The 72,089-nt window shown below is 36.8% G+C and overlaps 1 protein-coding gene across 1 annotated transcript; it reads left to right on the forward strand.

The window, feature by feature from the left end:
* Nucleotides 1-8,240: 8,240 nt before the first annotated feature.
* On the forward strand, nt 8,241-39,544 carry LOC149184996 (leucine-rich repeat receptor protein kinase HPCA1-like). The gene is made up of 17 exons (XM_089415514.1): nt 8,241-8,334; nt 8,449-8,569; nt 8,719-8,790; nt 9,159-9,232; nt 9,306-9,387; nt 9,471-9,614; nt 9,743-9,817; nt 9,911-9,982; nt 10,765-10,836; nt 10,926-10,994; nt 11,090-11,164; nt 18,191-18,684; nt 18,792-18,892; nt 19,021-19,191; nt 19,602-19,676; nt 21,262-21,424; nt 39,336-39,544. The coding sequence occupies exons 1-17, from the start codon at nt 8,241-8,243 to the stop codon at nt 39,542-39,544; spliced, it is 2,163 nt and encodes a 720-aa protein (XP_089271640.1).
* Nucleotides 39,545-72,089: the final 32,545 nt, after the last annotated feature.

Consider the following 72,089-nt stretch of genomic DNA (forward strand, 5'->3'; position numbering starts at 1 on the left):
TATCCTTCAATTTTATTCAGAAGACGGCAATATTAGTTTTCAGTGTACTCAGTCAAGTATTAGGCTAAAGCAAAGGCTAATAGACATATGACTTTTTGACTAAAATTTCATGGAGATCATGACTTTGACTTTGACTTAACCGTTGTAGAGTTTTTGTTTTCTTTATTACGACTCGAGTTTAGCGGAGAGATAATTGTTTGAATTTTTTTTATTAAAAAGTACCATTTATGTAATAAAAAATTAATGTTATTAATAATTATATAATCTAATTTCAACACTAGATATGGAAAGTTTGACTAACACAAGAAAATAACCTAACATTTAATTATTCTCCAAACTCAACCATTAATTATTTCAGGAAAGTTTGTTCAAAGTCCGACATTATCCTTCAATGTTGCTTTTGGCATCAATCACTTTTGTTTCGAGAGTTTTGCTCTAAAGACGTGAAACACTATGAACTATTAATCAATCACTTTTGTTTAAAGAGTTTTGCTTTTGGCATCAATCACTTAAACTATTATTACACTCTCAATCTCAATAAAATAAAATAGGAATATCATTTTAAAATTAACTTATTCCATCTACAACCCACCAGCATTTTCATTTTTTATTTACCCTTCTTCGACAAAGTATGACTTTTTATAGCGTGAGGACAGAAATTTTGAATGCCTTACGGAGATTTCGAGGGTCATTCGACGTAGTAGAGTCATGGAAATTTAGATTATGAAGTTTTGAAAATTTATTTTTAAATATCTCTATTATTCCTATGCAACTGAAATAATGAAATAAAAAAAATAATACTGTTTTTAATTCTATAATAATTATATTTATTTATTTTATCTCAAATATTAAAGATATCCAAGTTTATTTTAAATTAGTCATTAATTCATGGTGAATATAATTATTATTGTATTTATCTATGTATATGAATTGAGTTATTATTGTTATGTCAGTGATATTTAAAGAGAGAGGTTTTAGTTCAAGTAAAATGTTTGGAAGTTTTGGGTTAGTATTTTATTTAATGGAGATAAGCTTTTTATTAATCAGAAGTAACTTTAAGTATTATTTAAAGATTAAAAGCTAGTTTTAGTTTAAATATTTAAAAAAAAAAATAAAAAAAATCAATGTTTCTTGTAGTCATCATTAATGCTAATTTTAAGTGGGGCATGTCTTTTTTAGTAACATCCAACCTTAATCCCATTTATAAAATCAAATACTATCTAAATTATAGTTTAAACTCTTGCCATGTATTTGTAAATACCTATCATAAGTTAGTTGTCAATAAAAAAATGGCATCCATCACTAGCTACTATCGCAAATGCTTGTTGGCTCTTCACTATAGCTAAGGAAAACCACAACACCTAGTACAATTTAAATACTTGCCTAGTTTTATTTGTTAACCAATGGTGAATCTACACTAACTCATCACCATTATTCAAGGGAAACCACACCATTTGAAATGGCCCATTGGTGGTATATAAGGGAGCATATTTAGTATTAGGGTGTTAACTTGTTTTACTGTACATCCAAGGAAAATGAGCTCATAACCAATTAGTTGTAGTTTTAGGTCTTACTCTAGGACCATAAGGAAATTTCATCATAGTATCTAAAGAAACCAGTATCCCTTGTGGTCGTCACTAAAGCTACTATTAGTGGGTTCATGTACATTTTAGTAGCATATAGCCTTAACCATACACATGAAACTAAATACCACCCCAAATGCAAACTAGCATCTTACCCAAGAGGAACCTTACAACATGCTAAGAATTATTGCAAACAAATGATTTTTTCTTCTCCATGTGTGAACATAAATAATATCTCAAGAATCCCTTCAGAAAATTGAAAGTGGTGGGCCAACCAATCCAGGTCTTGGCATGGATTGACAACTTAAATTCTAATATCTACATTAAGCACTAGGAGGGTAGAATGCAACCAAGCCAATTATAATGAACTATGTGAGTACAAGCCCCTCAACATCTTGTCATAGTACAAAACCTAGTTACATGTTCACTAAGCCAAATTTCATTGGCTAGAATTAGATTTAGGCTCTCCCAATTATTGTCATTTTTATTTATTTATTTAAATATCTAAGCCAAGTCAATTATCATGCCTCATGCCTCAAAAACCTTTTACTAAGAAAACTAACCTTCAAAAATATAACTTCCTTCACCATGACCAGCTAAGCCAATCAAATAACAAGTTGCGGAAGAAAATCTACAATGGAGTTATCCAAGCCTTTCAATAGGCTTCCTCACATGCTAATAAAATGAGTCTATAAGCCACTAATGGTAAATCTACCGATGATCATATCAAGATCAACCGAACATTCATATTCTACCCACTCCACCTTCCCCCCTCCACCCCACCTCCAACCAAAGATTTTAAATTATACTTCAAGAAATACAAAATTCCCATCACTTAGGTCTACATCTAGACTTTACATCAATGATTCAACAATCTAGGAGTATGCACTTAAAAAAAAAGTCTTAAGGAAATATGTCCAATTTGATATAACTAACTTATAACTCCAAAATAAATGTTTACAATTGCATGGATAAGCATATGATACTCAAATATTCTACCTCTTCATTACTTGCATGCCATCTACTATCACCATCACTCCCATCATAAAAAATCTTGCGAGAGAGTCTAGCTTTACCTTTAGTAAATATAAGACCATAGTGGGAGGAATAACATTGACAATCACAATGAAATCACTAAATGAATAAGTTATTTTTACCAAATAAAATTTTTATTGAGAAAACCAACTTTTAAAGATGTATACAATCACCTTGGCAAATTTGTCCAAGCTAGCTACATGTTAGGTCGGTTGAGGGATCTTAGAAATAATTTTTGAAGCCTTTAAATAATCTTGATTACATGCTAATACAATGGCCAAATACTATGGGTTATCCAATATGATGGCCCGTAATCCACCAATTGTAAATCCATCAATGATTTAGTCAAGATTAACCCCCCTTTTAAATTTTACTTGGGATAAACACCTAATCTCATCAAAGTTTAATAAAAAGGTATTCATGGCCATTTCTATACATTTATTCCCTAATTTAGCTCTACATTTTTCTCTTCTACTGCTCAATTGTTATGCCTTAGTAGATCTCCATAATAATTACCTACTCCGCCACATGGCTTCAAGGTGTATTACACACCTATCCCAACAATATTCTCCCCTCATCATATACTTTCCAAGAGTATAAAGGAGAATGATTTAAACTACAATCTAATTGATAGGGCTCATAAGGCCTCTATAATCACATACCACTTGAATTCATCTATGTTCATTGGCTTCATTAATGCATCTACAACATTTTTCAAAGTGTCACAATTTTCACTAGGATTACCTTACCATCCTTTACCATGTCCCTAATTGTGATGGTATTATATATCTATATGTTTTGTCTTCACATAAAAACTTTAAGTTCTTAGCTAGACAAATATCATTGTTATTGTCAAACTATAATAACTTCCTCCCTTAGTCCTACTTCTTAATATAGTTTCAATAGCTAAACTAATTTCTTATATGCATGAGTGGATTCCATACACTTCGTCTCTAATATGGACAAATAAACTATATTTTATCACTTGCTTGTTCAACTCACTACTCCACCAAATAAGTGAAACATGTATCCACTTGTAAATATCCTTCTATCTACATTTCTTTCCAATTGTAATCCACATTACCTCATATATCCACTATGTATCTCTTGAAACATAACTATTATAATAGATGGAATATTCATATGTACCTTGCAAATACTTGAATTCCCTCTTCACTACAACCCAATGTTCACAACCAAGTATAACCATGAAAGAACTCAACAATTATACTACTTGAGTAATATATGGTCTAGTATAGAGAATAACATACATCAAACTACCAATCACACTATCATAAGTAACTAAAACCATATCCCTCATTTCTGTGGTTGTTCTAGGACATTGTTGAACTAAAGCTTTAGTTCCCACTGAAACCACAACACCAATGGTTTGCAATCCAGCATGTAAAAATGTTGTAGCACATAATTTACATATCCTAGATGGACTAAAGACTTTTACTTTCTCTATCTCTATGATCTCCATTCCTGAGATATATTCATAGGCTCCAACTCCTTCACATCAAATTGTTTTGAAGGTTAAGAGTTCAAATCACGAATCACATCCTTACCATTACCAAAGAATAACATATCATCTACATATAGAGTGAGTACAAGGAAATTCCCACCATTATGCTTGTAATGGACACCATGATTTGATTTGGATCTTAGAAATCCTAACCCCAAAATAAAAGAATAAAACTTCTGGTGCATGACATTTCAGGAGATTATTTGAGACCATAAAAAGTCTCTTTTAATTTGCAAGCTAATGACTATTTACCTTTTTCAACATAATGCTATGATTGTGTCATACACATGTCCTCCTCCAAATCACCATGTAGGAATGTTGTTTTCACATCCATATTTCCTCTCTCTAAATCAGAAGGTGCTATTATATGTGGTACAACCCTAATACATGTTCACTTAACAAATGAGGGAAATATTTCACCAAATTCTAACTCCTCAACCTAGCAATATCATATCATGATCAACCTTGCCTTATGTTTCTAAACATTTCCATCTAAACTAATCTTCCTTTCATACACCCATTTACATCCAATAAGTTTTCATCGATCAAAAAATGTTACCAAGCCCCATGTATCATTCTTTCTAACTAAATCCATTTCCTCTTCCATGGCCAATATACAAGACTCCTTATCTTTCATCTCCATTACCACTTTCATAGTTCTAGGTTCATCAGTGTTAGCAAATAAAGCAAATATACATATAAATATGATTAAATGTCTAGTTCATTTTTATTTGTATATACCTCCTTAAAGTTTGAGGTGCATCTTTTTACTCCTCTTTTAAACTCTATAAATACTCCTCATCATGTCGACCATGAACTTTTCATTCATTTTCTAATTCATTTTTCCTAGTCTTGGATGTTTATTGAACCACTAGCTTCTTCTCATCCTTTTCTAATTCAGAAATTGCGGGAGAATGCTTAACTTCTTTAAAAATAACATTATTACTATACAAAATATTTTTAGCTATAGTACTGGAAAAGTTGTACCCTTTCATACCAACGTTATAATAGATGAATATATGCTTGACAACCTTGTTATCCAAGTTCACTGACTTATCCTTAGGCACATGATCATATACTTCACATCAACAAAAAATGAAGATGTTAAAGTGAAGACTTATTTTCCATCCAAACCCCCATATGGATTCTATCCACAAGATTTGACGTGGGATACTTACTAATTAAGTAACATGCAATAGCAACTACTTTCTTCCATAGCTTCTTCTCTAAGCTAGCTCCACAAAGTGTAGTCGTAGTTATTTCCATCAACATAATGTTCATTAGTTCTAGAACTCCATTCTACTAAAGGGTATATGGAGTTGTCATGTGTCTTCTAATGCCATTTTCATTACAACACTTATCGTACTCTACAAAGCAAAACTCACTAGCATTATTAGTGTTCAAAATATTGATTTTCCTAACAATATGCTTTTCCAAAGTATTTTTAAACTCCTTAAATTAAGTAAAAACATCATATTTATTTCTAAAAAATATATCCATGCCTTTCAAGAATAATCATCAATGAATGACACTTAACAAAGAGCCTTAGAAATTGAAGGTATTTTTACTAGACCAAATAGTAACACTGAAATGAATTAGGTTTAGCAACCCAAAATATTTGTTAGAACTAAATATAGTTGAACCTAATTTTGTTTTCTACATATGCAATGTCTGTAAAAATCAAATTCAAGGGAATGATTATTCAATCCTTCAACGAAGTTTTTGTTTATCAAGCCTTGTAGTTCCTTCTCATTAATATGACCCAACTTTGCTACCATGTCATTATCTTCTATAGTGCTAGCTTGCTTTTAGAAACAAGAGCTTGTTTAGAAGGTTTTGAATAGAATAAAATATCCAATATGGGTTATGAAGAAAATATTTTAATATGAATTAATATAAAAATATATTAATAACAAAAAAAACAATTTAATTTGCATTGATAAGATTACTTAATGCAAATGTTATGTAATATCTATAACATTAAAAAATACAATTTAAACAATAAAAAATTACACATTTTTTTTTCACTCTAAAATCAATTTGCACGTGAAGAAATTTGATCCCTGGATCTATCCTAGTTAGTGTTCAAAATCTTGATTGTCCTAACAATATGATTTTCCAAAATATTTTTAAAAATCCTTAAATTGAATAAAAACCTCATATTTAGTTCTAAGGAATATATTCATGCCTTTCAAGAATAATCAGTAATGAATGACACATAACACAAAGCCTTAGAAATTGAAGGAATTTTGACTAGACCAAATAGTAACATTAGAATGAATTAAGTCTAGCAACCCAAAATATATGTTAGAGCTAAATAGAGTTGAACCCAATTTTGTTTTTTGTATATGCAATGCTTGTGAAAATCAAATTCAAGGGATTGACTATTCAATCTGTCGATGAAATTTTTGTTCTTTCAAGGCTTGTAGTTCCTTCTCATTATTATGACCCAAATTTTCTACCATAGAATTATGTTCCATATGGCCAACTTGTTTTTAGAAACAAGAACTTGTTTAGAAGGTTTTGATCGTGAAGGTTTACATCCTATAGACATCTATGCTATCGAAATTAAAATCTATTACATTGAACATTGCATGTATCAAGTTGGAGTAAAGTTCTCTCATGAACACTCTTACTGAGCACCAAAGCTCATCAAACCATCTTACACCCTTTGTCAAAGAAAACAACCTACATGCCTACATCATTAATTGTTCTTACTAATAGTAGGTTTTGTGCTAAAACCTGTAATGTGCAAAACTCAAGTGCTGACATCAAGGAGTCTAATCAAGACTTTACAACAATCAACCATGTTGAGAAGGAGTCATCATCAAGACATACCATCCCACCATCATATTTCTCATGCAATGAAAACTAGTGTTGATGGGAAATAATATGGAATGAAGCTCCAGATTCTATTAACCATGCACTCTAGCCTGCACAAATTGCAGACTCTACAACAAAGGCATCTCCACCATTCTCTTGAGAAGTTTTTTCATAATCATCATTCTTTTTCCTTCTCTTCTTTTTTCCCTTACAATCTCTTCTAAAATGTTTGACCTTAACACAATTGCAAGATTTGAGACTTTCATTTCCTACTGGAATTGGATTCTCCCTTTTCTCTCCTTTTCCTTTGTCCTTCGATCTTCCATGAACAACTAGGACTGCATTGGTGGATTTAGGAGCTTTTCACTTCACCTCCTCTAAGAATAAGACATCTATGACCTCATCAAGTTTCAATAGCTTTATAGTGCTTCCAATGACCATTATCAAGTTGTTCCATGAATTTGTAAAAGAACACAATAGTGTCATTCAATCGTCCTTCTCAACCATCTTCCCTCCAACTAAAATCAACTAGGCCACAATAATACTAAATACATTCAAGTGAGAAACTATGTAATCACCATTACTCATTTTTAAGACAAACAACTTTTTATAATAAATTTATTAACGAGGGCACAATTGTTCAATAATTATGAATTGGACAAGCACAGCCTAACAAAGTTTCTAGCCTTTCTTTTCATCAACACATAATTTTTGTCTTTCATACCACTTTTGGTTGAGATAGTGCACCCATAGATCTTAATCTATAAGAAAATCCCTTCCACAACTCAAAATCAATGCCATTAAACTTGTTAATTTATAACTTAAATATGTTTCCTCAAATTTAATTTATAGCTTAAATATGTTTCTTTTTTCCTTGCAACAAGCTTCCCATTCAAACCAAAATTAAATAATAAAACTTTAATTTTAAAATCTTGATCCAAAAATATGCAAACCTTTACATTTAAAATCACCCTTAAAATATATCTTCATTCACCTTAACCAATCTAGCAAATTTAACACTTCGCAATGGAATTCTTCAAATTTATAAACAATTTTTATTACATCGTCATACCATAGATGACACGATATCATTAACTCTTAAACATATTTAACTCTCTTAGGCTACAATGGTAAACCTCTGTCAATGACATGAACGAACTATGCGGAAATTAGCCCAACATGACATAAAGCTCAAAAATATCTATATATATGTATATGATCTCTGATATGTTTCACGCTTCTGTTTTAATTGTTTCACTGTATCTTCATCAGCCATGTCTCGCCGCTCTGCTTCTGTTTTGCTCCTCCTCAACATGCCTTTGCTTTTTTCTTTTGTGATTACTGCAGGATTCACAGATACCGGAGATGGTGAGCTCTATCGATATTGGTCAATGGGCACCTAATAAGTAGATTTACTCGTTAGAAATTTTAACCGTGTTAATGTTGAAATAAGTGGGTAATTATGCATTTCAATGTGTTCAGTGGACACACTGTTGTCAATAAAAATGCAATTGGGAAACCCACTGTCGAAATGGAAAGGCGGAGATCCGTGTGGTTTAAAATGGGATGGCGTTTCATGCATTGGTAACCGAATTACTTCACTGTAAGTATTTTGTGCATCTTGTCTTCAAATCATGACAACATCTTGTCTACTAAATGAATATCCATGCCGTTTATGGAATTTTCTTGAGCTCTACAGAAAACGTTGGGAGTTCCTTCTAACTGAATATTTCCATGGATAAAATTTTACAGGACGCTCTCTTCAATGAATCTCAATGGACAATTGCCGATTGACATTGGGCGGCTTTCAGCAGTACAAGTTCTGTAAGTTGATTGATGAAGTAATTGCAGGGTACCACAGAGTAGATACCGTCTAAACCCATTTCTCCAATGAATATTGAGGTTACTCAGTAAAGTTCATTTGGCTGAACTCCCCCATGTGTATATCGGAGATTTGTTTACTTGGGTGCAATAATCTTTCTATTTAATGCCGTCAATGCACCGTGTAAACTTTATCCAGCATTTGAATACACAGTGTAGTGGGGATGGATCTTCCAGGGTTACCCTCTAAACAGAGCATCTTCCTTCTTTAAATGCAATTCGAATAATATTAACAAAAATTACCTCTTGGGTTTGCATGGTAAATAAGAGGGTATAATAAGTAGATTGACTGAACAAAGTCATCATTGCAGGGATCTGTCATACAATCCAGGCCTGACAGGACTGATTCCAAGTACTTGGGGTGATTTACAATACCTTCAACGTTGTAAGCATTTTGAACCCTGTAATTCAATCATTGGGATTCTTGTTCGAATTCTTTACAATCGACTAATTTTTAGCTCGTTTTAGAATATTGACGGGGTGTAGGTTTTCTGGGCGCATTCCAAAGGAGCTGGGTAAACTGCAGAGACTGGTTACTCTGTAAGAAAATACTCCCAAAAAACCCTTTTTTTCTATGAACAAGTACACTTTGTGACGTTGTGAATCATCGTTGATTTTGGTAGGGACATGAATTCAAATGATTTATCAGGAGGTATTCCTCCATCTTTGTGTAATCTTACGAATCTCTACTTATTCGATTTGTCCAACAATACCATCGGTGGAGAATTGCTTGTCGAGCTGAAAGAGCTTGTGAATTGCCGTCACTTGTAAGTATTACATTTTTATTTGGGATAAGTATTACATTTTTATTTGGGATAACTTTTACCTGCGTAAAGGAATATGCACTTTATACCTTGTTACCTTCAACTTGTGGTTATGTTGTTGATGCTTCAAGCCATTTGAATAAAAACAATTTGAATGGATCGATTCCACCGGAGGTTTTTCACGAGAATATGACCTTAAAACATGTGTAAGTACGATATTCATTATACTGTAAGGATTTAATTCAACTCATGATCAACTATTTCGATCAAATTAGATTCTCAACATAAAGTCTTTGCAGGTTATTTGATGACAATTCATTCACAGGAAAGATCCCCTCTACTATTGGGACTGTATCATCCTTGACTGTCCTGTGAGTCTCCCATATCTATTTCCATTAGATTTCAAAGTACACAAGTCCCCAACTACTCTTTGGTGATCTGTTGGAAATAAAGTTTATATTTTTGGTTTGGGATGTCAATTTTTTATTTGGTTTCAAATTTTATGGGGAATATTTTTGGCGCTAAAGGAGTAGTCACTTGGAGTCTTAGTTCTCATAGAGATAAATTCTTGGTATATCTTGTTTTTGCTCTCTAGGAGTTAATCACTGGATATTCTCTTAGTGTTATAACAACAGCAGTTACATTTGATCTGAAGCCTGGGTCAAATTACTCTAACTATTACCCATTCTAACTAATTACCCATTACCCATTCTAACTAATTACCCATTCACCATGGTAGAAAAAGGAAAACAAATTAGAGATGCCCAAAGGAAATTATTGCAAGTGAAATATGCTTTCACGTGATGTGCGTAGAAGGGCCTGAAGGATGAGAGATGTGTGAGGTTTAGGAAATGTAAGCATTACTGTTTTAATTAATATGTTCTAAAGATAACATGAAAATTTTCTGGGGTAATAGGACAAATGTCCATAGCTTTTCTGTCGAATCTTAAATATCTAAGAGTATCTATCGCTTTTCTGTCAAGAGTGTTCATAAGCAGGGAATGTAAGATGTGAAACGTATTCACACGCAGAGCTTTCCAATGTAACGATGTTCTCTTACTCTGATAATCTAAAATACTGCAGCAATATTTTTGCTGCTTAGTTCTCAATATCTTGACATGCCATCTATTAAATCTTGCTTTATGATTAACAGGAGGCTTGATCGAAACTCTTTGGAAGGCCCAATTCCGTCCGACATCGCACGCTTGCAAAATATTAATGAATTGTAAGATCAATGCTGTATTGCGCCTGTTCAGAGATGTTAGATCATAGTTATTGACCAAAAGAATTCATTGACTGTCTGCATTTTTTCAGGCATCTATCAAATAATCAGCTCAACGGTTATATACCTGACTTATCTTTGATGAAAGATCTTCAGTACTTGTAAGTAGAAAGTTCAAACTCTGCTCAAAAGATCTCGAATTGATTTTATAAGTTAAGACTTCCAATATTCATGTGTACGGTATTTGCTTTTATAGGGACTTGAGTAACAATTCATTCGATGTTTCCCATGTGCCCACCTGGTTATCTGCTCTCGCATCTTTGACCACCATGTAAGTTCAAGGGGTTTGAAATACAACATAAATTAAGCTTTACTATCTTTCGAACTAACTGGTTTTTCCTTTCCCTTTGCCTTGTTCTATAGTGTGATAGAAAACAGTAATTTGAATGGGCAGCTTTCTTCTGAAGTTTTTAGCTCACCGCAACTTGAGACAATGTAAGTGTATTTAATATTTTCTGTGCAGTACCTTCAATGTTACATTGTTGAAAGATCAAACTTGAAAATTCAGTGATCTTCGTTTTCCAATGGCGTAGGATTCTCTCCAATAATTCTATAGATGGGCCTCTCTCAATTTTGGAAGGAAGTGTCAGTCAGCAGCTCCAATTGATAGACCTTCGATACAACAACATCACGGATGTTCCATGGGGGAAAACCCTTACCAAGACTTGGGCGTACGGATTTCCATGATAACCCTCTAAACTGATTCATGTGGATTTCTGATTCAGCTATATGTATGGGAAACCTTGTAGTATCTATAGGACTAGGAAGGGGAAGAGGGAAAAGAATCTTTGGATATGTGAAACTTTCTGACAATTAAATGATGCGATATTAATCAACTTCTATTCTGTTGAAATCTAATTTCAACGCAGCTGCCAGAAACCGGTCAATAAACCTCGCCGGAAAGCTCTCAGGTTGATTTCAGGCAGAAGGGATTTTCCGATGATCGAACCCAAGAAATTTTGGAGCCGACACGTGGTTCAGCCCTGACGTATTGCAACGTAAGAATCTCGGGAGTTAATGTTCAGCATATGTTGGCCCTCCGATATTGTTCTCCACCGTTGGATTTGCTCCCGTGTTCTCCGCCGTTGATCGATTGAAGCTGCATACCAACAAACGTCAAATCAATGCATTGCGTGGAGTAAAAGACTTATGGTTTGACCGCCGAATGAAAGAATTTAATGAATTTATGTGCTGTTCGTAGTTTTTAGGTAGATGCTTTTAATAATGTTATGGGCACGTAAGTTTTGTATGTAAAAAGGAATGGCACATTTAAAGAGAGGTATGGTCGTTTTTATGTAATGTAATATTTAAAAGAGGGAGGTCGTATATTTATTTTTTGAGTGTGTTGACTTTTTTTATGTATGATGGCACACGGGAGGTAAAAAACTTGTGTTCACAGCAGCGTAAAAATTTGTGGGTGCAGTAAAAGGTGGAACACACAGCAGTGTGTAAAAAGATATGAACAGGTTGTAATGTTTTAGTGTTGGCCATCGTAAAACAGAGGAATAGCAAAAACCATGTGTGGTTTTGCACAGCAGTGCACAAAGGAAATGGTGAAGCGATTTTTGTAAGCCTGTGTAATTTTTATTTACAGCAGTAAACTTATGTAAACTTTTATTACAGCAGTAAGTTGTTTTTCACAGCAGTGAATATAAAAGGGATTTTACAGTGGTAAATCTTTGTATCAGGTTTTAATGAATAGAAATATTTTATGGTGGTGAAATACTCTGTCTCTCATTGAATTTTTTTTAAGTCTTCGTATGCACAAAAAGATCCTGGAGTAAAGTAAAACAGAGCATTGCCTCTGTGTTTTATTTTCTTGGTTTTTGGTATTTTCCCCATTAAAAAATCACCAACAGTGGTATCAGAGCAGGCTTAGGCTCTTTAAAGAAGTTAAAGAAGCTGAAGGGAGAAGGTTGTTGCTGCAGCAAAACTTCTCAGGCAGACAGAAGACTCAGACAACAAAGGGTTCAGGTATTTCTCAAAGATTTTTCTTTGTGTTGCTGCTGAAAGAAACAGTCAATTTTTTTTAAATACACAGTCAAGGAATGGCCAGCACAAGCACTGGTATGGGTATGTTTAATACCCAGCTCCCACAGTTTAATGGGAAGAACTATGACTACTGGTCAATAACTATGAAAGCCCTGTTTGCCTCTCAAGATTTATGGGAAATAGTTGAAGATGGTTTTGAATAACCAACAGATGAAACTGAGTTCAATGCATTAACTCAGGGAGAGAGAGATCTCCTGAAGAGCAATAGGAAGAAGGATGCAAAGGCCATTTTATTGTTGCATCTAGCAGTAGACCAGAGTATATTTCCAAGGATAGCAGCAGCTAAAACATCACACAATGCATGGGAAATCCTTAAGACAGCCTATCAAGGCATGGAGAGAGTGAAGACAGCAAAATTGCAAATGCTGAGAAAGGATTTTGAGAACTTGAACATGAAGGAGTCAGATAACATTGACTCATTCTTCACTCATGTGATTGGTGTAATCACACAAATGAGAACTCATGGAGAAACCATTGAAGACAGAAGGATTGTGGAGAAAATATTGAGGGTCTTACCCTCAAGGTTCGATGCCATAGTCACCACCATTGAAGAGACAAAGGATCTCTCAAACTATTCAGTTGATGAGCTGCATGCATCTCTGATGACTCATGAGCAGAGGTTGAGTAGGGAATGAAAACTCATCTCTTGAGCAAGCCTTCAAGACCCAGATGTCCTTTGGAAGAGGAAGAGGTCAAGGCAGAGGAAACAAGAGAGGAAGAGGCAGAAGCCAGAACAGAGGAGGAAGGAACAGCTCATCAAATGCACAAGGAAGAGGCAGCAATCCAAATCAGAACCAAGGTCAAGGCAGCAGCCAACAAAGAGAACAATATCATGCTCAAGGACAAAGGTACGATAAATCTAATGTTCAATGCTATTATTGCAAAGAGTATGGACATTATGCTAGTGATTGTAGAAAGAAACAGCATGATATGAACAGTAGACAAAATGCAAATGTTACAAGAGAAAACAACAGTCAAAATAATGTGTTGTTAGCCTGTAACATGGCTGAAACAAACAGTGAGGACATTTGGTTTTTAGACTCAGGTTGCAGCAACCATATGACAGGGAATATAGCCCTCTTTTCAGCCTTAAATCAGAATTTGAAATCAGAGGTCACACTAGGAACTGATAGTAAAGTGTCTGTTATGGGAAAAGGGGAGATAAAAATATTTACAAAACAAGGAGAAAGGAAAACCATAGCAGATGTCTACTATGTCCCCGGAATGAGATGTAACCTATTGAGTGTTGGACAGCTTATCCAAAAGGGTTACAATGTTTACTTTGTAAATGATGTGTGCACCATCATGGATATACCACCCAGCAAAAGATGCATTGTTGAAGTGAAGATGACAAGGAACAGGATGTTCCCTCTCCGGATTCGGGCAGACATGAAGAACAAAAGGGAAATGGCAGCAGTCACCCAAGAGGCCTTCCAAAGCGTGCCAAAGGATGAGAACTGGTTATGGCACTTGAGATTCGGGCATCTAAATTTTGGAGGTCTAAACCTATTAAGCAGAAAAGGAATGGTAAAGGGATTACCATTGATAGAGAAACCGGACAGCCTATGTGAAGGCTGCATTTTGGGAAAACAACACAGAGAAAGTTTTCCATCAGGGAAAAGCATAAGGGCAAAGACACCCTTAGAGATTATCCACTCAGATTTGTGTGGACCAATGCAAGCTCCATCATTAGCTGGCAGCCTATATTTCTTGACATTCATTGATGATTTTACAAGAAAGACTTGGATATATTTCCTTAAAAACAAAAGTGAAGTGTTTGAGAAATTCCAAAACTTCAAGGCACTTGTGGAGAACCAAAGCGGGCTGCACATAAAAGTATTGAGAACTGATAGAGGAGGTGAGTATATCTCCAAGGAATTCCTAAAGTTTTGTAGAGAAAATGGAATACATAAACAGTTCACAACTCGGTACACTCCGCAGCAAAATGGAGTTACTGAAAGGAAGAATAGGACCATCATGGACATGGCGAGGAGCATGCTGAAGGCAAAGCATTTGCCAAATGAGTATTGGGCTGAAGCTGTACATTGTGCAGTTTATATATTGAACAGGTGTCCTACAAAAGCAGTCATGAACAAAGTGCCAGAAGAGGCATGGAGTGGGAGAAAGCAAGGAGTCACCCACATGAGAGTTTTTGGGTGTGTGGCCTATGCACACATACCAGATCAGCTAAGGAGGAAGTTGGACAGCAAAGGGGAGAAATGCATCTTCATTGGATACAGTGAGGAATCCAAAGCCTACAGGTTGTATATTCCATCCACCAAGAAGTTCTTTGTCAGCAGGGATGTTCAATTCATTGAAGAGGAAGCTTGGGATGGAAGCATAGAGAAAACAGTGAATGTCAAGAACTGTTTGTCTCATGATGAAGATGAAGAGGAGGTGGCTGAAATGCATCCCCAAACAGCAGCGCCAACACAAGGACAGCAAGGGACACCATTGAGGATAAATGAGAGTGCTTCTCCAAGCACACCACAAGGAGGAAATTCAAGTGCATCTTCAAGCACTTGCACACCAAGTGAACGAGGTAAGAAGTTTAGAAATCTAAGTGACATTTATGATGAAGGAATGAATTCCTTATTTGCCTTGTATTGTCATGTTGATGATCCTATTCATTTCGAAGATGCAATTAAAGATAGGAAATGGATAGAAGCTATGGATGAGGAGATGAATGCCATAGAGAGAAACAAAACATGGGATTTGGTTGAGCTACCAAAAGGCAAAGAAGTCATTGGTGTGAAATGGGTCTATAAGACCAAGAGCAATGCTGAAGGCAAGATAGAAAGGCACAAGGCAAGGCTGGTTGTCAAAGGGTACAAGCAGCAGTATGGGAGAGATTATGAGGAGACTTTCGCACCGGTTGCAAGAATGGAAACAGTGAGAGCAGTGTTGTCCATAGCAGCACAAAACAAATGGAAAGTCTACCAAATGGATGTGAAATCAGCATTCCTAAATGGAGTGTTAATGGAAGAGGTCTATGTGGAACAGCCTCTCGGATATGAGAAGAAAGGTGAAGAGCACAAAGTGTGCCGATTGAAGAAAGCTCTTTATGGGCTGAAGCAAGCGCCAAGAGCATGGTACAGCAGGATAGATTCATATCTATTGGATAATGAATTTGACAAATGTAAAGGAGAACCCACAGTCTACATCAAGGAAAAGGATGGTAAGATTTTAATTGTTGTCTTATATGTTGATGATGTGATTTTCACAGGTAATGATGATCAGCTCATTGAGAATTTTAAATCAGTCATGAAGGATGAATTTGAAATGACTGACATGGGTTTGTTAAGATACTTCTTAGGCATAGAAGTAGATCAAAATGAAAAAGGAATTTTTATCTCACAAGCAAGGTATGTAAATCAAGTACTGAGCAGATTTAACATGCAAGAATGCAAGGCAGCCATCACTCCCACAGTAATGGGATTAAAGCTCAGCAGAGAGGACAGCAGCAAGGATTTTGATCCTAGTTTGTACAAGAGTATTGTAGGCAGCCTCATGTACTTAACAGCTACTAGGCCTGATTTAATGTATGCTGTTAGTTTAATTTCCAGGTTCATGGAGAGGCCGAAGGAGGCACATTGGCAGGCAGCAAAGAGAATTTTGAGGTATGTGAAAGGTACCAAAATGTTTGGAATTCTATATCATGCCTCAGAACATTCAGATTTAGTTGGATACACTGATAGCGATTGGGCTGGAAGTGTAGATGATCGGAAGAGCACTTCCGGTTATGTTTTTAATATGGGTTCAGGAGCCATTTCATGGGCTTCTAAGAAGCAGTTCATTGTAGCATTGTCTACAACAGAGGCTGAATATGTGGCAGCTACAGCAGCAGCATGTCAAGCAGTGTGGATGAGAAGAATGTTGAGAAGCTTAGGCCAAGAGCAGGCAAAAGCGACAGTGATTTTTTGTGACAATAGCTCAGCTATTGCATTGTCAAAGAATTCAGTGTTTCATAAGAGAACGAAACACATTGATACCAGGTTTCACTACATCAGAGAACTGGTGAACAATGGAGAAATTGTCCTAGAACATTGCAGGACTCAAGAACAGGTTGCAGACATCTTGACAAAGCCATTGGATCAGAAGAGCTTTGAATTTTTGAGAAAGTGTCTGGGTATGACCGAATGCCCAGCTGTTGAAATTAAAGGGGAGTGTTGAAATCTAATTTCAACGCAGCTGCCAGAAACCGGTCAATAAACCTCGCCGGAAAGCTCTCGGGTTGATTTCAGGCAGAAGGGATTTTCCGATGATCGAACCCGAGAAATTTTGGAGCCGACACGTGGTTCAGCCCTGACGTAACGCAACGTAAGAATCTCGGGAGTTAATGTTCAGCATATGTTGGCCCTCCGATATTGTTCTCCACCGTTGGATTTGCTCCCGTGTTCTCCGCCGTTGATCGATTGAAGCTGCATACCAACAAACGTCAAATCAATGCATTGCGTGGAGTAAAAGACTTATGGTTTGACCGCCGAATGAAAGAATTTAATGAATTTATGTGCTGTTCGTAGTTTTTAGGTAGATGCTTTTAATAATGTTATGGGCACGTAAGTTTTGTATGTAAAAAGGAATGGCACATTTAAAGAGAGGTATGGTCGTTTTTATGTAATGTAATATTTAAAAGAGGGAGGTCGTATAATTGTTTTTTGAGTGTGTTGACTTTTTTTATGTATGATGGCACACGGGAGGTAAAGAACTTGTGTTCACAGCAGCGTAAAAATTTGTGGGTGCAGTAAAAGGTGGAACACACAGCAGTGTGTAAAAATATATGAACAGGTTGTAATGTTTTAGTGTTGGCCATCGTAAAACAGGGGAATAGCAAAAACCATGTGTGGTTTTACACAACAGTGCACAAAGGAAATGGTGAAGCGATTTTTGTAAGCCTGTGTAATTTTTATTTACAGCAGTAAACTTATGTAAACTTTTATTACAGCAGTAAGTTGTTTTTCACAGCAGTGAATATAAAAGGAATTTTACAGTGGAAAATCTTTGTATCAGGTTTTAATAAATAGAAATATTTTATGGTGGTGAAATACTCTGTCTCTCATTGAATTTTTTTTAAGTCTTCGTATGCACAAAAAGATCCTGGAATAAAGTAAAACAGAGCATTGCCTCTGTGTTTTATTTTCTTGGTTTTTAGTATTTTCCCCATTAAAAAATCACCAACATATTCCAAAGTTGTACACCTTCAATTTCATTAATGTAAATATCTGTTTTTTTTTCGACCATGCAGACTTGAAGGTAACCCAGTTTGTGATTCCCAAACATTCCTATCAAATAGCCCCATATGCCGCCCTGATGACGATGCTGAAGACACGTCCTACCACACTGATATGGCGCATTGCGGAAACGATACCAACTGTACTGAAGATTCAGAGAAAGTTAATCCTCAGAGTTGTCAGTGTGCAATACCATATGTCGGCACCATTGTCTTAAGAGCTCCCTCCTTTTCAACTTTGACGAATATTAACAGATTTCAAAAGCTAGAGAAATCTCTATGGACGCAATTAAACTTGACAAAGGGGTCAGTATATCTCTGTTGCATGCGGTTTGATGCCAACATGTATCTGAATATAGTAGTCCGGCTTTTTCCACCGTCCGGAAGGAAGTCTTTTGAGCCATCGGAAATCATAAATCTTGGTTTTTCTTTAAGCAATCAAAGATACAGACCACCTGAGGAATTTGGAACTTATTATTTCATACCATCGTCTTACATATTTTTAAGACGTGAGGAACTGTAACTTTACTCTTAGTTCAAGTTTTCGACAAATATGGCATCTTTTAAAGTGTAGTGTACGTATGTATGAACTATTTTGCTGGCTGTTTGATTTCAGAAGGGTCGAGATCTCTAAATACATGGGCAATAATTGGAATAACAGTTGGTGTAGCAGTGTTGATCTGTGCCATCATCGTCGTAGCCTGTAGGCATTTACGCGTTATGGCAAAGGAAGAAAGCAGCAAAGGCCATTGAATTATCAAACCCATTCGGTATGAGATCCTATTGTTGGGGAATCTGAGAATCTGCTTCTGCTTTTTACATATATAAATTGGTGTTGGAAACAGAAACTAAGTTTTGTTAGCTTTTCTTCATCTTCTTGGGATGCAACAAGCAGTCAACATAGTGGAGATTCTCCCAAACTCAAAACTATCAGAGTTTTCTCGTTTCAAACACTGAAAATGGCCACCAACAATTTCTCCAGGGATAACGAGATTGGCCCAGGAGGCTATGGCAAGGTATAAAAGTGTAGTAGTGTCATATAAGCTATTTGTACAGTAAAAAACAAGCTCTAACCTTAATCTCGGATAAGTGAGAGCGATAAACAGTCACGCCATCAACTAGCTCCTCTCCCGACATGAATGAAACCACTCAATGCAGATCAATTATATTTAGGACCATGCATAATTTCAATTTGTTAAACTGATGGAAAACAGGGGATTCTCATTTGTGACTCGAAAAGAGTTTAGATTTGTGGAGTGATGAGAGGGGTGAAAAACTACCAACCCCAAATCTACTACCGACTTTAATTAGGATGAATGTATACTAATTTAATATTGCAGCCTCTGACTCCATAAATTTTGATTAGTTTAACTGGGAAACAGGGGATACTCTGCAAAATTTCTGATTGGTTTAACTGGGGTAACAGGGGATTGGAGTCATTTCTGATTGGTTTAACTGGGGAAACAGGGGATTGAGACTTCAGATGATATGGATTTATGAAGTAATGATATGAATCTATGAAGAAATCAGAGGCCTAAAATTACCATTGCCTAATCGATCGACTATAATAGGATGAATTTAAATGGATTTATCTATGATATTTATTTGAAATTTTCATGTATTGACATCACATTTTGGTTTTGATTTTAAATATATTTTATTTGATTATAAATAAGAAAAATAAATATTTACTCTAGTAAATAAATGTTTTAAAATAAACTAATTTTCCATATAAAAAAGTTTTAATATAATTAAATTTATAATTTAAATTTTATAAAATATTTAAAATTAAGCAATCTCAAAAATTTATACTGTACTGAAAGTATAATCAAAACTTGAATAATAGTAAAAAAAATATACTTATATGTTAATATTTTTAATATTTAAAATTAAGTATAATCTGATTTATAGTCGAAATAGTTTTTTCATAAAGCAATATAATTTTAAGTAGAAAAGTGATTTTTTGTTGTTTAAAATACATTTTTATATTTAAATAGATTTAACTGCCTAAAAAAGCCTGAAACAGTAGAATTCTTTAAACTAAACAAATGAAACTCCAAATTTTGGTTAAAAATAACCAGAAAAATGTTGTGGAAAAATACCTTTTTCTCCTCCAGTACTAACAATCTTGAAAAAAATGATAAATATAATTTTTAACTTAATAAATAAGATAGTTATTAATATAATTTTTAACTTAATAAATAAGATAGTTATTATTTGTGATGGATGGTAAAAATTATTATTATTATGTATATAAATAAGATTTCATTTCAATTTAAATATTAAATTATTAATTTATTTTAATAGTTAAACTATCTTGTTTTTATAAACTAGAAAAATGTACATTTAAATGCTTCAAAATAATTTTAAATTTTATTTAAAAATTAAATGATATGTTAATTTAAGTAGATTTTCGGAAAAAAAGCACATTGGAAATATTTGATCTACCGTTTCGAACTAGCCAGTATAATTTATCTAATTTTACTTTAAATAACATTTACTGGTAAGTCAATATTCCTTCTCGCTATTGTTTAATAGACTTCTTATAATTAGTTGGTGAAGTAGAGCGTTATTGTTTAATAGACTTCTTATAATTAGTGGTGAAGTAGAGTGTTATTACCAGCTTTTATGTACAAATGCTATTTATCTCGAATTAATTGTTTTTGAAAATAACTGTATATAACGTTGGAAACTAGAGAGAGACACCTGTGTAGTGGATGCTCCACCTATGTCAGGACAGAAAAATTGTTTTAAATTGACTGGAAACATCGGATGTTTCCCACTGTACACAGTTATTTCCAAGACAAAACAACTCTTCAATAATATGACTTCAAACTGTCAAAACGTACACTATCAGATTCATCCAGTCACTGATACTATTGACAAATGCTGAAAACTTGTAAAAATCACTGGAATAATTTGCTAACCATTCCTAAAAATGCAGATTTTAGTTATGGCCAAATAATAATTTGCTAACTATTTTCTTAGATTTATAAAAAAACAAAACAAACAAAGATATGTGCCAAATGTTCTATTGAGTATCTGATGACTCACTGAATTCATGTGACTTTCGTATGGATATGCAGGTGTACAAAGGAATACTGCCCGATGACGGACAGATGATGGCTGTGAAAAGGGCGAAGAAAGAGTCTAACCAAGGTGTTGCAGAATTTATGAAGTCGTCCAACATCTTGCTCGACGACAATATGGTTGCCAAGGTAGCCGACTTCGGACTTTCCAAACTTTTTGGTGACACCGGGAATAAAAATTATGTATCGACTCAAGTCAAAGGAACCATTGTAAGTATCATCAGCACACTTCCAAATTACCTTTCCAACTTTTGCAGATCTAAAGTGTTACAACTGCCATACACTCTACACGGAAACTTTGACTCTATGAAAACTTAGGGATGTATTTGCGTGAATCCGAATACAAGTTAAATTAGTTGAGTGAATAACTCATTCGAGAGAGAGAGAGAAGTCAGATGGGAGATAAAATCTAGTTTTGTGCCCTATTTATACTCACTAGGAACAGCCAAGGGAGAAGCAACATTAAGCATGCATGCAAAGGAAATATCCATCTGTCGCGTGTAATAATCCTTTTTGTGGTTATTGTTACTCATGCAATGATTTTGGCCATAGGGCTATTGATTGTATGGCACATGCAAGGAATGTAGACTATACCAATAGAAGACATCAACCTATTCCTCTCTTCCTTGGTCACATATGTTTTTTGTGTGACAATATTGGCCATAAGGCAAAGGATTGCAAGCTTCCCATGTGTTTTAGGAGATCCAACTAAAGAGAGAAGAATATGCAAGGTCAACCGCATAAGGAGAAAAAGGATCAACAGATGAATATTTGGAGGAGAAAAGAGTAGCAAGGAACTTCCACCAAAAATTAAGGCCTGCATGGTCTTAGGCGGAGAATATGGTTGCATAATGAGTTGCATGATATTTAATTGTGAAATCATATCAAAAGTGCCCATGAAGAAAAAATTTCATATTGTAGGAGATGCATGTGTTTAGGGGGAGTCCTTGAGGTCTGAAGTGCACTTTCATTTTCAGATATATTTCTATTGTAGTTTGATTTTAGTTCATCAACCATGTACATTTGTTGATGGTTTTGGAACAAATATATGTTTTGGATTCTATTAATACTCATGATAATATGGCAGCAATGTAGTTATTCTTATGTGCATTGCCTAGGTGTGATGGGGGATCACACATACAGGGGGAGCATTTGTGCTTCCAAATGGACTTGCATTTGTCGGCATCATACTCACTTTGGAGGAGTTTTATTGTTCTTATTGATCATTAGTTTGTTGCAGGAATCAAGTCTTTGCTAGTGCTGCCATATAACAGCAAAATCATATGTTTTTCATGACATAGTTGGTATATTGATGATGATTATACTGCTAGATGATATTTATGTCATGTGTTGTGTTATCACCAAAATAGGACCCTGATAGGCTGCTCATCAAGTCAATCTTAGTGTAACTATTTCAAACCAATCTTTTGGCTGAGGCTTAGCCTCCTCAGCCTGAGAGGGCTCTCACAAAGGTTAATGATATTGATTAAAGATATAGATAGATGGCTAACTCTATGGTTTGTGATTTTATATGTTTATAGGTTGAAATATGGAGACTTGCTACCCTTGGGCTATTGAGTCAGTGACAGAGATAAAGATAGCAAATAAATCTTCTTATAAAACTGAGGCTTGTATATACTTCAATGAAAGAGAAACACATTGAGGAAAGTCTCAATAACTTGAAGTTCATAGGATTCAGTGCATGTGGGCATGAATTCTGAGTAATGATACATCAAGATATTCAAAAGGAAAGTATTTAAAGTGCTTCATCAGAGTTTAATACTTAAAGGAAGTCAGAGCATGAGTAACCATGAATTCTGAGTAATAAGTATTAAAACATTGAAGAAAAACATCCAAAGATAGGACCCAAGAACTCAATTCACCATAGTCTAACACTTAAAGGAAGTCATAGCATGTTCCTCCATGAATTCTGAGTAATAAGCATTAAGACTATGGAAGTAAAACATATCAAAGATAAAAGATAAAGCTCACTGAAGTACACTAAGAATCTCAACTTCAGCAAAGTCAAGCTGCTTCTATATATATCAGTCCCTGCACAACATTTACAAAATTAGTCTTTTCCTATAACATTTTCCAACCCTTGGTTCATTACACCTCTTACTCTTTATAGAGTTCATTACAATCTTGGATTCCTTCCTCCAACATGAGGGGAATTCGAATTTACTTGACTTGACACTTATTCATACTTTAAACAAACTATTAATTACAAGTGGTAGTTAACTCACAGTCCTAGAGTCCTAATACAATTAGGAGTACAACTCCTTATTATGCTAGAAACAACCTAGACTTTGGAATAAATTTGATCTTTGATAGCTGCTCCTCCTCCTTAACTTCGACTTTGGTGAATACTATAACCTCCATGCGGGCCTTCAATCATCTCTCCTTTGACTGTCCTGAAAACTACGCAACTGCCCCCTGCAATGTTGCTTTAGTCTTCAAGGATATTCTTCGAAGTTTCTGCTGGCCACACTATCTCTTTTAGTCACATGACACATATTGAATTAATCATAGGACCCTGCTCTTACATTTGTGCCAAAACAAAACTCCTTGAAGTTTCCTGAAGGAAGACAAACTGGATGAGCTACGAAATGTATTGTTATTTTCGTAGCGCAAGGCTTAGTTCTTGCATATATCTTGCATTCCTTGAGTTCATCTTTACTTAGGGTCTAAACATTCTCAAATGATCTTCTTACATCTCTGCAGCAACATCCTTCTCAAAAATAGCCCCTTTTTCCTTTGAAGATTAATCCAAAAACAAAACTGCAGCTACAGCAGTTTCGTAGCACGCTACGAAACTGTTGTGCATTGCATGTCACCTACAGCAGTTTCGTAGCGTGCTACGAAACTGCTGTGTGAGTCAAATTACACAGTTTTTTTCCCAAAAACTTTCCTCCTTAGGATTCTTCTCAGTTGTTCTCTTATGCCAATATGCCACATATACTTGAGCTTACCCATCCATAAAACAACTCCAAAAAGTAATGTCCTAGCTTCAATCAAAATTGTGTTAAGGTTTCATCACTTACTTCCTTATTCATTTTTGCTGTTACCTTGATTTGAACTTTCTTATTTTGTGACTATTGAGGAGTACCTTGAGCAATCAATGGCGTCATTGGTTCCTTAACTTGCTTTCTAGCTTTTAGTTTCACAAACCTGTTTGACCTAGCTTCTTCTTGGTGACTAGCTATTGGTAATGTTATTTCCTTAGCCCTAGGGCTAAGTCCTGTTTTAGCTCTAAAACCAAACATAAATAGAAAAGTAGACCATTCTCTATCTACCTTCTGAAGTTCATGCAAGACAATTAATTTGATTAAGCCATGATGGAACAATGATGTTTCACAAGCTTCTTTCTTCAACTGTATTTTATTAGACATCTTGCCTAATCGAAACAGATAGAAAGGTAGGTCTAGAACTATTATTCCAGTGAAATGAAATAAGAGCTTGAAATGGTAAGAATACACCTTGTGGTATCTTCCTTCGCAGGTAAAATACCTTTGTATGCATGAGAGTAAGTTGGCAAATGAGTCTTTGACATAACTCCTGGGCACTGCTTTAGTTAAATCTGAGTCTATAAATTCTGGCTTCAGGAATATCTTGCAGGGTGCCATCTCAAACTTGAAATTCTTAAACCATCTCTCTTGACCTCTAGGAATCTCTATGACTAAAGATATGATCTTAGGAGAAACTGGTAATTCTAATAGTCCAACCTTCGTATTCAAACCTGTGAAATTGAGAGAAAATTCCTTGCTTACTTGGCTGTGACCTCCTTGTGGTTTTCACAGAACCTCCAGCAGCCCACTTTTTTGAAGGCTTCTTCAACTTTGTTATCTTTTTTGAGAGCATATAAGCCTTTAGGCTCAGTTCTCAAACACCGGCCTGATCTATGATTCTTCTTCTCTTCAGACATTTCTTCTTTGAAATCCCTGTAAAGGAAACCTAGAAGAAACTGCTCTATTTAGTTTAAGAGCTGCCTCACTTGAATTGGATGAAGAGCTGCCTCGCTTGAATTGGATGAAGAGTTGCCTCGCTTGAAGCCTGCGAAAGAATTCTAGTCTATGCTCACCCTGGGCTTGTTAACTCAACCTTAAGGAAAGCATCAAGTGTTTCTCATGCATGAAAATGACATGAAAATGACCAGGACCAATTCACCCTTACCTTTTCTTTTTGAAATTTGAAATGAGTGTAGACAAATGACTCCTAACGAATCTAATGATGAATGTGAATGGCTGCATGTGATAAGTAAGGTTCATGGACTGACACCTGATGATGAAACATTAACGGATTCTGGTGGATTTGACAGCTAGATAAGATTTGGTACGAAACCTCGATTTCGTAGCGCATCCAGTGTAAATTCGGGGTTTTGTACTACGAAAACTCCTAACTATGAATCCCCGATTTTGTAGCGCATGTTATGTATTTTCAAAGTTTTGCGCTACGAAAGCTCCTAGACAGTTTCATAGCACGTTCAAATTTTAAAATGACCAAATACATGACACTTTTGGAATGATGTGGGATCCACAATGTGTAAAACCAGGTTGTTGACCTTTATTTGATAATGGAAACGAGACTCTGACTCTATGACTTAGACTCTAAACAAAACATAAAAATGACTTGACCATGTCCAACACCATGACTAGAAACAAGGCAAACTTTCCAAAGTTTAAAAAAAAAAAATAGGGTGATAACAGTGGCTCCACTTGGGATAGTGTGCCCTTGTGGTACACTAAGAACTAGTAGCTCCAGTGTTGCAATCCATTCCTTTAAAAATAAAAACTGAAATTCTACCCAATCTGCTTCAAACGGTACCTAGTAAAAATTGCTCAGTCAACCTTGAGCTTATTTGCATTTTCCTACCTACCTACCCTATCAATTGTAAACTTGTTTCAGCTCAATCAATGTGAAATTTCCAATGTAGCCAATCTTTTGTTTTATCTGATATTTGAGTTTTTTGACTGCATCGGAGTTCAAAGAAGCTATGATATTGTGATGACCACTGCCACTGAAATTGCCTTTGATCTTCATAGAAAAACTGAAACACTGGAGAGTAAAACTCTTCCATGTATTTAGCTATAGGATCCCAGAATACATGATCAACTTGATGATCCTCATAACATCCTATTACTTCTAAGAACTGATATTTAGTCACACAACATTTATTTGATAAGTTATCCAATTGCTTTTCTGCATGATTCCCATAGACAATATAATTTTCCTCACTATTATGATCATTCTTTGAAGTAATCTGCCACAAGGAATTACAGATATGATCACCCTTTTCCTCTACCTGAGGGTAATAAAAAATTTCTTCCAGTATTTCTTCTTGGTGTTTGCAATTATTTTCATCTTCATTATGATCCGAAGACTGACAAGTCTGCTGCATCTCTACATCAATCTCGGAGGATGTAATATGATTTTCATAGGTATACTCTTGCTGATTTCTATGTTGCATGTCATGGGATGTTATCCTTTCTTCTAGTTGTTGAAATGTATTGTTATGAAGAGCCTCTAAAATTTCTTCATCCATAAATTCATCATCATCATAACAATCCTCCAAATACTGAATAAGACTCAAAGAATGTTTACAACAATCTTTGACCAGCAATAAGGAAGGATGACATTCTTTATACATCTCATAGAATTCATCATGAAAATTAGCAAGCGAATATATTGAACCATTTTCCAAACCTTTATACCAAGACCATGCTTTTCCTTCTAAAGTAGTCATAAACATCTTCATGATAAAATCTTCAAGGAACTGAACCTTAAGACTACATACATGCATATGTAACCTAACCAAATGAAGAGCAACATTGTCTTTCTTTTCATCTTTGAATATTGGGAGATCATCTAACCATTCGACCTTTGGCATAGGATTTGGAAAACCAGGGATATGAAACCGATTCATAAGGGCATACCTGGAATTCATTCTTGCAATGGCACTCATCTTGAAACTTCATCAAGCTACTGATCTTCTAGCAGTGGAGTCACCTTCCAATTTGTTATTTGAAGTGTGGAGTCGCCAAGGTAGTTATAGACTCAAACAGCTTGCTGAGCTCTTGCTACCTTTAGAAGTTCAGCACTTCGATTTCGGGAATGAGTAATCTTCAGACTCCCGACAGACGCACCAAAATGTTGTCACCAAAATAGGACCCTAATAGGTTGCTCATCAAGTCAATCTTAGTGTAACTATTTCAAACCAATCTTTTGGCTGAGGCTTAGCCTCCTCAGCCTGAGAGGGCTCTCTCAAAGGTTAATGATATTGATTAAAGATATAGATAGATGGCTAACTCTATGGTTTGTGATTTTATATGTTTATAGGTTGAAAGATGGAGACTTGCTACCATTGGGCTATGGAGTCAGTGACAGAGATAAAGATAACAAATAACTCTTCTTATAAAATTGAGGCTTGTATATACTTCAATGAAAGAGTAACACATTCAAGAAAGTCTCAATAACTTGAAGTTCATAGGAGTCAGAGCATGTGGGCATGAATTCTGAGTAATGATACATCAAGGTATTCAAAAGGAAAGTATTTAAAGTGATTCATCAGAGTTTAATACTTAAAGGAAGTCAGAGCATGAGTAACCATGAATTCTGAGTAATAAGTATTAAAACATTGAAGAAAAACATCCAAAGATAGGACCCAAGAACTCAATTCACCATAGTTTAACACTTAAAGGAAGTCAAAGCATGTTCCTCCATGAATTCTGAGTAATAAGCATTAAGACTATGGAAGTAAAACATATCAAAGATAAAAGATAAAGCTCACTGAAGTACACTAAGAATCTCAGCTTCAGAAAAGTCAAACTGCTTCTGTATATATCAGTCCCTGCACAGCATTTACAAAAGTAGTCTTTTCCTATAACATTTTCCAACCCTTGGTTCATTACACCTCTTACTCTTTATAGAGTTCATTACAATCTTGGATTCCTTCCTCCAACATGAGGGGAATTCGAATTTACTTGACTTGACACCTATTCATACTTTGAACAAACTATTAATTACAAGTGGTAGTTAACTAACAGTCCTAGAATCTTAATATAATTAGGACTACAACTCCTTATTATGCTAGCAACAACCTAGACTTTGGAATAAATTCGATCTTTGACAGTTGCTCCTCCTCCTTAACTTCGACTTTGGTGATGACTATAACCTCCATGCTGGCCTTGAATCATCTCTCCTTTGACTATCCTAAAAACTAGGCAACTGTCCCCTGCAATGCTGCTTTGGTCTTCAAGGATATTCTTCAAAGTTTTTGCTAGCCACACTATCTCTTTTAGTCACATGACACATATTAAATTAATCATAGGACCATGCTCTTACATTTTTGCCAAAACAAAACTCCTTGAAGTTTCCTTAAGGAAGACAAACTGGATGAGCTACGAAATGTATTGTTATTTTCGTAGCGCAAGGCTTAGTTCTTGCATATATCTTGCATTCCTTGAGTTCATCTTTACTTAGGGTCTCAACATTCTCAAATGATCTTCTTACATCTCTGCAACAACATCCTTCTCAAAAATAACCCCTTTTTCCTTTCAAGATTAATCCAAAAACAAACTGCAGCTACAGCAATTTCGTAGCGCGCTACGAAACTGCTGTGCATTGCATGTCACCTACAACAGTTTTGTAGCGTGCTACGAAACCACTGTCTGAGTCAAATTACACAGTTTTTTTCCCAAAAACTTTCCTCCTTAAGATTCTTCTCAGCTGTTCTCTTATGCCAATATCCCACATACACTTGAGCTTACCCATCCGTAAAACAACTTCAAAAAGTAATTTCCTAGCTTCAATCAAAATTGTGTTAAGGTTTCATCACTTACTGCCTTATTCATTTGTGTTGCTACCTTGATTTGAACCTTCTTCTTCTATGACTGTTGAGGAGTATCTTGAGTAATCAGTGTTGTCATTGGTTCCTTAACTTGCTTTCTAGCTTTTAGTTTCACAAACCTACTTGACCTAGCTTCTTCTTGGTGATTAGCTATTGACGATGATATTTCCTTAGCTCTAGGGCTAAGTCCTGTTTCAGCTCTAAAACTAGACATAAATAGAAAAGCAGACCATTCTCTATCTACTTTCTGAAGTTCATGCAAGACAATTTATTTGAATAAGCCATGATGGAACAATGATGTTTCACAAGCTTCTTTCTTCATCTGTATTTTATCAGACATCTTGCCTAAGTTTCGAAACAGATGGAAAGGTAGCTCTAGAGATATTATTCCAGTGAAATGCAATAAGAGCTTGAAATGGTAAGAATACACCTTGTGGTATCTTCCTTCGCAGGTAAAATACCTTTGTATGCATGAGAGTAAGTTGGCAAATGAGTCTTTGACATAACTCCTGGGCACTGCTTTAGTTAAATCTGAGTCTATAAATTCTGGCTTCAGGAATATCTTGCAGGGTGCCATCTCAAACTTGAAATTCTTAAACCATCTCTCCTGACCTCTAGGAATCTTTGTGACTAAAGATATGATCTCAGGAGAAACTAGTAATTCTAATACTCCAACCTTTGTATTCAAACCTGTGAAATTGAGAGAAAATTCCTTGCTTACTTGGCTGTGACCTCCTTGTAGTTTTTCGCAGAACCTCCAACAGCCCACTTTTTTGAAGGCTTCTTCAACTTCTTTATCCTTTGTGAGAGCATCTAAGCCTTCAGGCTCAGTACTCAAACACTAGCCTGATCTATGATTTTTCTTCTCTTCAGATATTTCTTCTTTAAAATCCCTATAAAGGAAACCTGGAAGAAACTGCCCTGTTTAGTTTAAGAGCTGCCTCACTTGAATTGGATGAAGAGCTGCCTCGCTTGAATTGGATGAAGAGCTGCCTCGCTTGAAGCCTGCGAAAGAATTCTAGTCTATGCTCACCCTGGGCTTGTTAACTCGACCTTAAGGAAAGCATCAAGTGTTTCTCATGCCTCAAAATGACACGAAAATGACCAGGACCAATTCACCCTTACTTTTTCTTTTGGAAATTTGAAATGAGTGCGGACAAATGACTCCTAATGAATCTAATGATGAATGTGAATGGTTGCATGTGATAACTAAGGTTCATGGACTAACACCTGATGATGAAACATTAACGGATTCTGGTGTATTTGACAGCTAGACAAGATTTGGCACGAATCCCCGATTTCATAGTGCATCCACTCTAAATTCAGGGTTTTGCGCTACGAAAACTCCTAACTACAAATCCCCGATTTCATAGCGCATGTTATGTATTTTCAGAGTTTTGCACTAAGAAAACTCCTAGAAAGTTTCGTAGCGTGTTCAAATTTTAAAATGACCAAATACATGACACTTTTGGAATGATGTGGGATCCATAATGGACAAAACCAGGTTGTTTACCTTTATTTGATAATGGAAACGAGACTCTGACTCTGTAACTTAGAATCTAAATAGAACATAAAAATGACCTGACCATGTCCAACACCATGACTAGAAACAAGGCAAACTTTCCAAAGTTTTAAAAAAAGATTTAGGGTGATAACATGTTGTGTAGCTTCTATGGAAGATCAGATGATGTGTTGGAGATAGTTCATATAGAGTATGCACTTTATTGTTCATAGTTTCTATTCTAGATGTATCATGTTGTTGCTCATGATATCTTGATGCATGTTGATGGATGAGATATTGTGCACTCATGTCGATGAGCCATGATGATTTATATTTTTGCTGATATATGGAGTATACATCTTGTTTCTGGTGATGATTTGTTGCTCACTAATTTGATTCTTGTGCCTCATTCATGATATGTTGTTCACCTATGTTGAGGAGATGATGAGTTTCATGTGTTGTTGATGGTGCTACGTTTCTAGATCTTATGCTATTTTTGTTGTTTCCTAGTATTTCTTGGATATATGTTTGCTTGACCATATAGGAGAGATTATCTATATTGGTTCATATGCTCCTAATGCTGTTGTTTTTGCTATTGTTGTTCATGATTTGAGTTGATGATGCATTAAGTTGATGGTTGATTAGCCTCATGATGATGAGGATATGTATTTGTTGTTGCCCTATGACATATTGCCATGTTGCTACTATTAGATGATTTTATTGTTGTACCTATGTGGAGCATGATGGTTGCTAGTGATTCTAAGCCCATTTTTATAGTTTTACTCTCTGTTTTTTCATAATAAACATAAGATTTTACTAGGGAAAATTTTAAGGATGTAAATTTATATTATAGTTTAGAAGCTTTGGCAAAACTCACTAGTCAATTGTTGGGCATGGAATCCCCCCAAGGCATGTTTTGGGGCTCAAAGCCCAAGTTTTGACCCGATATTGTTGTAAAGACTCTGCAAATTGTAGATGCAGAGCGCGAAATGTATAACAAAGTCACAGGGTTGTCCGCCCTAGTTTAGTAATGTAATTTCGGCCTACCCATGGTCAACGGACCATGGGATTGTATAAATAGAGCGAGGTGAGCGAAGTGGAAGCAAAGAGCAAGAGTCTAAGTGTCTAAGGGTTTCTTGGGTCATAGGGTAGGAGAAGGCTCTACAGCTGAGTGCAGAGAGGCCTAGTAGTCCACAACTGAGTGTGCGGACCCCTGCAGCTGAGTGCACAGGGCAGAGTCGAGTGTGTAATCGAGGAAGAAAATAATAAAGAAAAGTTTTATCTTAATTTTGTGTATCTGTTCTTGGGTTATTGCATGTTTGATATAAATTGCAAATATACTATTTATTTACTGCGCGCACCTATATGAATGGTTTATATTGTTAAGTATAACTTAAATCATGCAAGTAAACTAAGATAATCAACTAACATTGGAATATCAGTAAGGACTTGGGTAATAACAACATTCAGCCCCCGAGTAGGGCTGCGCAAAGGTAGCATCTAAGGCTGCGAGGTACGGGAAAGTGCGCGTAGAAATGTGTGTGTAGGGTCGAACCACGGACCACTTGAACTCATCAGACATCTCCAAGGTGCGGAAACCTGGTTCTAGAACCCTCCCATACTACTTCGGGTGAGACCTCAATCTACGCTCCGCGGACTATTGCCGAAAGGGCTAGTAGTACCAAGATTTGTTTGGCTAAATCACCTCCGAACCTGGGTCAGGCCCCAACAAGCCAACAAATGGTTCTATTTCTGGGACCAGGATCTGCATAAGAGATGTCTAATGTCGTGTCATTGGAATCCGACAAAGAAAGAAATTGAAGAGTGGCTGGATGGAAATATTAAGGAGTTCGCGGCGCAGGAAATCAGGAATCCACGAGTATTGAAGGAAGAGTGATTAGAGCGCTACTTATATACGGAAATCCACAAAATTTTCTTTTCATCCTTCCCCTCTGAGTTGTAGGAGTGGATCACGAAGTTATAAAACAGTCAAGGAAGGTGTAGGCTCGACAAACCTATTGTGTGGACTCCAGAGTTGGTGCGCAGACTAGAAGCATTAGATGATAAGATCGCACGCGCTGTGGACCATTGGCTCGATCAAATTATAGTAGGGTTTATCACCAAGTTCACAGTAGACACTTCCGTTAGCTACAACGAGGCAGAATGACGCTTCCTCAAAGGACCACGAGGTAAGTACGTTAAATCTTTGAACACTTGGATTAAGATGCTACTGTGTGAAAAGTGGATTATGCGAATCAATTGATGTTTGGGGCTACAGGAAGTGGGAGGATCTATAGAAACAAAGGTAGCGCAGAGATAGAAACTAGCCCCTTGATTTCACCTCGACGAGAAAGCGAGGAAGAGCTCACGAAAGTTTCACCAAGAAGTGTGATCAGTTTGATAAGGCAGTGAATTCCGCGCATACCATCCCCACCTACACCACCACCAGTTTCACCATATTCACCCCCATCTCCGCCCACACAACCTCTGCCACCACCACAGTTCAATATGGAGAGCACAATAAAGTTGCCAGTGTTCAAAGGAGTAGGGAATGAAGATCCGGACCAATTTTGGTTCGTGGTAAAGGATATATGGGAAGTGCAAGGGGTCATGGATGACAACATGAAGAAAGAAATTCTCGTCAGCACTTTGCAGGACCATGCACTGACATGGTACATTAAGCATTCCAACGACAATGCAGGAATCACGGATATCCAAGTTGTGCTAAACAAGGAATTTAGCAGGCCAAAATCGAAGACATAGTCGATTATCGGTTTTAAGGAAATCGTGATGCTCCCAGGCAAGACCCCATGGGAGCTGGATCAGAGACTGAAGGGTATGATTTGTGAAGCCAATATGACCTTAACGGATGGGCAGCATCACGCATGGTTCGTAGCGTCATTAACGCCGCATCTAAGGACTACGTTGTCACAGCACAAGCTATGCACTCAAGCCGAAGCATTGGAGATCGCAATGAGAATGCACGAAACCCCGATACAAGATCCTAACCTGGGAGTCCAATAGATCCATGCACAGTTGAAGAACTTGTGTCTGGAGATGCAGAGCTTGAAACAAGACAGGGCAGCCCACCTAGAAGCGCGCGAGGAGGTATGGTGCATAAAGTGCAAAGGCCAAGGACATGCTAAGAACCATTATCCAGTCTTCGCGAACTACCTGGTGGGAGGAGGGTCGATGCCATTGATACTAGAGGCACAAGCAGGATCAAGCACAGTGCTTGCATTATGGTGCACGATTTGTCAGATAGGAGGGAAGCATGCTACAAATAACTGCCACCTATTACAGAAGTATACGCAGACGTCCCAACAGTTGTTCTATAATTCATGCAGGTCATTACGCCATGATGGGCACACTTGTAGGAGTTATGAATTGATGATGGATCGGACTCCTACCTACAGAGTTCAGACCGAAACACGACCCCTCGATCAAAATGCAGGGATGGTGCGCACTGGATTTCAAGGGTGTGGACGAGGTCGAAGCGGAATGGGACCAAGAAGGGATCGCGGATAGCTGATTTGTTACAATTTTGGGGGGGTAGGGCATTACAACTGTGATTGTACAAATCCAACAAGAGAATCATGTTTATATTGTACCTAGTTTGATCATGAGACGGAGGACTGCTCCACACTGATAGCCAGGTTGTGCGATAAGGGAACACTCCAGCCTCCCCAGACTCATAACCTACAAATGATGAAGTCTGAGCCGTGCGAGGAGGACCCGAATGTAAACATCGTGCTCCGAAGCGGTATCACGACAGGAGATGACAAGGGAAAGTAGCCCGAAGACAGTGCTTGGGTTCAAAGGGCTCCAACAAAGGAACCAGAGTTCGATTTCGAGTGCGTGAAGGAGACATTCATGGAAGCTAAGAAGAGCTTCATGGAGGCCTCCATTTCAGGTAGTAAAGACAAACTAGAACTGGAGATGGACCCATCAATGCTCACTAACCTTCTAGAGACATGCATGAAGCTGCTGCACGATAGCAAAGCAGTGAAAGGGCTGCAAGAACTCATCACTAGATGTGTTGTATCAGGGGAACCGCATGTAGTTCAGAAGCTCAGGAAACACACAATGCGAACAAGAAGGGAGATAAGATTGACTACGCAAATTAGAGAATATGAAATGGATCAAGTGATTTTGGATCTAGGATCGGACACGAACGTCCTACCAAAGCAGACATGGGAACACATGGGCAGGCTTGTGTTGCAATGGTCTCCTATTCAATTGTGAATGGCGAACCAAAAAAAGATCCTATCGATGGGAAGATTGCAGGGAATAACGGTAGATATCGAAGGTGCGAGCGCGCTTGCAGATTTCGAAGTGATAGAGATTGTTGATGACAAAAATCCCTATCCTACGCTACTAAGAATAGATTGGGCCACTGACATGAATGGAGTGATAAATCTAAAGAAGCGCAAGATGATTTTTGAGAAAAAGTCACTACGTGTAGTGGTACCTTTAGACCCTACGAAAGAATCGCGCTACACATAGCTAGTGCGCGACGACGATCTAGATTGTATCTACAAGATAACTGCTTAGGAACAAGATTGGGTGAATCCTACAGCGGATGGCAGGATTTAGTGGGAGCGCAAAAGCTCTTGTACCTCACACTAGGATGAGGAAATAGAATGATGGAAAAACCGGTTACACGAGGTAACCACGCTCAACTGCAACATGATGATAAGGTAACTGCGCTGCGTGATAATAGAGGTAAGATATCTGCCTATGTATGGCGGGTTGACAGTGGTGGCTGATTTCCTAAACAAATTTGAAAAAGAGGTGCCGAAACAGCAGTGGTTCGATGCTCTAAAATGGGTACTCTGTGCTACATCCGCAAAGTGGTGGGGTATGCACCAACAGAATTTTGAGGACTAGCGAGAATGCAGAAGGATGATGCTCATGCAGTTTGGAAAGCCTCAAATGCGGATGAAAGTTGGGTATGATGGACGAAATAGCCTGTGTGCCCACCTCTCCAGATGGGTACAGGCGTATGGTACACAACCTGCATGAACGCACACTGTCCTCGCGATAGGAAATGGGACCGACAAGCAGGAGCGGGCAAGATGATGGCATGAATGACGAAGTATGATAAGACCAAGTGCGCCAAATATTATCTGCATGGAAGCCTTTGACAAAGTATGCGAAGTACTAAACACAGTCCACCATGTGAGACGCGTTGACTGGGACCTGTGCGTACCAACGGTTCTATGGGCTTATAGGACCATGTGCAAAACCCTGACCGCGTGAGCACTTCCGATGCTGAAGTATGAAGCAGATGTTGTAATCCCCGTGGAGAATGCAATGGCTGGTCCGCGTATGGCAACACCCATAGATATGACGGTTTCCGAAGCTCGGAAAGAAGGAATCACATAGATGCCAGAGAAAAAACACATGAGACTTGAGGAAGAAATCTAACCGGGAAACCTTTGACTTCGTGAACTTAAAAAAGAAAAGGTACGGTTAAGAGAGAAAAGTGCTTTGATGGACGTGGAGGTCAAGAAGCTAGAAGACGAGATAAGGGAAGAGTTTCTCGCCATAAAAACTAGGATGGTAAGGCAAGGTGCATACGATCATACTGACAAGTTTGAGAACTATCGCCATGAATTGGTTAATCTGATGCCTTGGCTTGGGCGACATATTGCTCAGCGTAGGGACTAGGGTAGCACATTGCAAATGAGGAAGTGCACAACCATAGAGGGTGGGGATTCTCTAAGAACAGTGATGGAGGACAGAATGGAGCCCCACACGGGTGGTGTGACCACCCAACTAGCTAGGGGAAGGATAGTCTTAGTGCTCCAGGTAGTTGGAAGGGAGGGCGGGACTATAAACTATCCTGCCCGGGAGCTGCATGATGTTGGAAATGCGCACAAAAGCAGAGAATCACAAGGTCTGTGACAGTGCACGGGGGACTGCGCCGCCACACGGATTAGCCAGAAAGTGACCGTTGAAGTCACTGTTCATGATGGGATGTTTGATTTGAGGCCAAATGGAGTGGGCGACATGTTGGCCGGATAAATCAATCTTGCGGACAAGGCTGATCTCCCTAGTATTAAAAGATATCTAGCAATAAGCAGAAAAGCAAATCTATCTTTCTCTAAACATATTACGATTCATTAATAAAAACTATAGAGGTGTTTAGACCCTATCTTAAGTCCAACACTAGTTTGTAGCAGCCATCCTTCGACCATCCGAAAGAGTTTCCTTTTGAGAACTTGCAAGCACAAACAAGCAAACATCAAATAACACCTGCATAGCTAATATCATAAACCATGTTCATTATGGTGATCAAGGAATCCATAAAATAAACCATAAAACACAGCTTATTGAGAAAAACAAACTTATTTGTATTAACTTTGAAATAGAAGAACCTTACAACCTTTTTAGCCTTGATGTTGAAAAAGCTCTTCCTAGGGTCCGAAACAGGAATCTCCTTTACTTTGACAAGCCTTACACTCTTCCAAATGAGATCAAAGAGGTATGTAATCTCTCCTCATAAAAGCTCAATTAGGAAGACTAAGTTCCAGCAGCATTTCACCTCAAAAATATTCAGCTTCCACCTCCTCAGTAACTAGCCCAATGCTTCATTTTATAGTGCAAAGGAAGGAGGTTACAGGTCCACCTATGAAGTGATAGAGTCCTCCTTCAAAGGGATAAGCTCCTCACATCAAGGGGTTAGCTCCTTAAGGTATGGGATGCATGAACCTTAAGGGAGCGAACTTGCCACCTCAATATTCCTTTCAGAAGCTTCTAGAAATGACTCAAAGTGAGTTTTTAAGAATATACTTGTGCCTTTTTGACTTTTACAGGGGTCCGCACCCATAACACAGAGACAGAGTGGTCAGGTGCATAGGGGACATGACCTTTAGGTGCGGGACCGCAGGTAATGCTAAGAGAAAGTGCAGAACCAGATTTTTATAAACTTTTTAGGGCTTTCTCTTATTTTCAAGGCTTGATATGAGGAACTGAGGCTTAAGACTTGCAAAGGAGGAAAGTATGAGTGGTAATGGACTCACATAGATTGCAGAATGTCAAGGTGACAATTTTTTGTGCAGCAGACATTTAAGATGCGATTTATGGGCAATATTTGGGAAAATCTGCTGCCAAGAAAGCATTAATGAAACGGAATTGGGGGGAACGGTCGAATTCGAATTCAAAAGGTGCTATAAAACACAAAGGGCTGCCCAGCAAACAACACTTAGTCATTTGAGAATTGAGCAATTGAATAGAGCCCTGAGCATTGTGATCCGAGCATTAATTTGAGCGCCTGAATTCGTGAGAGATAGATTACAGCCCAGGTATGATGACAATGACTAAGGATGGTTTAGGAATAGAAGAGGTAAACCTCAGCGAGGCTGCGCAAACCCCAACTGTGGAGGATGTTCCAGAAGGTGCCGAGGTTGTGGCAGAGATCCCCAAATCACTATGTGCGCCAAGACCCAAGAAGGATAAGTAGGCAATGGCTCCCGTATGCATGTCCCCGAGGAACCTGCTGCACAACAAACTATCAATGGAAGAGAAGGGGAAAGTTGTCACGATAGAAATAGATGAGGAAGAAGAAGATTTGCAGGCCCTTATCATCGCAGAGGAAGAAGACGAAGGCATGGAGGAGGATATTCAACCTACACACTCTGCGACAAAACTGCCCGCATATGTCCCCCCATGAAAAGGGAAGGCCAAAGTGCCCAAGGACCTGGACAAAACCAAGAGTTCACTCTAGACCCCACTCCTCCCAGACGACATTGTGTTTGAAGGCACACACCTGGGTCGCGTGCCAACCATGAAGTTTGAAGATTGGGACCTTGCTGACTGTGAGAAGTTCCCTCACCTGGAGACCGAGAACCTCATGAAGCAGAGCACCACAGGGGTGGTGACAATGTTAGAGCCGCGGAAATGGCTACGCGAAATGGAAAAGGCCAAGCTACTGAACCTGTTATGGGTGTCACATTTCCACCATGCCCCAATAACCATTTTCGTCATCAGGCAGCTGCTCTACCTAGTGCATGATGGGTATCTATGGTTGGAGGAGCCTATCCCCATCACGACAGACCTAATTCATCGCATTTCCCAGCTACCATACAAAGGAAAGGACCCCATGAGCATATCAGAAGGGAAGAGTAGTGATTTGGCCCTCGCGAAGGCCATGAAGACAAAGTACAAGCTGGAGAAGAAGAAGCAGGGCTACACCATCTCCAGCATCAAGGACAAAGCGGTATGCATAGCAACCCAAATCCTGGCAGGCAAAGTTATGGGAAAGTGCCGCACAGACAAGGTACCGGCACCGATAATCGTACTGGACGAGCAGTGTGCGGAGGGGGTCTAGTTTAATTGGGATGAATTCCTTTGCACGAAATTCTTGAAGAATTGTTGCGAAGCCCAGGAGCAGGGTAAAACCTTCCACTATGTGTAGTGCTTGTAGCAGGGGAACTGTCGGAGGATAGTCAATTCCCCACAATTGACAAAGATTTACCAGAGGCCGTGAAGTACGCTTCACTCTAGGCCATGAAGGATGCGAAAAGGATACAGATAGCAAGATCTTCTAGGTGTTCATGGAGATGAACATCCGAATGTGGATCAACTGGAAGCCACGCTTGTCTCCCACGGTGTACAATAATCTGTAGAGTTTTGCAAAATTTAGGACAGACATGCACAACATCTTTATCAGGGCGTGAAAGGACCTAACGAACTAGTTGATAAAGCTACCTTTTGTAGCCACTGACAACGCCATTTTCACTGTCTTGGATACATGGCCTCCAGAATGGCGCACCCTAGATCTTGCAGAACTCGAGAGGGTGGCAGCACAGAAGAAGACAGATGATGCCAAGCTGCGCGTCACACGGTTGGCCGAGAAAAGGCAGAAGGAAACAGCAGCAGCTGAGGTACGGGTAGCGTGGGAAGTGGCACAGAAAGCCGTGGGGTAGAAAAAGGCTGCAGAAGTAGCCATAGTAGCACAGGAAGCCACCGTGAAGGCAGGCAAGGGTCAAGCAACACCCTCACAGGAGCAGGAGGTAGAGGAAGCAAAAACAGCAGAAGGGAGTGCGGACCCAGGGACCACGTCCACACAGTTGAAGCGCCCACACACGGCAGAGCGAGCAGGACCTAGGAAGAAGCTCAAGGCCTCGAAATTTGCCATTGACCCGATGACCCTAACCAAGGATGATCTGCATGACATGGGCAAGACAGTGCGTGATGTCACCAATGAGGCTCTTCAAGATTTTATGCAGGAGCACAGACTGTGTTGGGGGCCCTTAGAGCGTAGTTACAAGAGTTACAGGTGCGCCCCCCTCAGGTGGGTACCCTTTCAACCCACCTCGCAGCAGGATCCTCGACAACAGAGAAGATGTTGCATGCACAGATGGAAAACACAATAGTGTTGCCAGAAGGGGCCCTAGTGACATCAAATGAGGTCGATTGATTTTCAGTTAGCATGATGAAAGTCCTTGGCCTTAATCTGGTTGCCCTTCTACGTGAGACACTATATCTGTTACAGGATGGGATAACGGCAGAGCTGCATGCTAGGGAGAGTCACACGATCCAAGTCCTCAGCGAACAAAAGATAAACATGGAACAACTCAGCTTGCAGTGCGACGAATTGGTGTCACAAAATCAGAAGTTGGTACAGGTGGTAAGCGACGCTTACCGCAGTGGTCCGGAGCTAGCCATCCCAGCAGATCTACTAGTGGAGGTGCGGATCCACAAGTTAGCAACGAAGTCCACAAGTCCACGGAAGAAACGACAAAGGTTTAGCTGGACTTGAATCTTCAGATCGCTGAGCTGCGGTTAAAGGCGCAGCCATCCACTCCCATAGAAGTCATAGAATAGCGCATTAGCACTATCACATCGGGACTGGAGGAAATAAGAGGTGCAGTGTGAGATTGTACCAACATGTTGGAACAACCACTTGAGGTCTTCACGACTCTGCAGAGGACCCCAACATCCAGCGCCTAGAAACAGAAGTGCGAGAACTACAATAGCCATACGACAATGTCTGAGGAACTGCACAGAAAGTGGTCCTCACCCAGAGGCTTGCGAGGATGCAGCATGCCAAATAACTGAAGGAGTAGGTGGATGCGACACAACACAAGGAGGCAATTCCCAAAGCGCGCGTTTAGCCTTGGATCGACGAGGCCTTCACTATCATGGCAAACATCGAAGGAAAGTTGGCGCACATATAAGGGATGCACACATTGATGCAGAGAATCACCCTAGACACAGAGGTCTCGGAAAAGTAGATGCAGCAGATGCAGCAAGCAGCAGCTAAGTGTGCTGCAGACCTCAACACAATTCGAGAACAGTTGAGGGACTCCGTGCCAAGATCACCGCGCTGACTGAGTGACTCGAGGGTGAGTCACGATGTTTGTGTTGGGGGCCTGTTGAGCATGGAATCCCCCCAAGGCATGTTTTGGGGCTCAAAGGCCAAGTTTTGACCTATTGTCGTAAAGACTCCACGAATTGCGGGCACGATGCGCGAAATGTATGACTGAGTCACAGGGTTGTCCACCCTAGTTTTGTAATGTAATGTCGACCTACCCATGGTCTGTGGACCATGGGATTGTATAAATAGAGCGAGGCTCTAAGTGTAAAACATAACTAAGAAGATCAAAGTGGAAGCAAAGAGCAAGAGTCTAAGTGTCTAAGGGTGTCTTGGGTCGTAGTGTAGGAGAAGGCTCTATAGCTTAGTGCGCAGAGGCCTAGTAGTCCACAGCTAAGTGCGCAGAACCCTGCAGCTGAGTGCACAAGGCGGAGTTGAGTCTTTAACCGAGGAAGAAAATAATAAAGAGAAGTTTTATATTAATTCTATGTATGTGTTCTTGGGTTATTTCATGTTTGATATAAATTGCAAATATATTGTTTATTTACTACGTGCACCTATATGAATGGCTTATATTGTTAAGTATAACTTAAATCATGTAAGTAGACTAAGATAATCAACTAACATTGGAATATTAGTAAGGACTTGGGTAATAACAGTGTTCGGCCCCCGAGTAGGGCTGCGCAAAGGCAGCATTTCAGGCTGCAAGGTATGGGAAACTTCGTGTAACGACGTGCGCGCAGGGTCGAACCACGGACCACTTGAACTCATCAGACATCTCCAGGGTGCGGAAACCTGGTTCTAGCACCCTCCCATACTACCTCTGGTGAGACCTCAGTTCGCGCTTCGTGGAATGTTGTTGAAAGGGCCAATAGTACCGGGATTTGTTTGGCTAAATCACCTCTGAACCTAGGTGAGGCCCCAAGAAGCCAACATCAATATTACGAAATTTGTAAAATGTTTGGAAATATTTTTGTAAAAATATTCAAAATTATAATACTTTTATATAGTACATTTATAAAGTTTTGGGTATTTTCAAAGTAAAATTTGGGCAAATCATATTTAGAAAAAATGGAAATTAGTAAACATTTTTGTTGGAAAAAGCATAGAAAATTAGCCCACCTATGAATATTAGCCCCTAAATTTTTTCTTGCATTTTAGTCATTCTTTTCAATTATGACAATGTTTCTTATAGTTTATGCATAAGTATGAATACATCATGATCTTCATGCAATTTTTAAGACACATATATGGACTTCATGAAAATTTTATGAGACAACTTTGGACTCGTATAAGATCATGGGAGGAAAAAACATATAATACCCAAGGATAGAACTCAGGCTTGCATTTTGAGTAACTAAACCGGTATTTCACATTTAGAAGGTAACCTTGTAGTGTATTTATACAACAAGATTTTTTAAATCTAGAATTAGAAAATTAAAAGCAAATGAATGTGTCAAATTAAATGAAAAATCATTTCCTACCGAAATCACTCAAAAATACTCAAGAGTGAGGGTTGGGCATGCCTTCTACTGAACTAATCAAATTCACTTAAAAACTTTGAAATACCAATTTTGAGAACATTCTTGTAGACAATTTAGAATGAGCATAGAAATTTTGAAGGAGGTTTTTGTAAAATATATATAACTCCAAGTATATGCTCTTATTTTTTTTTAAATGTCTCTATAAAGCTCATGGCGAACATTTTTCTAAGCCCGTGTTTATATTTTTACTCATTTTTTTTTCATAACAAACATAAGATTTTAGCCATTCTTTTCGATTACTACAATGTTGCTTTGCATGAGTAGATGAATAACACATATAGTATGACATATAGTATGGTGATTTTAAAGGGTGTTAATAGATAAGCATCAAAGGCAAAGGGATATCTATCAATAATGAGGAAACTACCAGCTAAAAGTTATTAGAAATATGAAAGAGAGTGAGAGAGTTCGATTAAAAACAACACCAAAGACAATATTATTTTATTGATCTCATAGACATTACATATTTATAGTATCTAGATCACTGACAACGACACATATAGATAACTATTACAACTCACATATAGGAAACTGAATACTTCTAGATTGACACATAGGGACTCACAATGACAACTCACACATTACATGGAAGTATTTCTTCCAACACCCTCCCTTATTGCTTACATGTAGAAAATATAAAAAAACACACATTACAACAATAAATAAATCTTTGTCAAATTTGTCTGATATGGTCATCATCAACACCCACATCCTCTCTGGAATCTCGCAAACTCCACTATTTCACCACCTCATCTTCGAGCTGTCACTTGATTTAAATTGTAATCACCTCTGACCATTGTTGATGAACTTTGCAAGGTCAACAATATTGACAACTCCGCTTGTCGGGGCTTCCTGGATAAGAGCCATCAAGTAATGAACCATCCTATGGACCAACCACCATCTGTCAGATATTTCGCTTTCGGCTATCCGTCGGTTGATGGGATGGAGGTATGGATACTGAATGTGCTTAAGAGTTGATCAATTAACTTGACCTTACACAAGAATTGATGTTTCGAACACCGGGGCTTCCAGTTTAAGAACCACCAACCCTTTTTATAACCAAAATTACTAACATACAAGAATTGACGTTTCGGACACCGGGGCTTCCACTTTAAGAATCATCAACCATTTTTATAACTAATAAAAAAACAAACACCAACGCCATCTCACACTCTTTTTTTTCTTTTTTTCTTTTTTTTTTTCACTACAACACAATTCATTAAATTAGCTACTCGAATGATCTTCACTGCTTTCCACAAGAGAGCCGACCTGAGAGCACATCATTGCAATGGAAAAAAAATTCCTATGGATAAATACACAACATAGATCCGCTGCTCCACAATCATTTACGCCATGCATATCAAGATGAGAAGACCAACAACAATACATTGATTCTTTACGCCACCTAGATCAGGAAGAGAAAACCAACAATGTTCTTTTAAGAGGGATGATGACACCCAAAGAGCGAACTTTGCAACATGAGTCCAGAGATGGACTCTTCGAGCTTAAAGCTTTTCTGCCACAACACAGTCATTAGTGAAAAAAGCTTGTTTCATGCTTACGATCTGTGACTTTGCTAATGGTGAGACCCCTAGATTCTTGGTCTTTTTCTACGTCAGGGTGACGATAAGAGCCATCAAGTAATGAGCCATCCTATGGACCAACCACCATCTATCGAATATTTCGCTTTTGGCTATCCGTTAGTTGATAGGATGGAGGTCTAGATACTGAATGTGATTAAGAGTTGATCAAACAACTTGACCTTAGACAAGAATTGATGTTTCGAACACCGGGGCTTCCAGTTTAAGAACCACCAACCCTTTTTATAACTAATAAAAACACAAATAGCAATGCCATATCACACTCTCTTTTTTTCACTGCAACACGATTCATTAAATTAGCTACTCGAATGATCTTCATTTCTTTCCACAAGAGAGCCGACCTAAGAGCACATCATTGCAAAGGAAAAAAAAATCCTATGGATAAATCCACAACATAGTTCCGTTACTCCACAATCGTTTATGCCATGCATATCAAGATGAGAAGACCAACCAATACATTGATTCTTTATGCCACTAGATCAAGAAGAGAAAACCAAGTTACCAACAACGTTCTTTTGAGAGGGACAATGACACCCAAAGAGCGAACTTTGCAACATGAGACTGGAGATGGACTCTTCGGACTTAAAGCCTCTCTTCCACAACACAGTCAATAGTGAAAAAAACTTGTTTCATGCTTACGATCCGTGACTTTGCTAATGGTGAGACCCCTAGATTCTTGGTCTTTTTCTACGTCAGGGTGACGATAATAGCCATCAAGTAATGAGCCATCCTATGGACCAACCACCATCTGTCGGATGTTTCTCTTTCGGCTATCTGTCAGTTGATAGGATGGAGGTTTGGATACTGAATGTGCTTAAGAGTTGATCAAACAACTTGACCTTACACAAAAATTGATGTTTTGAACACCAGGGCTTCCAGTTTAAGAACCACCAACCCTTTTTATAACCAAAATTACTAACATACAAGAATTGACGTTTCGGACATCGGGGCTTCCACTTTAAGAATCATCAACCCTTTTTATATCTAATAAAAACAAAAACACCAACACCATCTCACACTCTTTTTATTCTTTTTTTTTCACTACAACACGATTCATTAAATCAGCTACTTGAATGATCTTCACTGCTTTCCACAAGAGAGTCGACCTGAGAGCACATCATTGCAAAGGAAAAAAATTTCCTATGGATAAATCCACAACATAGATCCATTGCTCTGCAATTGTTTACGTCATGCATATCAAGATGAGAAGACCAACAGCAATACACTGGTTCTTTACGCCACCTAGATTAGGAAGAGAAAACCAACAACGTTCTTTTGAGAGGGACGATGACACCCAAAGAGCGAACTTTGCAACATGAGATTGGAGATGGACTCTTTGGACTTAAAGCTCCTCTGCCACAACACAATCAATAGTGAAAAAAACTTGTTTCATGCTTACAATCCGTGACTTTGCTAATGGTGAGACCCCTAGATTCTTGGTCTTTTTCTATGTCAGGGTGACGATTTTCAGACATATCACTTCAGTAGATCTATGTTTTGAGTGAGAGTTCAAGCCACAGGCTGCCACAGAACTCGCTTCATCTGCCCAAAAGTCGTATCTTCTACTCGATATAACTCCAATCACAACATCTCCAACAGTTTCTTTATTGCACATGATTTTTATTTTTAAGGAGCAGATCTACACGATAGTTAAACCCTTCACACCTCCTCTAATATTCAACGAAAATTTCAAATGCATCCATAGATCATTGATCTACTGACTCAATGGATATTCCACGTGGAAATCACTCCGTGTCTCTACACAAATCAATGATGCACACAAAACACTTCGGCATAAAAAAAATATGAAAATTTCACACACATTTCACACGCTCTATATCTATATATTTTACAAAGCTGTAAAATTCAAGGATCTCTTATTTTCTTGGCCTTCCCTTAAGGAATCAGGCCAGAACTGGCTCTGATACCATATTAGAAATATGAAAGAGAGCGAGAGAGTTCGATTAAACACAACACCAAAAACAATATGATTTTATTGATCTCACAGACATTATATATTTATAGTATCTAGATCACTGACAACGACACATCTAGATAGTTATCACAACTCACACATAGGAAAATGACTACTTCTAGATTGACACCTAGGGACTCACAATGACAACTCAATCATTACATGGAAGCATTACTTCCAACAAAAGTCACCACAAAAATCAGAGGAAGAATTTCGAGTGAAAATTTGTTAAACCCAACCCATATTATGTGATACGAGAGCAAATTAACACTCCAAGTTGATTTCACTTTTACAATTTTTGAGCCCAATTACAGTTTGGATTTTCTTTCAAACCAGTAACTACAATCTATCTAGGGGCAGCTTAAACAGTTTGTTGAGATGATTTGGCTAGTGAACTTAGAAAAAGAAAGGGATGTTTTCACTTTTCATCAATGAAATTTTTGAGGTTACTTGTCATATGATAGATAATGAATGAATCCATGATCAATAGAATTTCTTGATTTCATGACCAACAATTGTGTCACCGTGGTCTTAGCTACTTAATATCAATTAAATATATTTTAATTTCCTTTGGATAACTCATGTTCAACCTATTTGTTGGGGAGGGAAAACACATGAGTTTTCGTGCAAGATTTGCACATAAATTCTATCTGTTTTATTTTTCTTGCTAAACCATGTTTGGTGAGTTGACATAAGCACATTCTCAACAATAAAAAATAGTACTTTTAAAACCCTATAAAAAATTCTAGCCAATGAAATAAAACATTTTTAATAAGGAAAAACATATTTTGACAAAAAAAACATTTTTTCCATATTAGTGATTAAGAAATAGGATACATGCTAGTGTTGGCTAGAACATTATGTAATTACAATTTTTTGAACAAAAAACTTAATAAACAAAAAAATTAAAATTTGCATATCTTATTATTGAAAAATTTTAAATATCAACTTAAAAATAAAAATAAATAAATATATTACAACGTGTCTATTTCAAAAAATAGACCTCCCACAATTTTAATTTAATTATTAGTTATTATTAGGTGGATGGTAGAGATTTAATCTCCATGAAATATGTCAAAATATTCATAGTAGTGTCATGGATCAAAGGTTAAGATTTATCTTAATTAAACTATTTTAATTAATTTATCTCAAATTAATTAATTAAAGAAAATGTCATATCAACATATGTTATATTGAGCTTGTGGTATTTACCCATCATATTGTAATAAAAGTGATTTACATGTTAAGAATTTTTATGGTTAAAAATATTGTAACGTGTTTTTTAAAATGTATATATGTTTAACTCATATATTAATTTTTTTAATTAATAATAATAATTTGCAATAAAGATATAATTTTTTTAATTTCAAATTATGTGAAATATGTATAGTAAATATTCTGATATTTATCAACTCAATATTTACTATCTATTTTATTTATATAATTAAACTAATATAATTTTTTTATATAAATTATACCCATTAAATTATATTTAATGAAACTTTTAACTAATTAATTTAGTAAAGTAATAAAAAAAAATTACCATTAAAATGGCGCGATGTGAGTCTTCCACGTACAGCACCTTTATTATTAGTAAGTTTTATTGCATCGCTTTTGTTAGCTAAAGCTCACTTTTTCAATTTTAATTATTTTAACAATCAAGTTAGTCCATGAACCTTGTACAACTCTTCACATTTTAATAATTATCATCAATTTCAACTCTTCAAATTTTAATAATTATCATCAATTTCAGGTCTTTCTTTAGATTTCGTCAATTGAAGTCTTCCACTTTATTAATTTAATGTGGTTATTCTAGTTTATTTTATTTTAAACATTAAAGATATTTAAGTTTATTTTAATTTAGTTATTAATAAGGAAAATTTTAATGACATAAATTTATCTTCAAGTTTAAAAACTTTAGTGAATTTCAGTGTTTTCTAATATGCAATCTTTAAAATGTTTGATGATATCTTTGTAAATATATTCAAATTTCTAATGATTTTGTGCATAGTCTTTATAAATTTTCCTAGATATCAAAGGTAAAATAATTTTATATTATAAATTAGCCTACCTGCGAATATTAGCCCCTAAAATCTTCTTTGGTCATTAATTGATGGTGAATATAGCTATTATTGCATTTATTTATGTGTATGAATTGATTTATTATTGTTATGTTAGTGATATTTAAAGAGATAGGCTTTAATTCATGCAAAATGTTTCGAATTCTTGAGTTAGTATTTATTTCTTTAATGAAGGCAAACTCTTTCTTAATTAGAAGCAACTTTAAGTCTTATTTGAGGATTAAAATGTAGTTTGAGCGTAAATAATATTTAAAAAAAAGAAGCCTATGTCCCTTGTAGTCCTCACTAGGGCCAATTTTAAGTGTGGTATGTCCTTTTTAGTAGGATTTAACCTTAATCTCATATATAAAACCAAATGCTACCTAAATTATATATTAAACTCTCGCTAAATGTATTTTTATTTCTTGTTTTCAAAGTGGCAAAGCCTATCATAAGTTAATAAAAAATGACATCCATCACTAGCTACTATCGCAATGCTTATTGACTCATCACTATTACTCAAGGAAAACCACTATCGCAATACCTATTGACTCGTCACTATTACTCAAGGAAAACCATAGTGCCTAGTACAATTTAAACACTTGCCTAGAAAAGGAAGGTGAAAGGTCATAGGTTGCATGTGAGGAGGAAAATGAAGGGAATAATGGAAATTGAAGAAAATAGAGGCCTCATTGATAAAAAAAAAGGCTTATGAGGATCAGCTGGTAAGCTTTTCTTGGCATGTCTTGGTGGATCTCTCTTTTATTCTCTCTGTCTCTCATACTTTTGGACACTTAGAGTTTTCTTGGAGCACTCTTGGAGGAGTGTGGCATACTTGGAATTTGGAGCAAGAAGGCAAAGGAAAAACAGGAAAGTGCAAGAGGACATCAGGATCAACAACTATAGTGGGTTTTGCTTGCAGGTACCGAGTTGCATGTATGATTTCCTTGCTAGTTTTGGCATGCATGTGGTTTCTTGGTTATGATCTATCATTGGCATGGAGGATTGCTTGGATTGACAGTGGTTTTTCCCAGCCTTGTCATTTCTTGGATAACCATGGTATTGTGGTTTTTACTTTTATTTTTTGGTTAGTTCTCATATTCCTTTAGTTGTGGGTTGAATTATTAGTTCTCGGAGCCTTGGTTGGACAAACACTCTCGAATCCCTATAACAGCTTGGGTTGAGTTACTAGTCCTGGAAGCCTTGGTTGGACAAACGCTTTGGAAGCCTTGTAACAACTTCGGTTGAGTTACTAGTCTTGGAAGCCTTGATTGTACAAATGCTCTAGAAGCCCTTGGTGGGTTGAGTTACTAGTCTTGGAAGCCTTGTTTGGATAAACGCTTTGGAAGCCCGGCGACAGCTGTGAGTTGAGTTACTAGTCCTCGAAGCCTTGGTTGGGCAAATGCTCTAGAAGTCTGGTGACAGTTGTGGGTTGAGCTACTAGTCTTGGAAGCCTTGGTTGAACAAAGACTCTAGAAGCTAGGTAACAACTATGGGTTGAGTTACTAGTACTAGAAGGCTTGGTTGGAACAAACAATCTAGAGCCCTAGAAGGCTTCGCTAGAGACCAATCTGGTGATGGTTTGCGATGTCCGACTGTGAGATGGAATCACTGCTTGATGGGTTGAGGTGTTTTGGCCATTGGAAGCCCTGGTTCGGTTTTGATGGATTGTTACATGAGATACCACATTCATGCTTGGAATATGGCATGGGGGTGACTAGCTAAAGGGAGAATTGGTTCAGCCATGTCTATGGTCGGGTGGTACGTGGAAGTCCGAGACCTAGTTTCAATTTGCATATGCTAATAATAACTCTTTTCCTCTTGTAATTGATGGGTAAGTGTACTTGTTATTATGTGATCTTGATTTTTGTTTTATCATTGTTATGCTACTCGTTATATGTTTCTTATGAGAATTTTTTATGGCAATGATGATGTATGGCTCTCAATATGTTTTGACTTGTAAATGAATGAACAATGTATCTATGGCCTAATAGATGAAATTGCAGTTAATGTGTTAAGGCATCAATGCTTATTAGCGATTCTCAGATAAATATGAGACCCCTATCGTCAGTTATGTTGTGAGGACCTGTAGATTTCATATTTGTGATATGTTTGACGAAATTTCTGTCAGGGCTAGTAGGGGTCCAGTCTAGTCCTTGTTGTTGTTTTTGCAAATGTATCTTTGTTCTACTGTGAAATTTCATTTATGAAGGTGTCATTGAGTTCTAGGTAGTGACCTAGGCTCTATGCCTGAAAAAGGCACAAATCCTGGAGAAACAGGAAAAACATTGGGGAAAAAGTCCTTAGACGCTCACTTGCCCTTGTTGTGGGAGCCTTTCACGTGATGTGGGTAGAGGGGCCTGAAGGATTAGAGATGTGTGAGGTTTAGAAGTCTAAGCATTACTGTTTTAATTAATATCTTGACAAACCATTTATTAAATCTTGCTTTATGATTAATAGGATGCTTGATCGAAACTATTTGGAAGGCCCAATTATGTCCGACATCAGACGTTTGGAAAATATTAATGAATTGTAAGATCAACAATGGATTGCGCCTGTTCAGAGATGTTAGACGATAGTATTGACCAAAAGAATTCATTGACACTCTGCATTTTTCAGGCATCTATCAAATAATCAGCTGGACGGTTATATAACTGACTTATTTTTTATGATAGATATTCAGTACTTGTAAGTAGAAGGTTCAAACTATGCTCAAAATATCTCAAATTGATTTTATCAAGTTAAGACTTCCAATATTCGTGTGTATGGTATTTTATTTTATAGGGACTTGAGTAACAATCCATTCGAGGTCTCTGATGTGCCCACTTGTTTATCTACTCTCGCATCTTTAACCACTATGTAAGTTCAAGTGGTTTGAAATACAACACAAATTAAGCTTTACTATATTTCAAATTGACTGGCTTTTCCTTTCCCTTTGCCTTGTTCTATAGTGTGATAGAAAACAATAATTTGAATGGGGAGCTTCCTTATGAAGTTTTTAGCTCACCACAACTTGAGAGAGTGTAAGTGTATTTAATATTTTCTTTGCAGTACCTTCAATGTTACATTGTTGAAAGAACAAACTTGAAAATTCAGTGATCTTCCTTTTTCCAATGGTGTAGGATTCTCTCCAATAATTCTATAGATGGGACTCTGTCAATTATGGAAGGAACTTTAAGCTAGTAGCTCCAATTGATAGACCTTCAATACAACAACATCACGAATGTTCCATTGGGGAAAAACCTTACCAACAGTTGGGTGTATGGGTTTCCATGATAACCCTCTAAACTAATTCATGTGGATTTCTGATTCATTTATATGTATGGGAAACCTTGTAGTGTCTATATGACTAGGAAGAGGGAAAAATGTCATTGGATATGTGAAACTTTTTGAAAATTAAATGATTCGATATTAATCTAATTATATTCCAAAGTTGTACACCATCAATTTCCTTAATGTAACTATCTATTATTTTTCGAAATGTAGAGTTGAAGGTAACCTAGTTTGTGATTCCAAAACATTCATATCCAAAAGCTCCATATGTCGCCCTGATGATGATGCTTCAAATACCTCCTACCACACCGATATGGCACATTGTGGAAACGATACCAAAAGTACTGAAGATTCAAAGAAAGTCAATCCTGAGAGTTGTCAGTGTGCAATACCATATGTCGGCACCACTGCCTTGAGAGCTCCCTCCTTTTCAACTTTGACGAATATTAACATATTTGAAAAGCTAGAGAAATCTCTATGGACACAATTAAACTTGACAAAGGGGTCAGTATATGTCTATTGCATGCGGTTTGATAACAACATGTATCTGAATATAACAGTCCGGATTTTTCCACCGTCCGGAAGGAAGTCTTTTGAGCAATCGAAAATCATAAATCTTGGTTTTTCTTTAAGCAATCAAAGATATAGACTGCCAAAGGAATTTGGAACTTATTATTACATACCAGCATCTTACATATTTTTAATAGGTGAGGAACTGTGAACAGAGTGGATCGAAATGGAATCTAAAGCACACACAAAGAGGCTAGAGCTTATGCACAGTAAGAAGGTTATTTATTTTTCCTAGTGGGTCTCGAAAGTTAAATGATTTACAGGTTTGTTACACTTTATCCACAGACTTTTGGTTTCTCGCTTTTTTTTATGGGTTTATGATAGATCTCTAGGGTTACTCGGTATCCTTTTGTCTCCCGGGTGGTTATCTGAGTCTCACTGGATTTGACTTATAGCTAGGGGTTTTTTTATTTTTCTGGGGTCATCTTCCCTGCGTTGGGGGTTACTTATCCTCTTTGCACTATTACACTTCCTTGGATGTTTGCGGGACACCGGGTCATTTCTTGGAAGCTTATAGTATGTCCCCTCTACCCACAAATGCCTTTGTTGGTTTTCTCCAGTCATAAATCTTGCATACCCTTATGATGACTTGTATTGCGATATATATCCTTTTTTGCATTATTAAGACCCACATCCTCCCCCTTTCAAAGAGCCCAAATGCCTATCTAGACTGAGATTCTTAATCTTGTTTGTCCCTAATTTTCCTTGGGTAGGGAACCTCCCTACGTCCAAATAGTTTTCTCCCTCTCTGGCATCGGTGGGTAAACTCTTTTATCATTTCCCGACCATGCAAGACTTTTCGTTTTCGAATTTGCAATCGGTGGTGGACTTGCATGGGTTTTTGCTGTTGTTGTTGTTCTGAAGGCATATAGTTTTTCTCCACATCCACATTCGCTCTGTGTGGCTTCTGTTTCTCTCTGTTGTGCTCTGGTCTCGAAGCTGCACTGCGCTAGTTTGTATTTTCTGATGTCGGGGAGTTGTATTTTCCGGTGGTTTTCGAATTTCTTGTGGTGGAACGGAAATTACTCTAATGAGTGGACTGGCTTCTACATCTCTTTATTCTCTCTGACATCCTCTTTCTGTCCATGTGGATTGGGATTCTCGTACATGCTCACATATTGGGATTTCCTAATTTTTTTATCCTTTCTATCAATACTTTCCCATTTTGGATTTAGAACCGACGGTATACCTTCCATTTGGCGAATGTGGGTGTTATTGTCCATGGGTCCTCTTTCTTCGTGGTTTGTAATTTTTTGATCCCTAGATATTTGGTAGTGATTCCTAGGGCTATATTCATAAATTTTGAGCTACTGCTTTGGCATTCTCGTATGCTTGTCATTCCAATACGTTTCCCTTTCTATCTGTATCATTTAAAATTTATTTCGTTCTAGGAATATGGATGTGTTCGAGTCCGACACATCTGCACATGAGGCTTTCATTCGCACCACCATGGACGTTGAATCAAACTTTCGATTACTTTCTGAGGTGGATCGGTGTGGGGGGCCAGATGTCATGAACACTTGGCACTCGCAACAAGACCTGATGCACTTGCCAGATGGTTTGCATGTGGCTCCTGATCTGCATAGGGTAGATCACACAAAAATCAGACGACGATATCAGTGTCAACAACGGTCCATCAAGATTACTACCTCGGAACCTGGTCTGGTTTTCGGTCATGGTGTGTTGATTGATCATGTTACCAACATTTAGAAGAGGGCTTTTGTGGGTAAGTGGCACTTTGCTGATCTGAGTGAAGCTGAAATGGGGGTCTGGGTTGATATTAAATGGAAGACTCTACTGGGATACATGCCTATGGTGATGAGACTGTTAAGTGGCTTGTACAGTTTCCACTTTCTCAGCCAGGATGACTTAATGAAAATTAAGGCCATTCCTTGGATAAAAGGGAGGAGATTTTTGGCACTGCATTCTTGGTATATTGGCTTTAATCCTCTGAAGGAAACCCCACAAAACAAACTGATTTGGGTTAAATTGTCTGGGCTGCCTATTGAATTCTAGCCTAAACAAGTTCTCATGGACATTGGAAAAGCTTTTGGAATGTTTGTATATGTAGATATGTGGTGTTTGGGGGCACAGGATAAATTTGAATTAGTACTTATAAAAATAGAATGAGAAAGAATGCTCCTTGAAAGGAGTAAGCTTTCCACTCCAAAATCCCTCAAAAAATGGATCTGGTTTCGAACACTAGGAATCTTCATTAAATGATAGGGAACACATTTCTAGATTTTCTCAACCAGTGGAGCTCCAGAATTTATCAATAATTTCATGATATTTGGTTCATTTATTATCCAATCTTGGTCCATCCTGTAGTAGGGACCAAGTCCGTATATTATCTCATTCAAAACTTACTCCATATTCTCTCAATATTCTACAAAAATAAATAATATTAGGCACGTAATATGCAATTATCTCTAAACCTTCCTAAGAACATATTAAAGCTAAAAAAAACATTATCTAGTGTAGAAGGGGAGATTTAATATAGCCTTTATGTGCCTAGGAAAGGTTAAATGGCCCTTAATTTGTGTCTAATTTGGAGGCCCATCAATAGGTTCAATCGCACTGATGATTCCTGCTCAATGCGGTCACAACCGCACATTTAAAACAACAAGCTAGTGGTTAAAGATTTCCAACCACACGGATGAAGCTCTGTGCATGCGGTTGGGGAAAAAACCCATTTTTTCTTAAAAAATTCCATGCATTAATGGAAATAAAATATGAATATTCAGAAAACAAACCCCAAACAATCGCAATTGACTCATAAAAATTTGGGAGAGCATCGAAAACCAAAATAGGATAAAATCAAAGAGGTACAAAAATCATAGTGAGCTATGCTCGTATTGAAATAATTCCTTGGTAATAACAAAATCATTGAAATAAAATAAGACCCACCCTTATATCATGGGATAAATCTCATGTAAGTAAAAGAAAAGGTGAAAAGGGATGCATTTTAGCCAAACAGCTGAGGTAAGTTGATATTGGGTTTCTCTCACTAAAATGGAGTGGAAAATAGGGTTATGATAAAAATAAAGTAAAATCCTTTCATGCTAAAGAATTTTTTGATAATAATTATTTCATAATTGAGATAGTTCAGAAAATTCTCATAATTGTGAAAAATGTTTCTATATTTTGTCATTCCCAAGGGGATCAACATGACCCACTTTTTTTGAGTTGGCTAAGGGTCCATTATTGTAGAAGTTTCCTAAATTTGGTAAGCCCCTAGGTGTCTAGATACATTCTTTTGGAGGATAGAATGATCCTATATATTCTCACCAAGACGAAAGAGGATTAGAGGATGTATCCAAACTATAGTGCAAGCACTCTTTTGTATTGGGAGAGGAGACCTTGCTACAAGCTTGAGAAGAGGATCTCCTTTCCCAATACAATAGAGCTCTCGCACTATAGTTCAGATACTTCTTCTAACCCACTTTCCTCTTGGTGATATTATATAGGCTCATTCTATCCTCCAAGAGAATATATCTAGACACCTAGTGGCTTGATAAGTTAGGAATCTTATACAATAATGGACCCCTATCCAACTCATACAAAAGTGGGTCAAATTGATCTCCTTGAGAATGACAAACTCTAGAAACCTTTTTCACAATTATGAGTTTTTCTCAATTATCTCAATTATGAAATAATTATTATCTCATAATTAAAATATTTTGGAAAAATAATTATGAGAAATAATTCAATCATGTAATTCTATCCTTTTATCATGAGATAAATCTCACATAAGTAAAATAAAAGGTGAAAAGGGATGCATTTTAGCCAAACAAATGAGGTAAGTTGATATTGGGTTTATCTCACTATAATGGAGTGTAAAAGAGGGTTATGACAACTCCTATTTTGTTTTACTTTAAATATTAACACCTATTCCATGTCGTTGATGGGGGATACATCAAGTCCCTCCTATAATGGATCACTTCCTTTCGACTTCAGCACATTATCTAGGAAGATGATTTAGAAACATTTTAGTACCTTGGAACTTGCACGCCTCATTGGAAGGTTTCCTCAATTTCAATGACATGGTTATGTCATTCACCCTTGATTGAATGACTCTATGGGTGTTCAACTTTAGATCATTTATTTGCACTCCATAAAATTTATTAGAGTACCTTGAGGACCATTTCCACTATTAGTGGTTCCTCTCACATATGTAAACGATTCTCCTCATTGACTGGTAATAATATGATTTCTACCATGTTTGACCTCAAGACCTTTATTCACATGGTTACATTCGTATTATGGATAGATAGAGATGAAGAACCTGGATCTTTGCTATTATATCTAGGTTGCGTGAAGTTTTGAATATTCATGACTATGACATAGATCCACGATTTATGTTTGGTGGCTATGTTCATATTGAATCTTCCAAGCATGGATCCATGATGTATGTTTGGTGGCCATGATCTCATTTTATTGGCATGGATTTTTTTACATTACCATACTTATACATAGAGATACTTATGTTCTAAGTATGGGAATTCCTACCTCAGAGATGATCATATGAAAAGATTATACTTAATCTTTTGATTGTTGACTTATAGGTTTCCAACTAGTTTTTCCTTTATTTGAACCTTTGCATGATAAAGCACTTCAGTCATCATACATTTTATGACTTTGTACTTTCGGGGGAAATTTGTTACATATTATTTTACTGGATCTAGGAAAATGATGTAAAATCCAGATTTTTTTCCATCCGAAGAACTATTGTCATCAATCCTTGCAAAAGATGGAAGAAATGACTCTCCATAAAAGATAATAATATTGGATTACATACCTTAAAAATTGTATTTATAGAGACCACCATAGGTATTTTTCAGTACAACATGCGACATCTCTCCTTGCATAGCTAACATCTTGCATTGTCATCACAACTTGCCTTATCATAAAGTGTGTCAGTTTTCTTACATGGGTAAAAAATAAAAAGTAAATGTTACAAAGATTTCATTCTAGAAGCCTCGTGGAGGTATCTTTCTTGTTGGTGAGGATATGAGCTCCAATCCCTGCTTAAGTGGTTCCCATCCCTACCATAGTCGATCCCATCCCCTCCATTGTGGATATAATTCCTACCTAAGTGGATCTCAAACTTACATCCTTGGTCTATGAATACAGTACACCCAAAGGAAAAGGGGTTGGATTTTAGACCCTTGAAGTATAATTTCACTATGATAAAGTATCTATTGAAGGATTTTTAATGCAAAGTTGGAATTGAGGACTATTGGGAGGAAGCTATCAACATCAAGGCTTTGGCTGTAACTCTCTCTTTTTCCTTATTAATACAAAGTATATTTCTTCCCGCATATGTTGTATCAATGTGCAAATATTGTAATGGAACTCCTTGATCATTTATTCAGAATATGTTGAGTATTTTATATATCAAATGCTTATTAGTTGTTTGTTGGTGATATTGTAGTTTTTGTCTTTGAGGATTAAAGGTAGAGCAAGAGCTACAACAAAAAAAGGACAAACAAGGAAAAAATTGAGATTACTAGGTTTGTCTGCTTACATTTTCAATGGTATTCTAGGGAAATCTTGTATACTTTTATGTGTTTTGTTCTAGTGTTTTGTTTTCAAACCTAGGGATATTTCTCTTATCTGCAAGAGAAATTAAGTTTCCAAACACTTCCTCTCATATTGCTCACTTTGATATCATTTTCTGCTACATGATTTTTAGGTTTGGCATTATTATTTCCACCTATCTGTGAACTGGATTCTCCCTTGTGAAATTCAATACCATATTTGTTTAAGGGTGATGTTAAGTTGATAAGAATGATATCCAAAATATTTGTACTCTTTTCCAAATTCGGCTGATTTTCTTTCTCTTCAAACTCCTTCCTCCATGTGACAGTTTCAACATCTAATTTTTAGCTGCCTACTCATTATATCTTCAATTATTTTCACTTCTTCCAACTTGGTCTTCAAGACGATGACTTCCTCCTTGAGATCATTCTCCTTTTCATCAAAGATATGCAATAGTTTTCCTTGAGCTTTGTTAACATCTATTAGCTTTTCTATCTCAAAAGTTAGCTTATCTATTACAAGTATGTCTGAATCAAGTTGAGCTTCAAGGATCATTATTCTATCAAAATCATCATCACCTTGACTATTTGACTTTGCATGGCTAACCTCATATCTATGTAAAACACAACCAAGAAATAACTCACCATCATATTTACCTTTAGATCCGTTTTGATATATCACATCTGGTTCTCTTGTATCTTCATCTTTTGAATCCTTCTCTTAATGTTATGTTGAGCTTGCACTAGGTAGATGGATCTCATCTGGCTTAGATTATTCCTTCTGAGAGTCCTTTCTCTTCTTTTTATTTTTCTTATTTTTCTCTTTGTTGTTTCTTCGAGTATCTCCCTCATATGAGACTTGCAATTTTTCCCATATATCCTTTGTAGATTTCATATCCATGATCATCTAGAGATTTGCATTGTGAAGGTTGTTGAAGATCACATACTTTGTTTGAGCATTCTTCTGCTGCACTTGATTTGAAGGGGGATATTTACCATATCCTTCACACACCATCTTCCCAACATCATATCCATAATATAACAATTCATATTTAACTTTTCTTTCCTTACCTGATAACTTCCAACACTGAGAAAATTCATACTTTGATGATCCATCAAGAAAAAAAAAAACTACCAGATCTCCCTTTTAGCAGTCAATTTGTACCTGAAGACACCTACTCTAATACCAATCATTTCGAGCTTCATAATAATAAGATGGGTTTGAATCAATATTGTACCAATAAATCACCAATTTATACTTTTTCTTTTTTCTTTACATTAAACTTAATCAACAATTATTACTAGCACAATATAATAGTAGCTATCATATCCAATGTAAGATCATATTAGCAAAAAATAGAACATCAAGGCACATAATACATGAGAGAAACACATAAACACATGAGTACACCAGATATTAGGTCAAAACCCTTTCGGGAGAAAAAAAACCCACATGCTTTGTCTTCTTCTTATTCTTCTTGATGAAATCTTTTGTTACATCAATGCATTATCACCCACGAGTGGGTAAACACAAACTTGCAATATGCAAGCACCCACTCACTCCAAGCCACTACCTGATGGAAGTAACCACTTATGCAACTATATGAAAACATGTGTATGTTGAAGGCACTGACACCCAAAAAGTTGTAGGCACCCAACTTCTATGAAGCACTCACTCCCAAATGGATTTACAAACTTTGATTTGTTGGAGGCACTGACCCCTTAATAGTTTCTATGGAATCTACCTAAAGGAATCCACTACTCCATAATCAAAAAACCACAACTTTCCCTGAATGCACTGACCTTCAAATCCATAATGAACCATGATTTCATTCATTTTCAAACTAGATCCACCTTTATTGAGTATCAATATAAAAACAACATATCAACTCTACAATAAAAACTTTACGATAGCAACACTGCTCAACACCCAACAACACTTAATTACTCTCTGCTCAACAATAGCATCAAACCCTAGTGGCAACATAAACTCTCACTATCAATTATAGCAGCATACATCGTTCACTATCATCATCTCAACACACACACTAACACACTTTAACAACATCATATGAAACATTATATTTGCATAGGTAATACATCAACTATTTCCTCACATATACATGGAATCGAAAATAATACTAAAGATATACAAACTCATCCATACTAAAACTAGCACTAGCAACAACATAGGAAACCTTACAAGACTATATAAATAATACATGAACCATTCATAGACATGACAACCATCTAAACTCTCTGCAACACCTTAGCCATAATCTAAAGAATCAACAACAACACATGGCATATACAACATAAACATGTGGCATATATTCATGACAAAAGCACCAGCAACTCATAAACATGACAACCACAACTCCAAAGCCATCTTCTTCTACAAAATCAAAATATTATTAGCAACACAAAATACATAGCCATCATAATGATCATTTCCTAGCATCAAAATTTACCAAAATTCACTCTCAATTACAAATCCTCTAATCACACAACATCAAACTCTAACCATACTTTGCGCATACACATTGACACACAGGTCACTCTATATACAATGTTTCAGAAAACTTTATGGAGAAAATGTGTTTTCATTTTCATTTAATCGCACTTAATCATAGGTTGCCAATACTTTCTCTTTGCATGGGTGATCTTGACTCTAAAACGCATAGCCATATCAATCCATCACTGCAAAGAAAACTATAACATTACTCTGCTTATTTTTATCCACACATAACAATATCTCAATTGCACTCTCTAGTAATTTTGCACAACATAAACTCTACAGGTATGTTCATTCAACCTCCAAAAATGTACTTTGATAATATTCCATACATATGTATTTACTTACTAGCAAGATCACAATGATGGACCATAACTCACACAACCATTCTAAAATTACACTAGTGGTATGTCCATATGCAAATCTCATGGACAAGTGTATATATGGACTTCCAATCACATTACATACAACCTTCGGTAATTCACAACATAGAAAATTTTAAACTAATTACCCAACAAACTGATATGTTTAGCCTCTAAGCACACATTATCTAACCTATGATCGATCCATATCAAGGTAGTTTAAACTAATCAATCAACCGCATAAATATCTACCTTGAGACCAAAACCATGCATTAAATTCATTCCATTAGACCTTGGAGACTCAATCAAATGATCAATGGTGGTTGAATTAAATGTTGATGATCGATTCAAATTTCCCTCAAAAACCTTGAATAAAGTCCATGGTACAGCCATGGATTTTCCTTTAGCATCGTAAAGGATTTTTTGGGTATGTTTTATATTCTTTCCACGAGCAATCCCACATGTTGTTATGTTTCATTGGGGGTAGTAGGGGCGACAACCCCTTTTGATGGGGGGTTCGGAAGGGGGTAGTAGCCAGGCTACACAGGGTATGGGGCAACACCTTGGGAATTTTTTTTTTTTTTTTAATTTAGACCCAAGGATGGCGGGAAGACCCATGGATGATGGGCATACCTACGCATGGTTTTGCGCAAGTTTTTTGCGAGTGGTTTTAGGCATGATTTTTTATTCCCATGGTATTTTGTAGATTTGTTCAAGGGAAATATGGTTATGTTCTAATCTAGGGTTAATGGATTAGGGTTTATGAATGCTTTAACATGTATATAATGTATTGTAACATTGAAATTAATATAGTAAAAATCGTTCTAGTTTTCTTGGTTTGGGTTCCAAGAGAAAATCTCTGTGTATATTTTATGTTCTCATCATTGTTTATTTTTTTGTTTTAATAGTTCATTTGTAGGTAATCTTTGTACAAGGTTAAACCTACATAATGAATCTATGGGTTATTTATGCTATTATAGGCTCCCTTGGGGTGGGTTATGAACTAACAATATGACTTTGCAAAACTACATCCATAGATTGGTAGTTCTTAATCAGTCTATGTCCCTTGAATATGGAAAACTCAATCTTCCTTCAATCATATCTGCAACGAATTGCATCAACTCTTTTGAAAGCATGATATCAAGGTCCAAAATACCTCTTTCATACATCATATTATTGTGCACAAGATCCCACAGTTGTTGACCTCAATGCCAACATACAACTGGCTCACTATTGACATCAATGCCAACACCATGTTGCCACAACTATTTCTTGTAACTCTTGCATGTTTGTTGGAAAATCTTCACCATCAACACTCAATTCTTATTTCCCTAAATTCCTTAATTCATAAATTCCTCTTGGATGCATTCCAATATTTGAAATGGAATCATTCATGTGCTTCTAATGGGTGAATCATTATGTGCAAATTTTTCGTAAGTGAATACTTGATCTCATTGATTGGGATTCTCACTTACTAAGTTTTTCATGATATTTCCTAAGCTTCTATTTACCACCTCTATCTTCCAATTAGTGTATGGGTAGTATGCTAAACTAAAATTCAAATTAATGCCTAGTTGCTTCCACAAATTTCTCCCAAAATGACCTACAAATCTTGTATCTCTATCATGAAATATACTTGTAAGAAATTTATGCAACCTTACAATTTCTTTAAATAATAATTTATAAATATTGGTTGCATTATATTTTTTGTACAAGCTATGAAATGTTCCACCTATAAAAATATTTCTACAACAACATATATTGGATCATTACCCCTTTTTGTTTGAGGAAACCCCAAGACAAAATCCATACTTACATAATGTCATTGTCTAGCTGGGATTGGAAATGGATGATATAAACATGCATTATGACTCTTTCCTTTAGCATATTGACATACTCTACATCTTTCAATAAATATTTTCACACCAGTTTGCATACCTAGCCAAAAGTGGAGAGAATTTGGCCGAGAAAATGTTATATCCTATCCAAAATGTCATGATAATCCTCCACTATGATTTTCCTTTATCAAATTTTCATTATGAGGAGTATAACATCTTTGAATACAAATCCCCCTTGAACCATATTGTTCAACCATTGAGTCCTTTTTATGCTAACTAGATTTTGACAGGTTTCATACACATCTTTAAAATATGCATCATCTTTATATATCACCTTTAGGTCATCAAATACCACAATATTAACATGGAAATCATGCAAAATTAGATTAAATATACTCAATGCGTCAACTATGTTGTTTGATTTAGCTCTTTTGTGTTTAATAACAAATGTGAAGTTTTGTAAAAATCCACCCATTTAGCATGTTTTGATTTAACTTAGGTTGATTGTTGATAAACTGCAAAGAGTGATTTTCAATGTACAAAAAAAATTCCTTGGGTATGGCATAATTTCTCCATTTCATTGATGCTTGAAAAGTGGCATAAACTCTCTATCATAAGACGAATACTTTTTTTTTTTTCCTTCATTTAATTTTTCATTGAAATATGCAATATGTCTTCTATCATGTCTTAGGACAACTCAAATTGTAGTTCCACTTGCATTTTTCTCTACTTGGAAAAATTTATGAAAATCTAGTAAGGCTATGATAGGTTGTTCAATTATCTTTTGCTTCAACAATATAAAATTCCTATTAGTTGATATTTTCCACTTAAATAGTTGTTTACTTTCCTTAACAATCTCTATAATAGGAGCACAAATGCTAATTAATTTTTTAATAAATGTTTTGTAAAAGCTTACTAAGCCATGAAAGCCTTTTACCTCAAAGACATTCCTATTTATGATTTTTTTAACCTTTTCATGATCCATCTTCAAACTATCTTTAGAAATCACAAAACTCAAGTATACCAATTCCTTCTTCATAAAACTATATTTTTTTGAATTAATTAATAATTTTTTTCTTGCAAGGTATTCAAGACGAACCTGAGATGTCTCAAATGTTCCTCCCTTGTTTGACTATATACCAGGATATCATATAGAAAGACTATGACAAATTTGCTAGAAAATTCTTTCAAAACCCCATTCATCAGTGTCATGAAAGTGCTAAGGCCATTTGTGAGACCAAAATGCATCACCAACCACTCATACAATCCATGGTTAGTTTTGACAGTTATTTTCCATTCATCCCCCTCTCTAATTCTAATCTAATGGTGCCCACTCTTCAAATCAATCTTGGAGAAATACTTGGCCTCACTCAAATAGTTTATCAAATCATCAATGCGAGGAAGTGGAAATCTATATCTGATTATAATTTTATTGATGGCTCTAGAATTAGTACATGTTTTCCATCTCTTATATTTCTTTGGGCTTATCACTATAGGAACAACACATAAACCTAAAATTTCCTTAATGAAGCCCTTATCTAGCAACTCTATTACTTATGTTTTTACTTCTTCATTCATCTTATATGTTCTTTGATTTGGAATTATACTTTATCCTAGAATCAAATCTATATGGTGATTAATTCTCCTAATAGGAGGTAAGTTACTTAGTAAATCATAAATAATAATATCAACAAACTTATCCAAAATAGCTTGAACTTATGCAGGAAAATCCTCCAAATTTGTATTAGTAAGTATTTCATTTGGCTTACCAATCAAACAAAAGCCCACTTCTTCCTTCTTGACCTCTTGTAGTAATTCCTTTCTAGTCATCTGCAATACACTAGGACCATGTTTTTCCTTTACTCCCTCATCTTGCAAGGGTAGAAATACATGTCTTTGACCATTCTTTTCAAGTGTATAATTATTTCTTCCACTGTCATGTATTTCTTTTCTATCATACTACCATGGTCTTCCCAACAAAACATGGGAACATCCGTAGGAATTATGTCAAATAATACCTCATCCTTATAGCTACCAATCTAAAATTCCACCCTGCATTATTCATTTACCAAAATTTGATCTTCTTTTTGCAGCCATCATAATTTATAAAGCGTAGGGTGTGTTATTCTTTTCAATTTCAATTTTTCTACCATCTCTAGATGGTGTGCGCTTCGGTGGGACCTTGTTGCCATTTCGTCTCTTGCATTGCGATCGTTACATGTGGCATAAATTGAGCGGTCGATATTCGTTCCGTGATATCAGTGGTGGGCACCGGATCTTCGTGGAGGGTTGAGTCATAGCAAACCCTTTAGTAATTTGAATCAAGAAAAGGAAGGATCGATACCTTAACTTGTAAGAATACGAAGGATTGTAAGAAAGCGTTTTGTAAATGGTACACATCTTATTTCAATTTTAATTGTTTTAACAATCAAGTTAGTCTATGAACCTTGTACAAGTCTTCAAATTATAATTTTAATAATATTTTAATAATTTTTATTAATTTCAGATCTCTAGATTTAGTCAATTGAAGTCTTTCACTTTATTAATCACATTAAAAATATTAATGTGGTTGTGCTAGTTTATTTTATTTTAAACATTAAAAATATTTAAGTTTATTTTAATTTAGTCTTTAACAAGGAAAATTTTAAGGACATAAATTTATCTTAAAGTTTAGAAACCTTAGTGAATTTCAGTATTTTCTAATATGCAATCTGTAAAATGTTTGATGATATCCTTGTAAACATATTCAAATTTCTAATGATTTTGTATATAGTCTCTATAATTTTTTTAGATATCAAAGGTAAAATAATTTTATATTATAAATTAGCCCACATGTCAATATTAGCCCCTAAAATCTTCCTTAGTCATCAATTGATGATGAATATAGTTATTATTGCATTTATTTATGTGTATGAATTGATTTATTATTGTTATGTTAGTGATACTTAAAGAGATAGGCTTTAATTCATGCAAAATGTTTGGAATTCTTGGGTTAGTATTTATTTCTTTATTTTTAATGAAGGCAAACTCTTTCTTAATTAGAAGCAACTTTAAGTCTTATGTGAGGATTAAAATGTAGTTTGAGCGTAAATAATATTAAAAAAAGAAGAAGCCAATTTCCGTTGTAGTCATCACTAAGACCAATTTTAAGTGTGGTATGTCTTTTTTGGTAGGATTTAACCTTAATCTCATATATAAAACCAAATGCTACCTAAATTATATATTAAACTCTTGCTAAATGTATTTTTATTTCTTGTTTTCAAAGTGGCAAAACCTATCATAAGTTAATAAAAAATGACATCCATCACTAGCTATTATCGCAATGCTTATTGACTTTTCATTATTACTCAAGGAAAACCACTATCGCAATGCCTATTGACTCGTCACTGTTACTCAAGGAAAACCATAGTGCCTAGTACAATTTAAACAACCTATTGACTCGTCACTATTACTCAATGAAAACCATAGTGCCTAGTACAATTTAAACACTTGCCTAGTTTCATTTGTTGCATGAAACTTGCAAAACTTATCATTACTCATTTTGTAACAACCCTCGCTAAAAATCCATGTAAAAAAAAAGACCAAGGTCATGGGACACGTATTCCAAGTTGAATGGTGGGAAAAGCATCCTAGTGGGTGTTCATTTCAGTTATTATGGCTAACTCTCTCTTATACTCATGGACACTTAGAGTTTTCTAAGAGCACTCTTGGAGGAGTGTGGCATACTTGAAATTTGGAGCAAGAAGGCAAAGGAAACATAGGAAAGTGCAAGAGGACATCAGGATCAACAACTATAGTGGCTTTTTCTTGCAGGTACCGAGTTGCATGTATGATTTCCTTGCTAGTTTTGTGTTATGAAACCAGCTCACAAAAAGATAGAAAAGAGAGATCCACGCCTTAGAATTCAGCCTCTTCGAGGGGGCAACCTCCTTTACATTACATAAATGAACAATTCTTGGATGATACAAATGACAAAACCTCCTTTCTATATATAGGAGTCTAAGGAGTCACAATATAATCCAGCCGACCTAACAATAATAATATAAAGCCACAAAAATAACAATAGAGGGATTCTATGGGGCACAGAAATAACAATATGGGGGTAATAGGGGCACAACAATATAAATAGGGGGTATAACTACAATAGTAATGGGGTAATCACTAGTATTATAGGGACCCAACATGCCCCTCTCCTTCAAAAAAGTGTTGTCCTCAACGCTTGAGCAGTTCTGGATACTTCTGCATAAAATTCTCATCCTCCCATGTGGAATCTTCAGCGGATAAGTTCTTCCACTTGATAAGATACTCTGAAATTGATCGATTTCGTAGCTGTCGAGTTCTTGTTTCTGTGATTGCTTCCGGTTCCAATATAATTTTTCCTTCCTCGTCAAGTTCTGGCAATATTGTTTGAATTGGGAGCTTGTCACCTATAACCTTCTTTAAACATGAAACATGGAAAACTGGGTGCAATCGAGAAGCTGCAGGAAGCTCCAATTTGTATGCCATAGTACCAATCTTTTCCAACACCTTGTACGGACCATAATACTTTGGTGATAATTTATTATCCTTCTTAGCTTGCTTTAGGGACATTTGCTTATATGGTTGTAGCCGTAGGAATACCCAATCACCTACATCAAAACTTCTTTCACTGTGATGTTGATCTGCCTGTTGTTTCATTCTATTTTGTGCCAACACGAGGTTATCCTTTAAGAGTTGGAGGACTTGTTGTTGATGTTCGATGTGATGTTCCACTGCCTGAACCTTAGAATTTTCTCTTAAATATGATGTGATGGATGGTGGTTGATACCCATAAAGTGCCATAAATGGGGTCATTTTTGTTGCTGTATGGAAGGAAGTGTTATACCACCATTCAGCTAGAGGCAACCATTTGACCCATTGTGTCTGTTTATCAGATACAAAGCAACGAAGATATCCTTCCAAACATTTGTTTACTATCTCAGTTTGCCCATCAGATTGAGGATGATAAGATGAGCTATGAGCTAACTGAGTACCAAGACAAGAAAATAATTCTGTCCAAAAATTTCCAGTGAAAATGGGATCTCTGTCACTTACAATAATCTTTGGGTTTCCATGTAGCTTTTGAACTGTTTCCATAAATGCAGTAGAAACTGTACTGGCTTTAAATGGATGTGATAATGCACAAAAGTGTGCATACTTGGTAAGTCTGTCAACTACCACCATGATGACACTCTTTCCCTCAGACTTGGGTAAACCTGTGATAAAATCCATTGAAACCTCCTCCCAACGTTGGCTTGGAATGGATAAAGGTTGTAATAGACCTGGTGTCTTAATTGTTTCAACTTTATTTTGCTGGCAAACCAAACATTCTGCCACAAACTTTTGAATATCTGATTTAAGGCCATCCCAAAAAAATTCCTTCTTAACCCTGTGGTAAGTTTTTAAAAATCCTGAGTGCCCTCCTAAGGGAGAAGTGTGCAATTCCATAAGAATCTTTTGTTTTAGCTGGGAATTCTTACAGAGGTATAAGCGATCTTTGTACCATAACGAATCATTTTGCCAGCTAAATGTATCAGAAGTACTGGAATCTTGTTGTAGCTTTCGAATAAGTGCCCACACTTCTTCGTCATTCTTCCATTCCTCCCTTGCTTCGTTTATCCAATCTGGTTGGATAATAGAAATGGCACACAACAATGCTTCCACATCCTCATCCTTTCTTGAGAGTGCATCTGCCACCACATTTTGCTTCCCTTTTTTGTAGATGATTTCAAAGTCATAACCCAACATCTTTGTGACCCACTTTTGTTGCTCTTCAGAGGATAATCTTTGTTCTAAAAAGTATTTAAGGCTATCATGATCCGTTTTTACCTTGAAGTGTCTTCCCATTAGGTAGGGTCGCCATTTCTTAAGTGCATGGAGTATTGCCAACATTTCCTTCTCATAAATAGCTTTGTTTAAAAACTTTCCCTTGATTGGACGACTTTCAAAAGCAATGGGTCTTTCATCTTGCATTAGAACAACACCAATTCCATTTCCTGAAGCATCACATTCCACAATAAAGGTTTTTGTGAAGTCCGGTGTAGCTAAGACCGGTGCTTGGCACATTGCCTCTTTAAGATGTTCAAAGGCCTTTGTTGCTTCCGAAGTCCATGAAAATGAATCTTTCTTCAATAATGTTGTTAGAGGTGCTGCTATTCTCCCATAATTCTTAACAAACTTGCGATAATACCCTGTCAACCCAAGAAATCCTCGCAGATGCTTTATGGATGTGGGGATTTTCCATTCCTTAATGGCTTTAATTTTGCTAGGGTCTACCTTAACTCCTTCATGAGATACAATATGACCCAAATATTCCACCTCCTGGACTCCAAAGAAACATTTGGATCTTTTTGCATATAATTGTTTCTCCTCCAATAGTTGTAGCACCCTGTCAACATGTTCAACATGATCCTTCCAAGACTTGCTGTAGATTAGTATATCATCAAAAAATACTAACACAAATTTTCTAAGGAATGGTTTGAAAATTGAATTCATCAAACCTTGAAATGTTGAAGGTGCATTGGTAAGGCCAAAAGGCATGACCAAAAATTCATAATGACCCTCATGAGTTCTAAATGCTGTTTTCGGAATGTCTTCAATCTTCATTCTGATTTGATGATATCCCGAACGAAGATCCAACTTGGTGAAGTAAATTGATCCATGCAATTCATCCAGTAATTCATCAATAACAGGAATGGGGAACTTATCTTTAATAGTGAGCTTGTTGAGCTCCCTATAATCTGGACACATGCGCCATGATCCATCCTTCTTGTGCACCAATACTACTGGAGCTGAGAAAGAACTTTGACTCGGTTGAATTATACCAGCCTCTAGCATTTCTGCAACCATACGTTCAATTTCACTTTTTTGGACATATGGATATCTGTACGGCCTGATGTTTGGAGGAACACTTCCTGGAATCAGATGAATAGCATGATCATGATCACGCATAGGTGGGAGACCTTTGGGAGTCTCAAATACCTTGGAATGATTGTCCAGGACTTTTTGGAGATCTGGAGAAATAGATGATTCCAATGTGGAAACATCTAGCGAACATAATTGTGCAATTACACCTCTTTGCTCCTTTTTTAGAAGCTTTGTCATGCCATTAGAGCTGATTATCTTTCCTGGTTTCCCTGCAATACCCCTTAATTCAACTTCCTTTCCTTCCACAGAAAATTTCATGAAAAGTTCTTGAAAATTAAAAGCTATTGTACCCAAGGATTGTAGCCATTGGACTCCTAGTACAACATCAGCACCTCCCATTGGAATGGAAAGCATTGGGCTAGTCAATACATATTCTCCCATGGATAGCTTGATATTATGGCACTTTCCAGAACAATTTATTGTTCCTCCATTTGCAATCATCACTTGACACTCTGGTGCTGGATATAGGAAGCAATTCAATTCTTTTGCTACCCTACAATGAATAAAATTGTGGGTGCTTCCTGAATCAATCAACACTATTACCTTTTTCTTCTTGATTTGTCCTTCTATCTTGATGGTTTGAGGAGTGGTAATTCCCGCCAATGCATTACAAGATATGGTCGGATTTATTTGTTCTTCATCTAGGCTTTGTTCCTGGAATATATCCTCTTCTTTTGACCTTTCTTGCTCCTTTTCTTCTTCCTCTTCACAATCTATGTAGAATAATTTCTTCTCAGCACACTTATGACCTTTTGTGTATTTGCTATCACAATTGTAACAAAGCCCTTTTGCTCTTTTTTCTTCCAATTGTTGTGGTGTCAACCTTGTAGGTTGTGGAAGACTATGGGCAACAACACTTCCGTCTTTATAGTTGTGAATGGTATGCTTCCTAGTTGCCATAATTTTGCTTTCCATTTTTCTTGCTAACCTGAATGCCTTCTCTAATGAATCAGGTTCCCAAAGGCGCACATCATGTTGGATATTATCCTTTAAAGACCCTATGAACACATCAATCCTATGCTCCTCTGGAATATCTTTTACCCTTATGTTCAATTTTTGGAACTCCTCAATGTGCTCCATTATTGAACCCTTTTGTTTGAGACTTATCAATTGGCTAAAAAAAGTGTTGCTTTTTGTATCCTCATAATGTGCTATCAATTCTTCCGTAAAAATTGCCCAAGTGATAAATTGTTTACGAGAACAAAGCCATTGATACCATACAAACTGATTTGGTTCCAAATATAAAGTTGCCATACGTACCTTTTGTGTGTTTTGCACATTATTGAGATCGAAGAATTGCTCCATCTGTAATATCCATGTGGCGGGATCCTTGCCATCAAACTTCCTCACATCGATTTTTGGAACATGGTGAGTCTTCGATCCAACATTAGAGTCTATGGAATCATGATTTTTATTCTCATCATGAGTTTCCTTTACTACCTTTTCACCATTAGTGACCCTTTCTTGTAGCAACTTCTTCAATTCATCCATCTTATCATCCATGCCATCAATTTTAGCGTCCATGCCATTCACCTTAGCTTCCATGCCATCCATCTTAGCTTCCATGCCCTTTATCTTAGATTCCACGCCATTTACCTTAGATTCCATGCCATTTATCTTAGATTCCATGCCATTTATCTTAGATTCCACGCCACTTATCTTAGCTTCTGTTAGCTTTTGTGAGCGTGACATTTGTTGCACTTGTTCTTGTAATTTTGATATATCATGTAGCATTTCTTCTTCTTCTTCATGAGTCATGCTAGAGCTTTCAGGTTCCTTACTAGGTGTTTGCATTTTCTTTCCTCGGGGCATCAGTTACCGATAATAATGCTTTACTATGCCCGTTGAATTCCGTTAAACCAAGCTTAGCAAAAAAAACTACACACCTTTTTTCACTTTATAGAAGCCTGATATTGAATCTGATGTATCTCTGTAATTTCGGATCATCCAGTTCTGAAATTGCTACCTGTAGTAGCCTTCTGCGTCCTCTTTCCAATGCCACAAGTCTGAGCCAAATTGGATTCTCCAAGGAAGAGTTATGTGAAATCTCCCACAGTGACTTGCTTTTAGACTAGTTCAGTAGAGCGAACTTGTACGACGTGCCACGAGTCACTGTTTCAACCTTTCAGTCTGAAACATACATACAAGAAACTACAGTCCGTCCTCTTTCTGCACCTTTCTACGAAATTTCAATCCGATCCTCAGAGAGAGAGTTATGACGATTTTCCCCAGGTCACCTGTTTTGAATGTAATTCAGGAGTCTGCAAAAAGGCCAACTTCCTCAGATCATATCTCCGAAAATATCGCGCGAAAAGCTCTGAAATTTGCACCCAAGGTTCAGCGCCAATTCTTCTCAAATGGGTTTTTTTTTGCGACTTCTGAAACGTCACAAAAAAAAGTTATAGCGAAAATTCCACGATGACCTGTTTGGAGCAGCGAAACCCTAGAATCCAAAGCTCTGATACCAAATGTTATGAAACCAGCTCACAAAAAGATAGAAAAGAGAGATCCACGCCTTAGAATTCAGCCTCTTCGAGGGGGCAACCTCCTTTACATTACATAAATGAACAATTCTTGGATGATACAAATGACAAAACCTCCTTTCTATATATAGGAGTCTAAGGAGTCACAATATAATCCAGCCGACCTAACAATAATAATATAAAGCCACAAAAATAACAATAGAGGGATTCTATGGGGCACGGAAATAACAATATGGGGGTAATAGGGGCACAACAATATAAATAGGGGGTATAACTACAATAGTAATGGGGTAATCACTAGTATTATAGGGACCCAACATTTTGGCATGCATGGCACATGCATGTGGTTTCTTGGTTATGATCTGTCATTGGCATGGAGGATTTCCTGGATTGACAGTGGTTTTTCCAGCCTTGTCATTTTCTGGATAGCCATGGTGTTGTGGATTTT

This window comes from Pinus tabuliformis, chromosome 3_2, assembly GCF_031772625.1.
Source record: "Pinus tabuliformis cultivar Carrire ecotype Pingquan chromosome 3_2, CPIR1, whole genome shotgun sequence".
Classification (NCBI taxonomy): Eukaryota; Viridiplantae; Streptophyta; class Pinopsida; order Pinales; family Pinaceae; genus Pinus; species Pinus tabuliformis.

What these genes read in the sequence shown, in the direction of transcription:
- LOC149184996 (XM_089415514.1), top strand. Translation starts at nt 8,241, where the DNA reads ATGTCTCGCCGCTCTGCTTCTGTTTTGCTCCTCCTCAACATGCCTTTG. An exon ending in ATTCACAGATACCGGAGATG is followed by an intron (nt 8,335 to 8,448) that starts GTGAGCTCTATC and finishes CAATGTGTTCAG; the next exon opens with TGGACACACTGTTGTCAATA. An exon ending in GCCCAGGAGGCTATGGCAAG is followed by an intron (nt 19,192 to 19,601) that starts GTATAAAAGTGT and finishes CTGGGGTAACAG; the next exon opens with GGGATTGGAGTCATTTCTGA.